General features: G+C 49.4%; 3 protein-coding genes across 5 annotated transcripts in view; 2 read left to right on the top strand and 1 right to left on the bottom strand.

Moving 5' to 3' along the window:
• bag5 (BCL2 associated athanogene 5) overlaps nucleotides 1-3,307 on the top strand; it is a 21,514-nt gene extending 18,207 nt beyond the window's left edge. For both annotated transcript variants that reach the window (XM_072457082.1, XM_072457081.1), the window contains exon 7: nucleotides 160-3,307. In XM_072457082.1, the coding sequence (XP_072313183.1) occupies nucleotides 160-444 (285 nt within the window). In that variant the 3' untranslated portion in view covers nucleotides 445-3,307. The remainder of the gene's footprint in view (nucleotides 1-159) is intronic.
• A 30,882-nt stretch (nucleotides 3,308-34,189) lies between these two features.
• On the bottom strand, nucleotides 34,190-58,105 carry trmt61a (tRNA methyltransferase 61A). The gene is made up of 4 exons (XM_072457093.1): nucleotides 57,920-58,105; nucleotides 57,549-57,705; nucleotides 45,314-45,580; nucleotides 34,190-34,987 (listed from the first exon to the last, which is right to left on the bottom strand). The coding sequence occupies exons 1-4, from the start codon at nucleotides 58,088-58,090 to the stop codon at nucleotides 34,629-34,631; spliced, it is 954 nt and encodes a 317-aa protein (XP_072313194.1). The 5' UTR covers nucleotides 58,091-58,105; the 3' UTR covers nucleotides 34,190-34,628.
• A 3,837-nt stretch (nucleotides 58,106-61,942) lies between these two features.
• LOC140370111 (creatine kinase B-type) overlaps nucleotides 61,943-70,642 on the top strand; it is a 9,619-nt gene continuing 919 nt past the window's right edge. Inside the window, exons 1-6 of one of the 2 annotated variants that reach the window (XM_072457083.1) lie at nucleotides 61,943-62,164; nucleotides 62,518-62,719; nucleotides 69,429-69,583; nucleotides 69,979-70,111; nucleotides 70,193-70,364; nucleotides 70,477-70,600. In XM_072457083.1, the coding sequence (XP_072313184.1) occupies nucleotides 61,973-62,164; nucleotides 62,518-62,719; nucleotides 69,429-69,583; nucleotides 69,979-70,111; nucleotides 70,193-70,364; nucleotides 70,477-70,600 (978 nt within the window). In that variant the 5' untranslated portion in view covers nucleotides 61,943-61,972. Of the gene's footprint in view, nucleotides 62,169-62,517; nucleotides 62,720-69,428; nucleotides 69,584-69,978; nucleotides 70,112-70,192; nucleotides 70,365-70,476; nucleotides 70,601-70,642 lie in introns of both variants that reach the window. The other variant, XM_072457084.1, reaches the window with a different exon arrangement.

Raw genomic sequence — 70,642 nt, 5'->3', positions numbered from 1 at the left:
GCAGTAACGAGGCAGTAACGAGGCAGTAACGGGGCAGTAACGGGGCAGTAACGGAGCAGTAACGAGGCAGTAACGAGGCAGTAACGAGGCAGTAACGAGGCAGTAACGGGGCAGTAACGGAGCAGTAACCCGAGTAATCCACATTTGTTGTCGTTGCAGACGTACCGACAGCCGTGCCCCGCCGAGCACCCGGCTTACCGCGCCGTCTGGACCGTCCTGGGGAACCTGTCCGAGCTCCAGGCGCAGGTCCTGAGCTTCGACGGCAGGCGCGCCGACAAGAGCTACCTGGTGCTGGAGGAGCTGCTGACCAAGCAGCTGCTGGCCCTGGACGCTGTGGACCCCCAGGGGCACGAGCCCACCAAGGTGTCCCGCAAGCAGGCCGTGAAGTTCGCCCAGAACATCCTCAGCTACCTGGACATGAAGACGGACGAGTGGGAGTACTGAGGGGGGGGGAGGAGGAGAACCTGAGAGACCATGTGTGAGGAGAACCTGAGAAACCATGTGTGAGGAGAACCTGTGTGAGGAGAACCTGAGAGACCATGTGTGAGGAGAACCTGAGAAACCATGTGTGAGGAGAACCTGTGTGAGGAGAACCTGAGAAACCATGTGTGAGGAGAACCTGTGTGAGGAGAACCTATGTGAGAAGAACCTGAGAGACCATGTGTGAGGAGAACCTGAGAACCTGTGTGAGGAGAACCTGAGAGACCATGTGTGAGGAGAACCTGAGAACCTGTGTGAGGAGAACCTGAGAGACCATGTGTGAGGAGAACCTGTGTGAGGAGAACCTGAGAGACCATGTGTGAGGAGAACCTATGTGAGAAGAACCTGAGAGACCATGTGTGAGGAGAACCTGAGAACCTGTGTGAGGAGAACCTGAGAGACCATGTGTGAGGAGAACCTGTGTGAGGAGAACCTGAGAGACCATGTGTGAGGAGAACCTATGTGAGAAGAACCTGAGAGACCGTGTGTGAGGAGAACCTGAGAGACCATGTGTGAGGAGAACCTGAGAGGCCATGTGTGAGGAGAACCTGAGAGACCATGTGTGAGGAGAACCTGAGAGGCCATGTGTGAGGAGAACCTGTGTGAGGAGAACCTGAGAGACCATGTGTGAGGAGAACCTGAGAGACCATGTGTGAGGAGAACCTGTGTGAGGAGAACCTGAGAGACCATGTGTGAGGAGAACCTGTGAGAAGAACCTGAGAGACCATGTGTGAGGAGAACCTGTGAGATAACGTGTGAGGAGAAGCTGAGCGAGAACCTGTGAGGAGAACCTGGAAGAGCACTTGTGAGGAGAACCTGAGCATGAGGAGAACCTGAGAGATGAATCCAGATATCACAAAAGGAGTATTCAATAAGTCGAGCTTAATAAACCAGACGGGCACCAAGATCATTTTTGATTTACAATCGTCTCTGTTCCTGTTGCTTCTTCTGTTTCTTCTTCTGTTGCTTCTTCTGTTTCTTCTTCTGTTGCTTATTCTGTTTCTTCTTCTGTTGCTTATTCTGTTTCGGTTTTTACAAAGTTTAAAGTCACAGAATCCTGACCGTTCGAAGGTTATGAATGTAACTACGGTTCTATGAATCCCAGATGTGCCTCTAGTGGTCAGTGCGGGTGAAGCGGATCGGGCGGTTACATTTTACGCTTTAATGGAAAAGTAGCATCGGCTTTGAGACACGGACTGGACCGGAACCTGGTCAGTACTGATTCCCCCGGACAAGATTCACACACATGTTGTTGTTGTTGTTGTTGTTGTTGTTGTTGTTGTGTCCGGTCTGAGCTTGTGCTGTTGAATACTCCTTCTGTGTCCGGCGTCCGTCATGGTCCAGAAAGACTCCTGTGGATTTAACTTCTCCCAAAACACTCACCGTCTCAAACGCTGGTTCATTCCACAGCCTGTAAATAGACTCCAACTCCCAGAATGCACTGCAGCAACCCGTTTCCTCATCCACTTTGGTTTTCCCGGAGGATTTTCTCCGTCGTCTCCGTCGTCTCCGTGTCCTGCTGCCAAAGCCTTTTCTCTCTCCGCACGATTTCAAGAAAAGCGAGAACACTTTGACCACGCCCCCAACTTCGCTTGGACTGAACCTGACGCCAGAATCCGGTCTTTTCTGAACCAGTTTCCGTGGTACAAACCCAGTGACGGTTGGTTTCAAAACTGGTCGTCATAGTTACAGAGCAGTTCAAACGAAGCACAATCTCCTCCACTAACACATGTGGGTCATTTATGTATTTAAAGTTTTGGGGTCTTATTTCGCCAAACGACGAGTAAATGAGTATTAGTGGAGGACAGTGTGATTAACTTCTGTCTGTGCAAATTTCAATTCAATCTCTGCATTTTTCTTTCCCCAAAATCGTATTTATAACGAGATAAGATCCATTTTGAAGCGTTTAAGTGATTAAATTTAACTCATGGATAAATGTGTCCACGATCTTTGCACGAACAGACGTTTGGAAACCTTTTTTTTCCCCTTTTCATCACGAGTTTGTGTCTCGTTCTCGTCTCGCGATCTCCACCAGCAACAGTTTGATTCAAAAAGCGTGGATTCAACTCAAAACCTCTTCAAACGCTCGTGTTTTGTGTCCGAAACGGCGACTTTTCCGCGATGGAAACGGCAAAGGTTTTGGTGAATTTCTGCTGCTACTTCACGTCTTTGTTTTCGCTCCCTCCGGAGGAAAAGTGTGTGAACTGCGCACGCGGATGGACTGGTTACGTTTTCGTGTTCAGTGTTCACCCGCTGCCCGCGACCCAGAGGTGTTTGTGCCTTTTTACTTTTGCCATGTTCGGCGCTCAAACCGTCCGTCGAGGCCGCGGCGTGAAGCGACGTCTGCGGAGCTCAAATGTGAAACACGCCTGGAAACGACATTTCATTTGGCTCGAAGCTAAAGTTGTAACATCAAACCTTTTGATTTACTCGTGTTTGTTCATTTCGAGTGTAAAACGGAGGTAAAAAGACGCCGGCAGTTCCACGTTTAGACCTGGAAACATGTGAAATGTACAAACGTAAGTGAGACGATATGTCAGATGTTATGACTGGTTTAGACCTGGTTTAGACCTGGTTTAGACCTGGTTTAGACCTGGTTTAGTCCTGGTTTAACTCTGGTTTAGTCCTGGTTTAGTCCTGGTTTAACCCTGGTTTAGTCCTGGTTTAGGCCTGGTTTAGACTTGGTTTAGCTCTGGTTTAGACCTGGTTTAGCTCTGGTTTAGACCTGGTTTAGCTCTGGTTTAGACCTAGTTTAGACCTGGTTTAGACCTGGTTTAGACCTGGTTTAGCTCTGGTTTAGACCTGGTTTAGCTCTGGTTTAGGCCTGGTTTAGACCTGGTTTAGACCTGGTTTAGCTCTGGTTTAGACCTGGTTTAGGCCTGGTTTAGTCCTGGTTTAGATCTGGTTTAGACCTGGTTTAGACCTGGTTTAGACCTGGTTTAGCTCTGGTTTAGCTCTGGTTTAGACCTGGTTTAGCTCTGGTTTAGACCTGGTTTAGCTCTGGTTTAGACCTGGTTTAGACCTGGTTTAGCTCTGGTTTAGACCTGGTTTAGCTCTGGTTTAGACCTGGTTTAGCTCTGGTTTAGACCTGGTTTAGGCCTGGTTTAGTCCTGGTTTAGACCTGGTTTAGCTCTGGTTTAGCTCTGGTTTAGACCTGGTTTAGCTCTGGTTTAGACCTGGTTTAGCTCTGGTTTAGGCCTGGTTTAGATCTGGTTTAGACCTGGTTTAGCTCTGGTTTAGACCTGGTTTAGACCTGGTTTAGCTCTGGTTTAGACCTGGTTTAGCTCTGGTTTAGACCTGGTTTAGACCTGGTTTAGCTCTGGTTTAGACCTGGTTTAGACCTGGTTTAGCTCTGGTTTAGACCTGGTTTAGCTCTGGTTTAGACCTGGTTTAGCTCTGGTTTAGACCTGGTTTAGACCTGGTTTAGCTCTGGTTTAGACCTGGTTTAGCTCTGGTTTAGGCCTGGTTTAGACCTGGTTTAGCTCTGGTTTAGGCCTGGTTTAGGCCTGGTTTAGACTTGGTTTAGACCTGGTTTAGCTCTGGTTTAGACCTAGTTTAGACCTGGTTTAGACCTGGTTTAGACCTGGTTTAGTCCTGGTTTAACTCTGGTTTAGTCCTGGTTTAACCCTGGTTTAGTCCTGGTTTAGGCCTGGTTTAGACTTGGTTTAGCTCTGGTTTAGACCTGGTTTAGCTCTGGTTTAGACCTGGTTTAGCTCTGGTTTAGACCTGGTTTAGCTCTGGTTTAGACCTGGTTTAGCTCTGGTTTAGACCTGGTTTAGCTCCGGTTTAGTCTGTCTGAACACGGCGCTGGGAAAAGATTTGGTTGAATTGTTTTGTCGCATGTTGAAAATCCGTTTTCGCTCTCGTCTTTAACTCTTTTTTTCGCTCGTCAAACGCTGCGTTCACAAGTTTATTAATGCACTAAATGTCACAAATGAAGCGTTTTTTGATCCAGTATCGAACATTCGGACGATAACGAAACATTCCCACGACCGCCGCGGTCACAATTAACATGACATTTTTGAATCCGCTGTGTAATATAGAGACTTTTAATATGTCGGTGTAATCCCTCAGACTTTTAATACACAAACTGAAGTGTGTTTGTGAAAATGACTTGGACGAATGTGAAGAATTCAAATGGAATCGTGTCTCAAATTGTGTATTTTTCCTGCTTAAATGCAAAAAAGGAGCAAAAATTGGATTGAGCAGAAGTTTAGCTTAGTTCACTGTGCAAAGTGGAGAAAATGAAGTTAAAATTGACATTTCAAAACAGAATAGTGGCGTGATCATATTTGTCTGATAATATTTTCTTCAATCTCTTCAGAAATGTGATCAAATGTTCCCGTAACGTCTTTCGGGTTCAAGAATTGCACAAAAAATGGCAAATTAACTGTAAAATGAACCATAAAATGGCAAAAATATCACAACGATTACAATCCAATCAACAGTTTCAGAATTTTTGCTGCGTCGGAAATGACTGAATGTGGCCAAAGAAACGTAAATGTCAAGATAAATATAGTTAAATTTTGCAACAACAAAAATGGTAAAAAAAATAAATAAATACTGCCGCTTTAAACAACAGAATATCGTTTGATTCCTAAACGATATTCGAAAAGACAACGTTTTTGTCTCTCGGGTCGAGCAGAAATCCACTTAAATGAACATCTGCACCAGGACGTCCTCAGATGTGTGAAGTTCAGCTTTTTCCGGGTAAAAACGAACAAAAATGTCATATTCACAGCCGATAACCGATTAATCGAAGAAAGAATAATCGGCGGACGAATCGAGTGCCAACAGTAACCGCTCGTTTTCGCTCCGACGCGGCTCCGAAATGAATCCACTGATGTGATCAGCTGAAGTTATGTGAAATATAATCTTCTAACGTCATAAAATCGAAACTAATCAAAAAAAAAAATCGGTCCGCAGATCTGCGGTTAAAGTGCGCGGTTTGAGACACGACTCAGAACCCACAAGTGCGTTTGGAAACAGAATAAATGAACGACTTTTGTGATTTAAAAAAAACGAGATTTCAACAGTGTTTCCGAACTCGCGGTTATCGATCCCAAAACGCCCGCGATTATCGATCCCGAAACGCCCACGATTATCAATCCCAAAACGCTCGCGATCATCGAAACGCTTGTGATCATCGATCCCGAAACGCTCGCGATTACGAAACGCTCTCGATCATCGATCCCGAAACGCTCTCGATCATCGATCCCGAAACGCTCTCGATCATCGATCCCGAAACGCTCTCGATCATCGATCCCTCCCGAAACGCTCTCGATCATCGATCCCGAAACGCTCTCGATCATCGATCCCGAAACGCTCTCGATCATCGATCCCGAAACGCTCTCGATCATCGATCCCGAAATGCTCGCGATCGGCGCCGTTTTTCGCCCTTCGCTTCCTCCTCGTCGCTGAATGTATTCCAAACGTTCCGCCGCTTTTTGTTCTCGCACCAAAGTTTGTTTCCTGTTTATTTCAAAGTAAAGTTTGTAGAAAAGAGGATGGAGTAAAGACTGGATCGTGTTGTGGTTTTGTACGGAAGCTGCGGAGGGTCAAACCGTGATATTTATTATAGATGATGCACAACTGCTAAAGTATTTATGAATTACCCGTGTTTTATTTGCAAATATATTTAACGCTAAAATATGGAGCCAAACGCCGACCGTGATCTTTGAAAGTGAAAAACAAAACTGGAAAAGTGAGATTTAATATTGAAATGTGGAGGAAAATTCAGTGAAATTTCAAAATATGTTTTTTATTCAAGTTTCAGAATGTTTTTAATTCATTTTTGTTTTTTAATTTCACATTTTCAACAAAAAAATATGACTTAAATCTCAAAAATCGGAAGGTGGGAAAAAAAATGGAACTTGGGACAAATTTTTTTTATAAATTTGAAACTTGAAATTGAAATGTTCCACATTTCAACATTAAAACTTGTTTCACTTTCACAGATTACGGCACATTTACATTTGTTTTGTTTTTGCTCATCACGTATACAAAAGACCCTGAAAATGGTGGAAACTGATTAGAATGAAATAATGTGTTTTTTACTGTATATTTCACATTTTCAACTGATGCACTTTTGTTTTCCAATTATTAGATTTTTTTTTTGCTGCTGACGAAATCCCCCAACGTTGTCGCGACTTTTCCTTTTCCCGATCGTGTCTTCGCTCGCGCCGCCTTTAAGCGTCGTCGTGGTGGTGGGCGATGTCGTGGTGGTGGGCGATGTCGTCGTGGTGGGCGATGTCGTGGTGGGAGATGTCGGACGGTGTGTGTGTGTTTTTGGGCTTCTCGGTGTCCTGGGGTCAAAGGTCGACGCTTGTACAGAACGCGCACAGTGACGTGACGTGTCGTGTGAATGAACAAACCCGGACGAATAAACTCTTTCAGCAGAAAACAACGTGTCGCGTTTGGTTTGTTCTAAACGTGGAGAATGGGTCTGATGAGGCTGTTGTAAACCGAGGGGTGATTCTTTTGTTTTGGTTTTGGGGAAAAACTCGACTCGTTCGTCTTGTTCTGGTGCGTTTGATTGAAGTTAAGATGACCAGAACCGACTGTCGGTCGAGTCGGGTTTCTTTTGGTTTAGTTCTGGTTTAGTCCTTGTTTAGTCCTTGTTTAGTCCTGGTTTAGACCTAGTTTAGTCCTGGTTTAGACCTTGTTTAGTCCTGGTTAAGACCCGGTTTAGTCCTTGTTTAGTCCTGGTTTAGACCTGGTTTAGACCTTGTTTAGTCCTGGTTTAGACCTTGTTTAGTCCTGCTTTAGACCTTGTTTAGTCCTGGTTTAGACCTTGTTTAGTCCTGGTTTAGACCTTGTTTAGTCCTGCTTTAGACCTTGTTTAGTCCTGGTTCAGACCTGGTTTAGTCCTGGTTCAGATCATATATAATCCTTGGTGTGAAAGATTTGAGAACCACTGACCAAAGACACTGTTTGGCTTTCCAAGTACAACCAGGACTAAACCAGGACTAAACCAGGACTAAACCAGGTCTAAACCAGGACTAGACCAGGACTAAACCAGGTCTGAACCAGGACTAAACCAGGTCTGAACCAGGACTAGACCAGGACTAAACCAGGTCTGAACCAGGACTAAACCAGGTCTGAACCAGGACTAGACCAGGACTAAACCAGGTCTGAACCAGGACTAAACTTACACAAAACCATTAATAGCTTGTTCTAAATATTGTTAACATCTAGTGAAACATCTGGATTCATCTCTAAATAAATAGTCAAACTGCAGAGGTGCATGTACCACAGTTTGAGAAACACTGTGACTGTGATCTGGGCCAACAAAGACTGGCTGGTCCAGTTCTAGTCCTGGTCCAGTTCTAGTCCTGGTCCAGTCCTGGTCCAGGTCCAGTTCCAGTTCCAGTCCAGTTCGAGTCCTGGCTCAGGCGCTGGACCCTCGTGTCCAGCAGAGGGCGCCACAGTCCCGGTCCTTCCCGTTTCTCCCGGAGCTTGTCTTTGATCCCGCACGTCTCCGCGGCGCGCGCGTGTTTCTGTGCAGACTCGTTACGTAACCGTGAAGCAACACCCGCGTGAATCACCGGAATCCGCCAATCGCATTCCTCCAATCACCGCGAGCCAATGGGAAGCAGCCAATCACAGAGCAGGGTTCACAGGGCATCAGCTGTGCACGAGAGGCAGCAGCAGGACGGCATCACTTAGTCCTGCTTTAGACCTGCTTTAGACCTGGTTTAGTCCTGCTTTAGACCTGGTTTAGTCCAGCTTTAGACCTGGTTTAGTCCTGCTTTAGACCTGCTTTAGACCTGGTTTAGTTCTGGTTTAGTCCACATTAAGACCTGGTTTAGTCCTGGTTTAGACCACATTTGGACCTATTTTACACCTGGTTTTGATCTGGTTTAGACCTATATTTAGACCTTGTTTAGTCTTGGTTTAGACCTGGTTCAGACCTGATTTAGTCCTGGTTTAGTCCTCGTTCAGACTCTTTGCTCAGAGGGGGCGGAGTCTCAGCAGCTCTAAATGACTGTGATTGATCCTGACATTAAAGTCCTCGAGGCGACAATTACGTGAAAACAATCCACTTGAGACGAGGAGACGAGGAGGAGGAGGCGAGAAGGAGGCGAGAAGGGCCCTTAACTCTGAAACAGGAAGGACTCGATCCTGCAGTAGTAAAATATTAATATTATAAAATCTGGAATGGAGCAAAAGTGAAGCGTTCTTATGAGCGCTTCGACTGCACATTTCAATAAAACAATTATATTTAAGGTTTTACTAAAAAAAAAAAAAGCACATTTTCCCCCATTTTAACCATTTAGGCGACGTTTGTGATGCTGCTTCCTGGTTCGGATGCAAGCAGCAGCCGTTACCTAGCAACCAGACGACGTAAGCGACAACAATGATGTGACGCGCGACCACACCCGGCGACGCCTTTGTTTTGTCCAACGATCGTTTCAAAAAGGAAAAGTGCGTCCGGAGCGTCGCTCGCTGATGACATCACGGGGAGCGTCGCTCGCTGATGACATCACGGGGAGCGTCGCTCGTTGATGACATCACGGGGAGCGTCGCTCGCTGATGACATCACAGTTGGATTCCGTCAGCGCCGCTTTTCCTGCCATTTTCATCTTTCGTCCAGGCGAGTTTTCACGACAAACCGCGACTGGACTGACGTAAAAGTGCGATGCTCCTTCGCCGCAGAGACGGTCGCACCGAACGGAGTCACAATGGGAAAAACGGGCGTGGCCACTTTAATTCCAGACATTTGCACGTTCTGATGACATCGTGTTTCAAACTGGGGTCCTGTGTTCTTACTGAGCGCTTAATACATTCATTTTCACACAAATCCTTGTCTCGGGGTCTTTTGTGCCTCTCGCTCTCGGTGTCTCTGCGGCGAGGGTCGTTTCAAAGGCGCTCAGCAGGTTTTCTGCTGAGTCACTTCAGCTGCAGCAGACGAAGCGTTCGCCTGAGCAGAACTGAGCAAGGAAACTGAGCGCTGCAAAACGCCCGCGTGTCCTCTAGCTTCACATCCAAGTGCCTGTACCAACTGAAGCACGGAGGATACTTTTACTTTTTGCGTGTCAGAGGCATGTTAGGGGCGTGTCAGAGGCATGTCAGAGGCATGTTAGGGGCGTGTCAGAGGCATGTTAGAGCCATGTTAAGGGCGTGTCAGAGGCATGTTAGAGCCATGTTAAGGGCGTGTCAGAGGCGTGTCAGGCATGTTAAGGGCGTGTCAGAGGCATGTTAAGGGCGTGTCAGAGGCATGTTAAGGGCGTGTCAGGGGCGTGTCAGAGGCATGTTAAGGGCGTGTCAGAGGCATGTTAAGGGCGTGTCAGAGGCATGTTAAGGGCGTGTCAGGGGCGTGTTAGAGCCGTGTCAGAGGCGTGTTAGAGGCGCGTTAAGGGCGTGTCAGAGGCATGTTGGAGGCATGTTAAAGGTGTGTCAGAGGCATGTTAAGGGCGTGTCAGAGGCATGTTAAGGGCGTGTCAGAGGCATGTTAAGGGCGTGTCAGGGGCGTGTTAGAGCCGTGTCAGAGGCGTGTTAGAGGCGCGTTAAGGGCGTGTCAGAGGCATGTTGGAGGCATGTTAAAGGTGTGTCAGAGGCGTGTTAAGGGCGTGTCAGAGGTGTGTCAGAGGCGTGTGAGGGGTGTGTCAGAGGCGTGTCAGGGGCGTGTCAGGGGCGTGTCAGAGGCGTGTCAGGGGCGTGTCAGGGGCGTGTCAGAGGCGTGTCAGAGGCGTGTCAGAGGCGTGTCAGAGGCGCTGCAGTAGAACAGCTTGTCCTCTCTGTGGCTCCTGGTTTATTCAGAGCTGGAGCTTCGCAGCTGCAGAAGTTTTTTATATGTTACCGTGGAAACGTATATATATATATATATATATATATATATATATATATAATATATATATATATATATTTAATATATATTATTATATAATAATATATATTATATATAAGAGCAAATACTTTTATCACACTAAAGTCTGGAACAATATATAATATTGTCACAATAAGCTGCAGCTTTCAGTTATTGTGAGAGAGAACAAGCAAATACATCTGAAAACACAATGTGGTGACATGAACGTGCGTGTATATATATATGTATATATACATATAATATATATGTGTATGTATACAATGTATATATATATATATATATATATGTGTATGTATAATATATATGTATGTATATATGTATATATGTGAGAGAGAGAGAGAGAAAGAGAGAGAGAGAGAGACAAAATCCGAAGAATCCTGCCTAAAAGCTCCATAAAAAGCTTTCAACTGGTTCAAAATGCAGCAGCAAGATTACTAACAGGAACAAAAAGAAGAGAACACATTACGCCGGTGCTGAAGTCTCTTCACTGGCTCCCCGTCGAGTCCAGAATCAAATTCAAAATTCTACTCTTGACCTACAAAGCCATAAATGACATGGCCCCATCCTACCTCAAAGATGCTATAGAACCATATCATCCAAACAGAGCTCTTCGCTCTCAGAATGCTGGCCTTCTGGTGGTGCCAAGAGTCTCTAAAAGCACAGTAGGAGGTAGAGCGTTTAGCTCCCAAGCTCCTGTGTTATGGAATCAGCTCCCGACCCATGTTAAATATGCTGACACAGTCTCTTCATTTAAGTCCAGGCTTAAAACGTTCCTCTTCAAAATCGCTTATGGTCAGACTAGTTAGGAACAGAAAGATAAACCCACAGCTTCAGCTACGCTGCCCTAGGAGTAACTGTGCTGGGGGAAGTATGACAGCTTGAGCACTATCCTCTTCTTCTGACTACTTATGCTATCAAACAATATTTATTTTTTGATTCCACTTGCAAATTGTTCACCGCCTTCTTTTCTTTCTCTCACTCCTGAGGACCTGTGGACCCAGATGTCCCTCTCCTGGTGAAGTGGTCCCTGCCCTGTGTGGACGGTCCCTCATCTGCCTGAAGAGTGGGTCCAGTTCGCCTCAGTCGGTCCCTCATCTGCTTGAAGAGTGGGTCCAGTTCGCCTCAGTCGGTCCCTCATCTGCCTGAAGAGTGGGTCCAGCTCCAGTCTCCCTCGTGTCCGTCTGTCCGTCTGTGAGAGTCGGATCTCTCCTTCACTGGAACTCCTCCAGGTTTCTACGCTTTTTTGCCAAAGAGGTTTTTTTTGTAGTTTTTCCTGGCCGAGAAGGAGAGTCTAAGGACAGAGGACCCTGGGACATCGTCCCTCGCCACCACAGACATTGTTGATTCATTTCTCCCTGTGGCCCTCAGAGGCAACTGTTGTTGTGATTTTGGGCCTTACAAAAATAAATTGATTTGATTATAGTGAAGAGGCGGGGCTTATTATAGTGAAGAGGCGGGGCTTATCACTGTAAAGAGGTGGGGCTTATCACTGTGAAGAGGTGGGGCTTATCACTGTGAAGAGGCGGGGCTTATCACTGAAGAGGCGGGCTTATCATAGTGTAGAGGCGGGGCTTATCACTTTGAAGAGGCGGGGCTTATCACTGTGAAGAGGCCGGGCTTATCACTGTGAAGAGGCGGGCTTATCATAGTGTAGAGGCGGGGCTTATCATAGTGAAGAGGCGGGGCTTATCACTTTGAAGAGGCGGGGCTTATCACTGTGAAGAGGCGGGGCTTATCACTTTGAAGAGGCGGGGCTTATCACTTTGAAGAGGCGGGGCTTATCATAGTGTAGAGGCGGGGCTTATCACTGTGAAGAAGCGGGGCTTATCACAGTGTAGAGGCGGGGCTTATCATAGTGTAGAGGCGGGGCTTATCACTGTGAAGAGGCGGGGCTTATCACTTTGAAGAGGCGGGGCTTATCATAGTGTAGAGGCGGGGCTTATCACTGTGAAGAAGCGGGGCTTATCACAGTGTAGAGGCGGGGCTTATCACAGTGTAGAGGCGGGGCTTATCACAGTGAAGAGGCGGGGCTTATCACAGTGTAGAGGCGGGGCTTATCACTGTGAAGAGGCGGGGCTTATCACAGTGTAGAGGCGGGGCTTATCATAGTGTAGAGGCGGGGCTTATCACTGTGAAGAGGCGGGGCTTATCATAGTGTAGAGGCGGGGCTTATCACTGTGAAGAGGCGGGGCTTATCATAGTGTAGAGGCGGGGCTTATCACTGTGAAGAGGCGGGGCTTATCACAGTGTAGAGGCGGGGCTTATCATAGTGTAGAGGCGGGGCTTATCACTGTGAAGAGGCGGGGCTTATCACAGTGTAGAGGCGGGGCTTATCACTGTGAAGAGGCGGGGCTTATCACAGTGTAGAGGCGGGGCTTATCATAGTGTAGAGGCGGGGCTTATCACTGTGAAGAGGCGGGGCTTATCATAGTGTAGAGGCGGGGCTTATCACTGTGAAGAGGCGGGGCTTATCATAGTGTAGAGGCGGGGCTTATCACAATTAATCTTAAAAAGCACATCGTCTTTAAATTAATTTGATTGGCCGAGAGGCTGCGATTGGCCGAGAGGCTGCGATTGGCCGAGAGGCTGCGATTGGCCGAGAGGCTGCGATTGGCCGAGAGGCTGCGATTGGCCGAGAGGCTGCGATTGGCCGAGAGGCTGCGATTGGCCGAGAGGCTTCCTCCTCTCTGTTTCAAACTGGGTGCAGCTGTATTTACTGAACCTTTATTCCAGTCCTGAAGCTGTGATCTGTGTGGGGCGCCGATGACATCATCAAAGAGGGACGGCGGCGGCCAAAGGTCAAAGGTCGCCTCAGGGCGGGTCACTGTAAACGTTTGAGGTTGTTACGTAAAACCCCGACCCACCGCTCGACACATGTAGTAGTAGTAGTAGTGGTGGTGGTGGTGGTGGTGGTAGTAGTAGTAGTAGTAATAGTAGATAGGTAGTAATAATTAAATAAAAAAAAGAGAGTAAAAAGTACTTAAGTTTGAGGAACTGGACGTAAAGTGCATTTAAAGGGACAGTACGTAACTTTGTGGAGGTGGAAAGTCGGCTGCATCATTCATTTTTATATATATTAAGTAAATAGAGTAAATGTATCAGAGTATTTCCCTAACTGCAGTATTAGACTTGGTAGTAACAGTAATAGTACACGATGGCCTAATACTCAGACGTGTACTGCACATTCCTGAGAGAGTCCGGAACAGGAATAATCCACATTCCACAAAGTCCTGGATTTATGAGAAACACAATTAAGACTCAAACTCTTTCAACTCAAACCAAGAACCGTCGTCACGGTAACAGACAGATCAGGACTGTGGTCGTCACGGTAACAGACAGTTCAGGACTGTGGTCGTCACGGTAACAGACAGTTCAGGACTGTGGTCGTCACGGTAACAGACAGTTCAGGACTGTGGTTGTCACGATAACAGACAGTTCAGGACTGTGGTCGTCACGGTAACAGACAGATCAGGACTGTGGTCGTCACGGTAACAGACAGTTCAGGACTGTGCATACATCACCCCCCCGCCTACATCACCCCGCCTCTATACATATATATATATATATATATATATATATATATATATATATATATATATATATATATATATATACACACACACATTATCTTAACAACAACAACGACCATTTATTTCTGGGTAATCGGATTACCGGTTTGTCTCGGTTTGTCCCACTCAAACACACTTTTGTCTTTTGTCCCATTTTTGGGCCATCGTGGTCTAAACAATGCACAACCAATTGCATCATGGGTAATCCTCTCTTCTCTCTCCTTCGCTTTTGCAGCTCCACCTGAATCTGAAGGACACACGACCATATTTGGACCGTTTCCACAGCGACGGCAGCCATTACTCACAGCCCCCCTTTTCTCTTTCTATCCTTCCTTTTCCCTCCTCTCTTTCTCCTCTTTCTCTCTCCCTCAGTCCTTGTCCCTGTTCTTCATTTTCACCTCTCTTCCTCCTCGCTCTTCCCTCCTCTTTTCTACTTTATAATTCTCTCTCTCTCTCTCTCTCTCTCTCGTGTAAACAAAAACAGACTTTCTCTCATCCTCCCTTTTTCCCCAAGTGAAATATTGGTTTGGACCTGGTTTAGACCTGGTTTAGACCTTGTTTAGTCCTGGTTTAGTCCTGGTTTAGACCTGGTTTAGACCTAGTTTAGTCCTGGTTTAGACCTAGTTTAGTCCTGGTTTAGACCTGGTTTAGTCCTGGTTTAGACCTGGTTTAGACCTGGTTTAGACCTGGTTTAGACCTAGTTTAGTCCTGGTTTAGACCTAGTTTAGACCTAGTTTAGTCCTGGTTTAGTCCTGGTTTAGACCTGGTTTAGACCTAGTTTAGTCCTGGTTTAGACCTGGTTTAGACCTGGTTTAGGCCTGGTTTAGACCTAGTTTAGACCTGGTTTAGTCCTGGTTTAGTCCTGGTTTAGTCCTGGTTTAGACCTGGTTTAGACCTAGTTTAGTCCTGGTTTAGTCCTGGTTTAGTCCTGGTTTAGACCTGGTTTAGACCTAGTTTAGTCCTGGTTTAGACCTGGTTTAGGCCTGGTTTAGACCTGGTTTAGACCTGGTTTAGTCCTGGTTTAGTCCTGGTTTAGTCCTGGTTTAGTCCTGGTTTAGTCCTGGTTTAGACCTAGTTTAGTCCTGGTTTAGTCCTGGTTTAGTCCTGGTTTAGACCTGGTTTAGACCTAGTTTAGTCCTGGTTTAGACCTGGTTTAGTCCTGGTTTAGACCTGGTTTAGGCCTGGTTTAGACCTGGTTTAGACCTGGTTTAGTCCTGGTTTAGTCCTGGTTTAGACCTGGTTTAGACCTGGTTTAGTCCTGGTTTAGTCCTGGTTTAGTCCTGGTTTAGTCCTGGTTTAGTCCTGGTCTTAAATATGTCATGTCTTTGGCTCTTGAGGTTTTCACAAATCGTCGAGGCAGAAACATGGCGAGAGGATAAAGTCTAAAAATAGATTCATGTGTGTGTGTGTGTGTGTGTGTGTTCAGTGTGTGTGTGTGAGTGTGTGTTCAGTGTGTGTGTGTGTGTGTGTTCAGTGTGTGTGTGTGTGTGTGTTCAGTGTGTGTGTGTGAGTGAGTGTGTGTATGTTCAGTGTGTGTATGTGTGTGTGTGTGTGTGTGTGTGTGTGTTCAGTGTGTGTGTGTGAGTGAGTGTGTGTATGTTCAGTGTGTGTATGTGTGTGTGTGTGTGTGTGTGTGTGTGTGTGTATGTTCAGTGTGTGTATGTGTGTGTGTGTGTGTGTGTGTGTGTGTGTGTGAGTGTGTGTGTTCAGTGTGTGTGTGTGTGTGTGTGTTCAGTGTGTGTGTGTGAGTGTTCAGTGTGTGTGTGTGTGTGTGTGTGTGTGTGTGAGTGTGTGTGTTCAGTGTGTGTGTGTGTGTGAGTGTTCAGTGTGTGTGTGTGTGTGTGTGTGTGTGTGTGAGTGTGTGTGTTCAGTGTGTGAGTGTGTGTGTTCAGTGTGTGTTCAGTGTGAGTATGTGTGTGTGTGTGTGTGTGTTCAGTGTGAGTGTGTGTGTTTGTGTTCAGTGTGTGTGTGTGAGTGTGTGTGTTCAGTGTGTGTGTGTGTGTGAGTGTGTGTGTTCAGTGTGTGTGTGTGTTCAGTGTGTGTGTGTGTTCAGTGTGTGTGTGTTCAGTGTGTGTTCAGTGTGTGTGTGTGTTCAATGTGTGTTCAGTGTGTGTGTGTGAGTGTTCAGTGTTTGTGTGTGTTCAGTGTGTGTGTGTGTTCAGTGTGTGTGTGTTCAGTGTGTGTGTGTGTTCAGTGTGTGTGTGTGTGTTCAGTGTGTGTGTGTGTGTTCAATGTGTGTGTGTGTGTGTTCAGTGTGTGTGTGTTCAGTGTGTGTGTTCAGTGTGTGTGTGTGTGTGTGTGTGTGTTCAGTGTGTGTGTGTGTGTTCAGTGTGTGTGTGTTCAGTGTGTGTGTGTGTGTGTGTGTTCAGTGTGTGTGTGTGTGTGTGTTCAGTGTGTGTGTTTGTGTGTGTTCCGTGTGTGTGTGTGTGTGTGTGTGTGTGTGTTCAGTGTGTGTGTGTGTGTGTGTTCAGTGTGTGTGTGTGTGTGTGTGTGTGTGTTCAGTGTGTGTGTGTGTGTGTGTTCAGTGTGTGTGTGTGTTCAGTGTGTGTGTGTGTGTGTGTGTTCAGTGTGTGTGTGTGTGTGTGTGTGTGTGTGTGTGTGTTCAGTGTGTGTGTGTGTGTGTGTGTGTGTGTGTGTGTGTGTTCAGTGTGTGTGTGTGTGTGAACAGGGGGCGGGGCTGGTCAATGGAGATGGATGAGTAGGACGTCTCTTCTTCTCCTTTTCCATTTCCCTGAGCTATTTTCACACATTCTCTTCGTCCTTCTCTCTCTCCTTCCTCTTCTGTCCTCTCCTCGTTTATCCTCCTCTCGTCTCCTTCTCTCGTCCCCTTTTCCCTCCCTCCGGATTCTTGCTACACCCTCCATCCATCTCCCTTCCTCCCTTTGTACCGCTCTCTCTCCGTCCTCTTCCTCGTCTCCTCAATCCTCCCCTTTTCCTCTCTCTTCTCTCCCTCTCTTCACATCCTCCTCTCTTTGTCCTCCCTCTTTCTTTCCCTCCTCTCTCCATTTTCCCATCCTCCTCTCATTCCTGCACATCTTTCTCCCTCTCTCCCCTTCTTCTCTCCCTCTTCACCCTCCTCTCGTTACATCATCGTACACCTGCTATGTCGTCGTTAGCTCACCGCCGTTAGCTCGTAGCCGTTAGCTCGTAGCCGTTAGCTCTGGAGGATGACTGAGCTGAATCTGAAGTACAGCGTGTTCCATCAGACGAGCAGCGGCACAAGCGGGACATTCGGCATTTACTCGACGATTAAAGGAGACGCTCTGACCACATTTGCTCTTATTATTAATAAGTTTGAAACACGTTTAGTTGAAGTTAAATTCGCTGCAGGTGAAAATAAAGATATCAATGTGAAACTTCTGATGTCGTTCACTCGCACCAATGTAAGACGATCCAACGTGCTTCACAACAGCTGAGGGAGGGGCCACTCTGCTGTGGGAGGGGCCTCTGCTGTGGGTGGGGCCTCTCTGCTGTGGGAGGGGCCTCTGCTGTGGGTGGGGCCTCTCTGCTGTGGGTGGGGCCACTCTGCTGTGGGTGCTGTGGGTGGGGCCTCTCTGCTGTGGGTGGGGCCTCTCTGCTGTGGGTGGGGCCTCTCTGCTGTGGGAGGGGCCTCTCTGCTGTGGGTGGGGCCTCTCTGCTGTGGGTGGGGCCACTCTGCTGTGGGTGGGGCCTCTCTGCTGTGGGAGGGGCCTCTCTGCTGTGGGTGGGGCCTCTCTGCTGTGGGTGGGGCCTCTCTGCTGTGGGAGGGGCCTCTCTGCTGTGGGAGGGGCCTCTCTGCTGTGGGTGGGGCCTCTCTGCTGTGGGTGGGGCCTCTCTGCTGTGGGTGGGGCCACTCTGCTGTGGGTGGGGCCTCTCTGCTGTGGGTGGGGCCTCTCTGCTGTGGGTGGGGCCTCTCTGCTGTGGGTGGGGCCACTCTGCTGTGGGTGGGGCCTCTCTGCTGTGGGAGGGGCCTCTCTGCTGTGGGTGGGGCCTCTCTGCTGTGGGTGGGGCCTCTCTGCTGTGGGTGGGGCCACTCTGCTGTGGGTGGGGCCTCTCTGCTGTGGGTGGGGCCTCTCTGCTGTGGGTGGGGCCACTCTGCTGTGGGTGGGGCCTCTCTGCTGTGGGAGGGGCCTCTCTGCTGTGGGTGGGGCCTCTCTGCTGTGGGTGGGGCCACTCTGCTGTGGGTGGGGCCTCTCTGCTGTGGGAGGGGCCTCTCTGCTGTGGGAGGGGCCTCTCTGCTGTGGGTGGGGCCTCTCTGCTGTGGGTGGGGCCTCTCTGCTGTGGGAGGGGCCTCTCTGCTGTGGGAGGGGCCTCTCTGCTGTGGGTGGGGCCTCTCTGCTGTGGGTGGGGCCTCTCTGCTGTGGGTGGGGCCACTCTGCTGTGGGAGGGGCCTCTCTGCTGTGGGTGGGGCCTCTCTGCTGTGGGTGGGGCCTCTCTGCTGTGGGTGGGGCCACTCTGCTGTGGGTGGGGCCTCTCTGCTGTGGGTGGGGCCTCTCTGCTGTGGGTGGGGCCACTCTGCTGTGGGTGGGGCCTCTCTGCTGTGGGTGGGGCCACTCTGCTGTGGGTGGGGCCTCTCTGCTGTGGGTGGGGCCTCTCTGCTGTGGGTGGGGCCTCTCTGCTGTGGGTGGGGCCACTCTGCTGTGGGTGGGGCCTCTCTGCTGTGGGAGGGGCCTCTCTGCTGTGGGTGGGGCCTCTCTGCTGTGGGTGGGGCCTCTCTGCTGTGGGAGGGGCCTCTCTGCTGTGGGAGGGGCCTCTCTGCTGTGGGTGGGGCCTCTCTGCTGTGGGTGGGGCCTCTCTGCTGTGGGTGGGGCCTCTCTGCTGTGGGTGGGGCCTCTCTGCTGTGGGTGGGGCCTCTCTGCTGTGGGTGGGGCCTCTCTGCTGTGGGTGGGGCCTCTCTGCTGTGGGTGGGGCCTCTCTGCTGTGGGTGGGGCCTCTCTGCTGTGGGTGGGGCCTCTCACATGCTGAGTAAGACTGAAGGTTTCAACAGCATCAAGCTCTTTAGCGTTTCTGTCACAAATATGATCCACGTGAACATTAAAATCACCTGTAATGACCAAAGCATCAGAGTCTGTGCGACTGAAACGTCTCAGTCAAATCATCACTAAAACGTTGTCAGTGCTGGAGAGGTTTGTGTAAAACAATGAAGAGAACGAGACTGTTTTAGCTTCATTTTAAAGGAGACAAACTCACATGATGAAAAGACCCCAAAAGAACAACCTGCGGGTCATTATTTCATCTCTAAAGACAGCACAGACTCCGCCCCCTTTCTTGTTTCAAACCTGAAGTTGGAGCCGATTCTGTCAAAACGACATTTCCTGAAGATTAGAAGAAGAAATGATTCATAAAGAGTGATTTGTGACATTTAGAACATGACGTCTCAGAGTCGTTTCAAATCAAATCAATTTATTTTTGTAAGGCCCAAAACCACAACAACAGTGGCCTCTGAGGGCCACACGGAGAAATAATCAACAATGTCTGTGGTGACGTTTCAGTGGGACTGAGTCTTCTCTTCACAGAGAACACGAAGCACATTTCTCGCCTTGTGTTTCCCCATCCGTGTGTGTGACACAGAAATAACTCTAGAGGAGGTTTTTAGACACAAATGTAAAAACAAAATGTATCACAAGTTTTCATGTGGAAATGTCAATCATCTTTGTTCAGTTTTGACTGTGGCAATAAGAGTTATTAAGATTATAAGAGTTATTTTAGACGGATCTGTTTTTATCATTATACTTCTGTCTCTGTCTCTGATCTGTCTCTGTCTCTGATCTGTCTCTGATGTGTCTCTGTCTCTGATCTGTCTCTGATCTGTCTCTGATCTGTCTCTGTCTCTGATGTGTCTCTGTCTCTGATCTGTCTCTGATCTGTCTCTGATGTGTCTCTGTCTCTGATCTGTCTCTGATCTGTCTCTGATCTGTCTCTGTCTCTGATGTGTCTCTGTCTCTGATCTGTCTCTGTCTCTGATGTGTCTCTGTCTCTGATCTGTCTCTGATCTGTCTCTGATGTGTCTCTGTCTCTGATCTGTCTCTGTCTCTGATGTGTCTCTGTCTCTGATCTGTCTCTGTCTCTGATCTGTCTCTGATGTGTCTCTGTCTCTGATCTGTCTCTGTCTCTGATCTGTCTCTGATGTGTCTCTGTCTCTGATCTGTCTCTGATGTGTCTCTGTCTCTGATCTGTCTCTGTCTCTGATCTGTCTCTGATGTGTCTCTGTCTTTGATCTGTCTCTGATCTGTCTCTGTCTCTGATGTGTCTCTGTCTCTGATCTGTCTCTGTCTCTGATCTGTCTCTGTCTCTGATCTGTCTCTGTCTCTGATCTGTCTCTGTCTCTGATCTGTCTCTGTCTCTAACCCTGTGTAACTCTGGGATTTCCCCGTCGTGAGACAAATAAAGCTTCTTTTCTCTTGAAACTAAGAAAATGCATCAAACGACCGGAAAAGCTGTTTGTCCTGTGACTGTGAGGGCCCGGGGACAACGCTGTGAACACGCTAAGAACATGCTATGAACATGCTGTTAAAACGCTTAGAACATGCTGTAAACACGCTAAGAACACGCTGTGAACACGCTATGAACATGCTGTGAATACGCTAAGAACATGCTGTAAACACGCTAAGAACACGATGTGAACACGCTGTAAACACACTAAGAACATGCTGTAAACACGCTAAGAACACGCTGTAAACACACTAAGAACATGCTGTAAACACGCTAAGAACACGATGTGAACACGCTGTAAACACACTAAGAACATGCTGTAAACACGCTAAGAACACACTGTGAACATGCTAAGAACATGCTGTAAACACGCTAAGAACACGATGTGAACACGCTGTAAACACACTAAGAACATGCTGTAAACACGCTAAGAACACGCTGTAAACACACTAAGAACATGCTGTAAACACGCTAAGAACATGCTGTGAACACGCTGTAAACACACTAAGAACATGCTGTGAACACGCTAAGAACACACTGTGAACACGCTAAGAACATGCTGTGAACATGCTAAGAACACGCTGTGAACACGCTAAGAACACACTGTGAATACGCTAAGAACATGCTGTGAACACGCTAAGAACATGCTGTGAACACGCTAAGAACATGCTGTGAACACGCTAAGAACACGCTGTGAACACGCTAAGAACACACTGTGAACATGCTAAGAACATGCTGTGAACACGCTAAGAACATGATGTGAACACGCTGTAAACACACTAAGAACATGCTGTAAACACGCTAAGAACACGCTGTAAACACACTAAGAACATGCTGTAAACACGCTAAGAACATGCTGTGAACACGCTGTAAACACACTAAGAACATGCTGTGAACATGCTAAGAACACGCTGTGAACACGCTAAGAACACACTGTGAATACGCTAAGAACATGCTGTGAACACGCTAAGAACATGCTGTGAACACGCTAAGAACATGCTGTGAACACGCTAAGAACACGCTGTGAACACGCTAAGAACACACTGTGAACATGCTAAGAACATGCTGTGAACACGCTAAGAACATGCTGTGAACACGCTAAGAACACACTGTGAACACGCTAAGAACACGCTGTTCTTCTTCTTCTTCTTCAGACGCAGGAAATGAAAGCGCTGCAGATATTAAAGTGGTTTATTGTCGCTGCGCCCGGCGTCTGTGAAACTGCAGACTGTGACAGAGGCACAAAGACACGCTAAGAACATGCTATGAACATGCTGTGAACACGCTGTAAACACGCTAAGAACATGCTGTGAACAAGCTAAGAACATGCTGTAAACACACTAAGAACATGCTGTGAACACGCTAAGAACACACTGTGAACACGCTGTGAACACGCTAAGAACATGCTGTGAACACGCTGTAAACACACTAAGAACATGCTGTGAACATGCTAAGAACACGCTGTGAACATGCTAAGAACACACTGTGAATACGCTAAGAACATGCTGTGAACACGCTAAGAACATGCTGTGAACACGCTAAGAACATGCTGTGAACACGCTAAGAACACGCTGTGAACACGCTAAGAACACACTGTGAACATGCTAAGAACATGCTGTGAACACGCTAAGAACATGCTGTGAACACGCTAAGAACACACTGTGAACACGCTAAGAACACACTGTGAACACGCTAAGAACACGCTGTTCTTCTTCTTCTTCTTCTTCAGACGCAGGAAATGAAAGCGCTGCAGATATTAAAGTGGTTTATTGTCGCTGCGCCCGGCGTCTGTGAAACTGCAGACTGTGACAGAGGCACAAAGACACGCTAAGAACATGCTATGAACATGCTGTGAACACGCTGTAAACACGCTAAGAACATGCTGTGAACAAGCTAAGAACATGCTGTAAACACGCTAAGAACATGCTGTGAACAAGCTAAGAACACGCTATGAACATGCTGTGAACACGCTGTAAACACGCTAAGAACATGCTGTGAACTCGCTAAGAACACGCTGTGAACACGCTAAGAACACGCTATGAACATGCTGTTAAAACGCTTAGAACATGCTGTAAACACGCTAAGAACACGCTGTGAACACGCTATGAACATGCTGTGAATACGCTAAGAACATGCTGTAAACACGCTAAGAACACGATGTGAACACGCTGTAAACACACTAAGAACATGCTGTAAACACGCTAAGAACACGCTGTGAACACGCTATGAACATGCTGTGAATACGCTAAGAACATGCTGTAAACACGCTAAGAACACGATGTGAACACGCTGTAAACACACTAAGAACATGCTGTAAACACGCTAAGAACACGCTGTAAACACACTAAGAACATGCTGTAAACACGCTAAGAACATGCTGTGAACACGCTGTAAACACACTAAGAACATGCTGTGAACACGCTGTAAACACACTAAGAACATGCTGTGAACATGCTAAGAACACGCTGTGAACACGCTAAGAACACACTGTGAATACGCTAAGAACATGCTGTGAACACGCTAAGAACATGCTGTGAACACGCTAAGAACATGCTGTGAACACGCTAAGAACACGCTGTGAACACGCTAAGAACACACTGTGAACATGCTAAGAACATGCTGTGAACACGCTAAGAACATGCTGTGAACACGCTAAGAACCCACTGTGAACACGCTAAGAACACGCTGTGAACACACTAAGAACACGCTGTGAACCCGCTAAGAACATGCTGTGAACACGCTAAGAACACACTGTGAACACACTAAGAACACGCTGTGAACCCGCTAAGAACATGCTGTGAACACGCTAAGAACACACTGTGAACACACTAAGAACACACTAAGAACACGCTGTGAACCCGCTAAGAACACGCTGTGAACCCGCTAAGAACACGCTGTGAACACACTAAGAACACGCTGTGAACATGCTGTGAACACGCTAAGAACACGCTGTGAACATGCTGTGAACACGCTGTAAACACACTAAGAACACGCTAATAACACATTAAGAACATGCTGTAAACACACTAAGAACACGCTAAGAACACATTAAGAACACGCTTACATTATGAGTCCTAAGTTTGTACTAAATTCATGGAAATGTGACGGACTCGGACCTGGACCTGAACCTGGGCTCAGACCTGGACTCAGACCTGGACCTGGACTCAGACCTGGACTTGGACCTGGACCTGGACCTGGACTCAGACCTGGACCTAGACCTGGACCTGGACCTGGACTCAGACCTGGACCTGGACTCAGACCTGGACCTGGACTCAGACCTGGACTTGGACCTGGACCTGGACCTGGACCTGGACTCAGACCTGGACCTAGACCTGGACCTGGACCTGGACTCAGACCTGGACCTGGACTCAGACCTGGACCTAGACCTGGACTCAGACCTGGACCTGGACTCAGACCTGGACCTGGACTCAGACCTGGACTCAGACCTGGACTCAGACCTAGACCTGGACCTAGACCTGGACCAGGACCTGGACCTGGACCTGGACCTGGACCTGGACCTGGACTCAGACCTGGACCTGGACCTGGACCTGGACCTAGACCTGGACTTGGACCTGGACCTGGACTCAGACCTGGACTTGGACCTGGACCTGGACCTGGGCTCAGACCTGGACTCAGACCTAGACCTGGACCTGGACCTGGACCTGGACCTGGACCTGGACCTGGACCTGGACCTGGACCTGGACCTGGACCTGGACTCAGAATCAGAATCATGTCCATTGTACAAACTGGAACTTGCTTTGGCGTAAAGGTGCAACATACAACAAGGTGCAGCTACAACACGGGTTCTGTTACAGTTAAAGTACACGGTTAAAGTACACGGTTAAAGTACACGGTTAAAGTACACGGTTAAAGTACAGGGTTAAAGTACACGGTTAAAGTACAGGGTTAAAGTACAGGGTTAAAGTACAGGGTTAAAGTACAGGGTTAAAGTACAGGGTTAAAGTACAGGGTTAAAGTACAGGGTTAAAGTACAGGGTTAAAGTACACGGTTAAAGTACAGGGTTAAAGTACATGGTGCATTGTCCCTGATAAATGAAGTTAAAGTGTGATAATCACAGAACGAGGAGTAAACGTGCTCCAGACTTTAACATCAGATGCAGAGATAATGCTCCAAAAGATTCAATATTTCTATAAAGTTACAAATGTTTTTTTATCAGAAACTTCATAAAGCCAATGTTTTTATGACAAATGAACAAATATTGAGTTTTATAGATTTATATCTCACAGATTCTCATTGTGTCTAAGGTTTTATAACGTCACTTTGGCCTTTTCACAAGAACAAAAGACAAATTCAATCACAAAATGCAGCGTTGGAGCTTTAATAAATGATAAGTGTGTAAATAAAGGAAATACACAGATGTTTACTCATATTTATTCAAATTAGCATCAGAATCTGCACGTCGTCTCAGCTCAGGAGTCTGAACCCACAACCTGCTCGCTGAGGGGCAGCACGAGCGACGCCCCCTCCTGACCTGGTCGGGCGCCTCAGCCTCATTAAAAATGGAGTGACCCACTTTCTCTGGGCCCCGAGGCACAAAGGGCCTTTCTGTTCTGATCTGAGTCCAGTTTCACATCAAATATTCAGGCTTCTGATCCAGACACAATCCAATCTGTTTAATACCAGCGGGCGGGACAGGGCGGGGCAGGCGGGGCAGGGCGGGTCAGGGCGGGTGGGCGGGGCCGGCGGTCGAGTGGTCAAGCGGGCGGCGGTTTGGGTCAGCCGTTGTGGCCGTTTCCCTGTGGTCAGAAGTGTGTTCCAGACGTATCCATCCTCTGTGTCCACGGCAGCAGTGTCGAGGGCCAGTTACATTCTCAGTGGTCAAACCTGCTCTGGTCAGTTCTCAGAAGCAGGACAGGGCCACACGGGGGCGCTAGAGGAAATGATGTCGTGTCCTTAGGCAAGACACTTCACCCATAGTGAAGTCTAGTGAAGAACTTTGAGCGGCTTAAAGGTGGAAAAGCACAATATAAATATATTGAAATAAATATATAATAATGATAATGATAATTATAAAGATAATAGTAATAATAATAATAATGATGATGATGATGATGATAATAATAATAGTAATGATAATAATAATGATGATAATAATAATAATAATAATAGTAATGATAATAATAATAATAATAATAATGTTAATAAGAATAATGATAATCCATCCATCCATTTTCTACCGCTTGTTCCCTTTTGGGGTCGCGGGTGACTGGAGCCTATCCCAGTGACTTCGGGCCTTAGGCGGGGTACATCCTGGACAGTGGCCAACTTGTCGCAGGGCCAACACAGAGACATAGACATTACAGACAGTTCACTCTCACATTCATTCACTAGGGCCAATTTAGAGTCACCAATTGTACCTGACACGTGCATGTGATTGGACGGTGGGAGGAGCCAGAGAACCTGGAGAGAACCCACGGTAACACGGGGAGAACATGCAGACTCCACCCAGAGAGATCATGTGATGTTGGTCTGGTCCAGGAATTGAACCCATGATCTCCTTCTTGGGAGGCAAGAGCGCTAACCGCCTTTGCCACCGTGCAAAGGCAATTATTAATAATAATAATAATAATAGTAATGATGATAATAATAATGATAATAATAATGATAATAATAATAAAGATAATAATAGTGATGATAATAATAATAATAGTAATGATAATAATAATGTTAATAATAATAGTAATGATGATAATAATAATGACAGTAATGCTAATAATAATGATAATAATAATAATAATAGTAATGATAGTAATAATAATAATAACAGTAATGATGATAATAATAATGATAGTAATGATAATAATAATGATAATAATGATAATAATAGTAATGATAATAATGATAGTAATGATAATAATAATAATAATGATAATAATAATAATGATAATAATAATGATAATAATGATCATAATAATGATAGTAATGATAATAATAATGATAATAATGATAATAATAATGATAATGATAATAATAGTAATGATAATAATGATAGTAATGATAATAATAATGATAGTAATGATAATAATAATGATAATATAATGATAATAATAATAATGATAATAATAATAATGATAATAATGATAGTAATGATGATAATAATGATAATAATAATAGTAATGATAATAATAATGATAATAATGATAATAATAATAATAGTAATGATAATAATGATAGTGCTCCATTGTCTCTCATGTATATTTCTGAGCAGCAGGACAGACTCATACACTTGGTAACCATGGAAACCACACTTTCTCCAGCGATCACAGTTTTTCCCTGTGAATAATAAGCTCTGACATGAGATGATGAAAAAACCTGATCCATGTTTCCAACAGAAGACTCTAAACGTGCTCATACATCTGTCACGTCAAGTCTTCTTTGACTTTAACGCTGATGATCGACATTCAGCGGCGATTAGCGCGCTAATGCTAACGTCAACGCCTCAAACACAACGTACATCTGTGAATTATACAAGGGTTTTCTCTCTGTCGCCTCATTACGATGACCAACTGTCCATGTCAGGCTCTTCTAGACTATTCCAAACATAAACGCGACAAACGCGAGCGACAAACTCGAGCTGAACTGAACATTTTCATATAAAAGGATCAGCCGGTGATTTGAATAATAAATGAGTTTGTCCCGTGGCCTCGCTCTGAACACTGGCCCTTTTGTCCGTGTGGGAACGTGCTTCATTAAAACGTCGCGCGGCCCCTGCGTTTGGCCCCGATTCAGCGTGTCTCAAACTGAGGGTCGCGGCCGACACGAGGGGACGAGGAAGCACCAGCTTCACCATGTGAAACACGCCCGGAGACGCCGTGTGGTCGCTCTGAGCGGCTTTGGGTCGTCGTCAGGTCGTCCAGAAGCGCTCCTCTGTGTTTTTAAAGCTCCCCGAGGTCAAAGTGGTGCAACATGTGGTTTTATGGAAACATTTTAAGTCTCAAACCGTTTGAACTTTCAGCACAACTTCATTACTGAACATGTCCTCAGTAAGTAGCTCAGCATGATGTCATTCTCGTTATAATCGAGCCAAATTTATACATCCAAATATAAATTCATCGACAGAAAACCTTTATTTTCCAACAATATAAACAATGCAAGCAACAAAAAACTAAGAGCTGATTAATTTACTGACTGTAAACTGAATCTTACTTATTTCCTTATCGCACTCTCGTTAAAATGACATTAAATTTAAAAAAAACTTTGATGCCCTTAACATTTAATGCAAAACAAAACAGGTGATTTTATTATTATTATATTTATTTTATCTGTATTTTATTTATTTTCATTTTATTACTATTTTATTATTTTTATTTTATTTTATTCTATTTTTAGTTTATATTTTACTTTTATAATTGAATACTGAAAACAATGACATAAATAGTAGAAAAAGCTTCAGTTGTTTCATCTGGACTCAGTTAGAAAAAGTAGACGTTTCGACTCTCATCCAAGAGTCATTGTAAATAACAGAATTTAGGTCGAGAACTCCGATATTAATACTGTTCTGTGGTAAGACCCGCCCATTGGGAGGAGCCTTCCTGAAGTAGAAAGAGTTGTTTGTTTCAACAGAAACTTCCCCCTTGTATCTACCGAGCTAGCCTATTCAGGATCTTAATGGGCTATTAGAATCCTCTTTGTCTTTGTGAGACCCTGGCTCAACCACCCTGAGTACCTGATTAGCATCTGAATGTCCTTTACCTTTCCAGGGGTTCAGTAACCCATTATAAATAACAGGAAGATTAAACCTTAGCCCTCCATTTCTGTTTAAAGAAGGTCTTTCTTTTTTAACAAAAATAGCTTCCTTGACTCCTCTTTCAAACCATCTTTTCTCCTGCTTAAAACCTTCACCTCACCGTCTTCAAACGAGTGATTAGAGGCTTCAAGATGGAGGTGCACGGCGCTCTGAGGTCCTGAACTAGTATTTCTTCTGTGCTGATAAAGCCTCTTGTGTAGAGGCTGTTTCGTCTCACCTATGTAACGTTCTTTACAGCTTTCTTCACTGCATTGGATCGAATAAACTACATTGCTCTGTTTTTGAGTCGGCAACTTGTCCTTAGGGTGAACCAGTTTTTGTCTTAAAGTGTTTCCTGGTTTAAAATAAACAGGGACTTCGTGTTGTCTAAAAATTCTCTGCAGTTTTTCCGACAGGCCAGAGAATTTTTAGACAGGCCAGAGAATTTTTAGACAACACAAAGTCCCTGTTTATTTTAAACCAGGAAACACTTTAAGACAAAAACTGGTTCATCCTAAGGACAAGTTGCCGACTCAAAAACAGAGCAATGTAGTTTATTCGATCCAATGCAGTGAAGAAAGCTGTAAAGAACGTTACATAGGTGAGACGAAACAGCCTCTACACAAGAGGCTTTATCAGCACAGAAGAAATACAAGTTCAGGACCTCAGAGCGCCGTGCATCTCCATCTTGAAGCCTCTAATCACTCGTTTGAAGACGGTGAGGTGAAGGTTTTAAGCAGGAGAAAAGATGGTTTGAAAGAGGAGTCAAGGAAGCTATTTTTGTTAAAAAAGAAAGACCTTCTTTAAACAGAAATGGAGGGCTAAGATTCAATCTTCCTGTTATTTATAATGGGTTACTGAACCCCTGGAAAGGTAGAGGACCAGGACAAGGACATTTAGATGCTAATCAGGTACTCAGGGTGGTTGAGCCAGGGTCTCACAAAGACAAAGAGGATTCTAATAGCCCATTAAGATTCTGAATAGGCTAGCTCGGTAGATACAAGGGGGAAGTTTCTGTTGAAACAACAACTTTTTCTACTTCAGGAAGGCTCCTCCCAATGGGCGGGTCTTACCACAGAACAGTATTAATATCGGAGTTCTCGACCTAAATTCTGTTATTGACAATGACTCTTGGATGAGAGTCGAAACGTCTACTTTTTCAAACTGAGTCCAGATGACTACAACTGAAGCTTTTTCTACTATGGAACACGCCTGGACCAATGAGGGATTACACCAACAATGACATAAATAGGACAAAACTTGACTCTTTCTGAACCAAAAATATCACAAGGAAACATAAAAGAAACCAGAGTCATCAGCGTTGCATTGAGTGTTGCCATGACAACACCACATTCCCTCTCGATCTCATCCATTGTCAGTGAAGATCACGTTCTGAAATCATCCAGAAGCGTCCGGTCAGTGAGTCCACTTCACATGTGTGGGTGTCGTTTGTGGTCGCCGCGGCAACGGGAAACACCGATTTACAAAGACTGAATGAAGTCTGGAGCGACGGGAGCCCAGACAAAGAGCGGGCGGTGTGAACGAGGCACGTCTGTGGAGGGCTCCATTGATAAAACGTCCTCAGAGCGACCGGCGCGTTACATAAGGCTCCGCCCCCTCGTGAGGCGTCGCTCGCACCGTCCAGAACGTCTGCTTCAAACCACATTTTACGGGACATTCGTTTAAAAATGTGCTCGTTTCTGCTGAAAGTTTTTGCTGTACATTAAAAAAAAAAACATTTAAATAAAGACTAAAGAGCCACTGCACCAGAGGCTTTGTCAGCACGTCAGACACTGGAGTTCAGGACCACAGGGGGCAGTGCAGCTTCATCTTAAAGACACAAAGCACTGGATCAAAGACAGAGAGGACAAGATTCTGAGCAGGACAAAAGATGAAGAGAAAGAGTTAAAGAGACAAACTGTGTTCAACAAGAAACATCATTAAATAGAAACTGTTTAAGATTCAACCTTCCTGTTGTTTATAGTGGAATTTTGAATACAAACCTGCTCGAATGACGTAAAACTATCATTTATATGTACGACAGGTACAAACACTCAACATTAGACACTCGTATAAACCGCTCATGGGACTTTAAAGCCTCGGTCGTGTTCTTTGTGTGTGAAGAGTTCCTGCTTTAGAGGGACTCATTTTTAGACCTCAGCACCACTTCCTGTTTTTGTCAACTTCTCCTTTTTGACTTGTCTGCTAAACCGTCACTGACTGATCGCATCACCCCTTTTCCCCCGTAAGTATTTGACCAGCTAACAAGTATTTTAGTAGATGTCTAGTCAAGCAATCATTTTGGACCGTGATTCTTTCGCTGGGAATGTGTTTATTTTTATATTTTTTAATGTTGTTTTGGCCAGGGTTTATTTTTTATTTATTTTTTCAGATACTTTTATTGTTTGTATTTTTTCCAGATACTTTTATGTTTTTTTTTTTTTTTCCAGATACTTTTATTTATTTTTTTGTATTTTTTGCAGATACTTTTATTTTTGTATTTTTTACCCATTTGACCTCCTTTGGATTTGTACAAACAAACAAACAAACAAACAAACAGCTCTTGTACATGACACGTGGGATGGATGCTGATTGGCTGTCATCTGGTGCCCCGCCCCTCTTCACTTCTGTCTGAAGAAGCTGTTCTGAGCTGTGAGTGACAGAGTGTGTTCCCGAGGGTTTGTGAGGCCTAACACACGCCACGCCCACCTTTAGGGGGCGGGGCGGTTAAACCCCTCTGTTCTCAGGCCGGCTCTGATTGGTCGGTTCCTGATCCTCTCACCTGCGCCGCTGCTGTTTTTAGCCCAGATTAAAAGGTTAAACTCGCACCAAAAACTCCTCCACGAGAGTCAGTTTACTGTGGTCAAGGTTTATCCAGAGAGTTTACTGTGGTCAAGGTTTATCCAGAGAGTTTACTGTGGTCAAGGTTTATCCAGAGAGTTTACTGTGGTCAAGGTTTGTCCAGAGAGTTTACTGTGGTCAAGGTTTATCCAGAGAGTTTACTGTGGTCAAGGTTTATCCAGAGAGTTTACTGTGGTCAAGGTTTATCCAGAGAGTTTACTGTGGTCAAGGTTTATCCAGAGAGTTTACTGTGGTCAAGGTTTATCCAGAGAGTTTACTGTGGTCAAGGTTTATCCAGAGAGTTTACTGTGGTCAAGGTTTGTCCAGAGAGTTTACTGTGGTCAAGGTTTGTCCAGAGAGTTTACTGTGGTCAAGGTTTGACCAGAGAGTTTACTGTGGTCAAGGTTTATCCAGAGAGTTTACTGTGGTCAAGGTTTGTCCAGAGAGTTTACTGTGGTCAAGGTTTGACCAGAGAGTTTACTGTGGTCAAGGTTTATCCAGAGAGTTTACTGTGGTCAAGGTTTGACCAGAGAGTTTACTGTGGTCAAGGTTTATCCAGAGAGTTTACTGTGGTCAAGGTTTGACCAGAGAGTTTACTGTGGTCAAGGTTTATCCAGAGAGTTTACTGTGGTCAAGGTTTATCCAGAGAGTTTACTGTGGTCAAGGTTTGACCAGAGAGTTTATTGTGGTCAAGGTTTGTCCAGAGTTTACTGTGGTCAAGGTTTATCCAGAGAGTTTACTGTGGTCAAGGTTTGTCCAGAGAGTTTATTGTGGTCAAGGTTTGTCCAGAGTTTACTGTGGTCAAGGTTTATCCAGAGAGTTTACTGTGGTCAAAGTTTGACCAGAGAGTTTATTGTGGTCAAGCTTTGACCAGAGAGTTTACTGTGGTCAAGGTTTGACCAGAGAGTTTATTGTGGTCAAGCTTTGACCAGAGAGTTTACTGTGGTCAAGGTTTCTCCAGAGTTTACTGTGGTCAAGGTTTGTCCAGAGTTTACTGTGGTCAAGGTTTGACCAGAGAGTTTACTGTGGTCAAGGTTTATCCAGAGTTTACTGTGGTCAAGGTTTGTCCAGAGAGTTTATTGTGGTCAAGGTTTATCCAGAGAGTTTACTGTGGTCAAGGTTTGTCCAGAGAGTTTACTGTGGTCAAGGTTTATCCAGAGAGTTTACTGTGGTCAAGGTTTGTCCAGAGAGTTTATTGTGGTCAAGCTTTGACCAGAGAGTTTACTGTGGTCAAGGTTTGACCAGAGAGTTTACTGTGGTCAAGGTTTATCCAGAGAGTTTACTGTGGTCAAGGTTTGTCCAGAGAGTTTACTGTGGTCAAGGTTTGTCCAGAGAGTTTATTGTGGTCAAGGTTTGTCCAGAGAGTTTACTGTGGTCAAGGTTTGTCCAGAGAGTTTATTGTGGTCAAGGTTTGTCCAGAGAGTTTACTGTGGTCAAGGTTTGACCAGAGTTTACTGTGGTCAAGGTTTATCCAGAGAGTTTACTGTGGTCAAGGTTTGACCAGAGAGTTTACTGTGGTCAAGGTTTATCCAGAGAGTTTACTGTGGTCTTTAGTCCGGTCTCTGGTCAGATTAAGGCTCAGAGTTCTATTCCAGGTTTCACAGATTAAACGTTCTGTTCTCTCAAACCTGCAGCACTTTCACTGCTGGACTCTCCACACATTTAATTCATTTAGATATATAATATATACATGTATATCATATATATATATTTATATATAATATATATAAATATAATATATATATATAAATGTATAATATATATAATATATATAATATATATATGTATAATATATAAATATATAATATATATCATATATATATATAATATATGTCATATATTTATATACATTAACTGGACTAAGAGCACAGACTCCTCCCCCTTTGGCTGCTCTACACTTGGATTACGGGCGTTCCGGTGTGTTGGACTTCACGTCGTCACTCGGACACAGGAGCCATTTTTATCCCCGCGCAGCGTTAAGCACGGGATTAGAAAGTAAAAATACTCTTAAGGGATTAAACGGCGCTAAACGCAGCCGGGTTTGAACGACACGCTGCAGATGCTCACAGCAGCAAGATAACTAACAGGAACTAAAAGAAGAGAGCACATTACGCCGGTGCTGGAGTCTCTTCACCGGCTCCTGTCCAGTTTAGAATCACATTTAAACTCCTCCTCCTGATTTACAAAGCCATAAATGACACGCCCCCATCCAACCTCAAAGATGCTATAGAACTGGTGGTCCCAAGAGTCTCTAAAAGCACAGTAGGAGGTAGAGCTCCTGTCCATGTTAAAGTGGCGACACAGTCTCTTCATTTAAGACCAGGATTAAAACGTTCCTTTTTGAAATGACTTATGGTCAGACCAGTTAGGAACAGAAATATAAAGCTACAGTTTCAGCTCCGCTGCCCTAGGAGTAACTCTGGGGGAAGTGTGGCAGCTTGAGCTCTGTCCTCTGATAAACACTACTTATCGGTTCTCTTCCTGAAGAACCCATTCTCCTCCTGAAGAACCGGTTCTCTTCCTGAAGAACCCGTTCTCCTCCTGAAGAACCGGTTCTCCCCCCGAAGAGCCGGTTCTCCCCCCGAAGAGCCGGTTCTCTTCCTGAAGAACCCGTTCTCCTCCTGAAGAACCGGTTCTCCTTCTGAAGAACTGGTTCTACAACAGGGTCTAAGGACAGAGGGAGGGTCTAAGGACAGAAGGAGGGTCTAAGGACAGAGGGAGGGTCTAAGGACAGAGGGAGGAGCTAAGGACAGAAGGAGGGTCTAAGGACAGAGGGAGGAGCTAAGGACAGAGGGAGGAGCTAAGGACAGAAGGAGGGTCTAAGGACAGAGGGAGGGTCTAAGGACAGAGGACTCTGAGACATTGTCAATCGTCTCCACGGACATTGTTTAATCTGTTTTTCATGGTCGTCCTGAGGCACCTGTTGTTGTGATTTGGGCGTTGGCGCTGCAGGAAAACACTTTCCCTTCGTTAGTTAATTGATGATCGCGATGAGCGGAAATCAAGTGGTTCAGTTCAATCTTTCCCCCAAAGAAAGTAAAACAAGTGCTTTTGTTTGTGTCACCAGGACTTTACTTTCACAGCAGAAATGTCGTCTATTTTTCCGTTTCCAAGTCAACAATCATGCAAAATGTCAAATCTGGCACTGGCCTAAGACTTAAGATAATTACTCACTTTAAATATTTGCAGAATCAAAACACAAACGCACTTTTTAGGAAATAAAATGCTCCAGAATTGCTTTAATGTTCTAAATAAAACCATCAAACAAACAAATATCTCAAAAAACGGGTGATATTTTTACAGAAAATAACGTTGATAAATGATCAGACGTATCAAATTGGCTCGTTCACGTATGTAATTAAGTACAAATTAGGTTTAAAAGCGCAAAACCAGAGTTTTATCGTCTTAAACCTGTAAAACAGAAGCAGCTCCAGTTTAGACAGTTTCTTAGTTTGCTAAAATTTCAAATGATACAAATTAAGTTCTTTCTTATTCTGGATCTAGTTTCGATTCTAGTTTTAGTCTTCATTAGCATTAGCATTAGCATTAGCGTTAGCATTAGCATCTTCAACACTTTGTCGACTCTAATCTGACCTGGGCGAATCTTTTGATACTTTATTACACGAACAAATCAGGTTCAGCGCCTTTAAAGAATAGATTTAACATAATTATAGAACATATTCTTGATCAGAGTTTGTCTTTATTCAAGTAAAAAGAAACTAAAAAAACTAAACTCTTCCCATCGGCCTCTCAAGTCCTTGGTTTAGTAGCGAAAGTGAGAAACCCGGTGTGTCCCGGGATCTCTCTGGGCGTCGTGGTCGTTTTAATGGTCACTGCGGCCGGACTGGACCGGTTCTGGGCCTGGTTCTGGGCCTGGTTCTGGGCCTGGTTCTGGGCCTGGTTCTGGGCCTGGTTCTGGGCCTGGTTCTGGGCCTGGTTCTGGGCCGAGTCGGGTCCAAAGTCGGGCAGGGGCAGCGAGACGGTCCGGACGTCGTGGACCTGCAGAAGGATCTCTAAAGTGCAGAGCTCAGAGAAGCCCTGATCTGTGAAGGCGGCGCACGTCTTCTGAACCTGCTCGATACAAGGAGAGAAGGAGCAGACACGCCCACCTGGAGGGGGGGAGGGGGGAGGGGAGGGGATGGTTAAATTATGTCAAATAATAAGGAATTTAGGTGAACATTTGGCGGTCGACGTGGCAAAAATCAGAGATTCCACATTTCATTTTCCAGAAGAAAAAAATATATTAAATGATCTTTCACTGAAATATCATTCCAGTCCACCAGGTGGCGTCCACCCGGGGCGTGTATGGATTGTGCTCTACAAATAAAGTCGCCTTGCGTTAGATTTTATGACGCAGCGTTTGCACAACCTGAAGCAGAATGCATTTCTGTCTCCCACGCGGCTCCTCCCACGCGGCTCCTCCCACGCGGCTCCTCCCACGCGGCTCCGCCCTCTTTACGGCCTGTGGACACTTCAGGTGCAGTTGAACCTTTAGTCAACACTCTCAATCACATGCTTTTCTTTCCCACATGAGCCGGCGAGACGTGTCCCAATGTGGGTTTTACTGCTGATTAATGACTGGACTTCCTGAGCAAGTGAGGGGAGACGTGGCGGGGGAGGGGAGACGTGGAGGGGGAGGGGAGACGTGGCGGTGGAGGGGAGACGTGGCGGGGGAGGGGAGACGTGGCGGTAGAGGGGAGACGTGGCGGGGGAGGGGAGACGTGGCGGTGGAGGGGAGACGTGGCGGTGGAGGGGAGACGTGGCGGTGGAGGGGAGACGTGGCGGGGGAGGGGAGACGTGGCGGGGGAGGGGAGACGTGGCGGTGGAGGGGAGACGTGGCGGGGAGACGTGGCGGTGGAGGGGAGACGTGGCGGTGGAGGGGAGACGTGGCGGTGGAGGGGAGACGTGGCGGGGGAGGGGAGACGTGGCGGTGGAGGGGAGACGTGGCGGTGGAGGGGAGACGTGGCGGGGAGACGTGGCGGTGGAGGGGAGACGTGGCGGTGGAGGGGAGACGTGGCGGTGGAGGGGAGACGTGGCGGGGGAGGGGAGACGTGGCGGGGGAGGGGAGACGTGGCGGTGGAGGGGAGACGTGGCGGGGGAGGGGAGACGTGGCGGTAGAGGGGAGACGTGGCGGGGGAGGGGAGACGTGGCGGGGGAGGGGAGACGTGGCGGGGGAGGGGAGACGTGGCGGTGGAGGGGAGACGTGGAGGGGGAGGGGAGACGTGGCGGTGGAGGGGAGACGTGGCGGGGGAGGGGAGACGTGGCGGTAGAGGGGAGACGTGGCGGGGGAGGGGAGACGTGGCGGGGGAGGGGAGACGTGGCGGTGGAGGGGAGACGTGGCGGGGGAGGGGAGACGTGGCGGGGGAGGGGAGACGTGGCGGGGGAGGGGAGACGTGGCGGTGGAGGGGAGACGTGGAGGGGAGACGTGGCGGTGGAGGGGAGACGTGGCGGTGGAGGGGAGACGTGGCGGTGGAGGGGAGACGTGGCGGTGGAGGGGAGACGTGGCGGGGGAGGGGAGACGTGGCGGGGGAGGGGAGACGTGGCGGTGGAGGGGAGACGTGGCGGGGAGACGTGGCGGTGGCGGGGAGACGTGGCGGTGGAGGGGAGACGTGGCGGTGGAGGGGAGACGTGGCGGGGGAGGGGAGACGTGGCGGTGGAGGGGAGACGTGGCGGTGGAGGGGAGACGTGGCGGTGGAGGGGAGACGTGGCGGTGGAGGGGAGACGTGGCGGGGGAGGGGAGACGTGGCGGGGGAGGGGAGACGTGGCGGTGGAGGGGAGACGTGGCGGGGGAGGGGAGACGTGGCGGTGGAGGGGAGACGTGGCGGGGGAGGGGAGACGTGGCGGTGGAGGGGAGACGTGGCGGTGGAGGGGAGACGTGGCGGGGGAGGGGAGACGTGGCGGGGAGACGTGGCGGTGGAGGGGAGACGTGGAGGGGAGACGTGGCGGTGGAGGGGAGACGTGGCGGGGGAGGGGAGACGTGGCGGTGGAGGGGAGACGTGGCGACTTTATCGTCCTACATTAAACCTGCAACAATTGTTTTAGCAGTCGACGGGTCAAGATTATATTTCTAATGTGCATTAAGATTTGTCAAATGCATTTTCAAACAAATCAAAGGTAAAAAGGCGATGACTTAAGACTTCTAGATACACAATATTTACGAATAAAGTGTATTATTGATGAAAATCTGAAATTGTTTGCTTTTTGGACGCGGTCTTTGATATAAAATAACTTTTTTATAAATGTTCAAATCTTTAAAGTCCAGATGGCTCTAATATCAAGCCCTTTTAGAGCGATATTGCAGTTTATGATGAAAAATCTGTTTAAAAAAAGAAAAAGCTGAAAGAAAAGTCCAGAAAGTAAAACGTGTCAAACCTGAACCTGTTAAATATGTCCATGTTCAAGTCTTACGTTTTAACATCTCTTAAACGTCCAAAGTTAACACTAGGTCGTCCAGCTTTGTGTTCTTTCATTTCATCCGTTTGTTTCCTGCTCCGTGCACGTCCTCCTCTCAGAGTAAATAACTCATATCTTTATGATCAGATGAACCTTGAGTGAGTCTTTCTAGAACCAGGCGCTCCACGGCTCGTCTCGTGTTTGTGTCTCAAATGGCAATGATTCAAAGTCTCTCGCGTTCACGTCCTTGAACCGCACATTGAAGCTCTTTAAGAATCGTACTCGTTACTTGAGCGTTTCTGCCCTTTGTGCTCTGCGTTTAATCTGGGCCGGTCCACAGAAACACACTGGTCAGATAAACAGAGAGCGGCGAATGCCCATATGAGGTCAAACACGAGCGGCTCCCGGGAGACGGCTCAAGTACACACTGATACCACGGCAATGAGAGCGCCTGATTGGACGACATCTGCACGACTAGTTTAGGATGAAAAGTAGTGGTAGTTATATTTTCTTGAATGATTGTAGTTGTTCTCTGGACTTTAAAACACGTGAAAAGTGTGTTTTATAACAAAGCCAGCGTGTTTATTAAAGGGGCCGTGTGTAATGTGCTCCTAGTGGTGTAACGAGGAACTACACTCACTGCACTCGCCGGCGTCCAGAGCCTCGACCGGCAGGAGAGACGAAGCGTTTCACAGAACAAACTCCCCCGGATGAGAGACTGGCAACTGGCAACACTGATGAGAGACCGGTAACCCAGATGAGAGACCGGTAACTCAGATGAGAGACCGGTAACCCAGATGAGAGACCGGTAACTCAGATGAGAGACCGGTAACCCAGATGAGAGACCGGTAACTCAGATGAGAGACCGGCAACCCAGACGAGAGACCGGTAACTCAGATGAGAGACCGGCAACCCAGATGAGAGACCGGTAACTCAGATGAGAGACCGGTAACTCAGATGAGAAACCGGTAACTCAGATGAGAGACCGGTAACCCAGATGAGAGACCGGTATCCCAGATGAGAGACCGGTAACCCAGATGAGAGACCGGTAACCCAGATGAGAGACCGGTAACTCAGATGAGAGACCGGTAACCCAGATGAGAGACCGGTAACCCAGATGAGAGACCGGTAACTCAGATGAGAGACCGGCAACCCAGATGAGAGACCGGCAACCCAGATGAGAGACCGGTAACCCAGATGAGAGACTGGTAACTCAGATGAGACCGGTAACTGGTAACTCAGATGAGACCGGTAACTGGTAACCCAGATGAGAGACTGGTAACCCAGATGAGAGACTGGTAACCCAGATGAAAGACTGGCAACCTTGATGAGAGACTGGCAACCCTGATGAGAGACTGGCAACCCTGATGAGAGACTGGCAACCCTGATGAGAGATTGGCAACTGGCAACCCTGATGAGAGACTGGCAATCCTGATGAGACACTGGCAACCCTGATGAGAGACTGGCAACTGGCAACCCTGATGAGAGACTGGCAACCCTGATGAGAGACTGGCAACTGGCAACCCTGATGAGACTGGCAACTGGCAACCCTGATGAGAGACTGGCAACTGGCAACCCTGATGAGAGACTGGCGCGGGCTTATCTCGTATTCGTTTATGAAAGTTTAAATCAACATCTTGCCCAGGCCCAACACCGCTTCCACCGCAAATACTTCTTTTACTAATGCAACGATTACCACGGCGACTGTGCGGCTGACCAGAGCCAGTCACCACGGCGACTGTGCGGCTGACCAGAGCCAGTCACCACGGCGACTGTGCGGCTGACCAGAGCCCCTCGGCCACGGCGACTGTGCGGCTGACCAGAGCCAGTCACCACGGCGACTGTGCGGCTGACCAGAGCCAGTCACCACCAGAGCCAGTCACCACGGCGACTGTGCGGCTGACCAGAGCCAGTCACCACGGCGACTGTGCGGCTGACCAGAGCCCCTCGGCCACGGCGACTGTGCGGCTGACCAGAGCCAGTCACCACGGCGACTGTGCGGCTGACCAGAGCCAGTCACCACCAGAGCCAGTCACCACGGCGACTGTGCGGCTGACCAGAGCCAGTCACCACGGCGACTGTGCGGCTGACCAGAGCCAGTCACCACGGCGACTGTGCGGCTGACCAGAGCCCCTCGGCCACGGCGACTGTGCGGCTGACCAGAGCCAGTCACCACGGCGACTGTGCGGCTGACCAGAGCCAGTCACCACCAGAGCCAGTCACCACGGCGACTGTGCGGCTGACCAGAGCCAGTCACCACGGCGACTGTGCGGCTGACCAGAGCCAGTCACCACGGCGACTGTGCGGCTGACCAGAGCCAGTCACCACGGCGACTGTGCGGCTGACCAGAGCCCCTCGGCCACGGCCCAGGATCTAATGCCACCCAAGTCTGGACTGAAGTAACTCCTCCTCCTCCTCCTCCTCCATGGAGTTGACACTTTGAGTTCTAGAACGTTCCTGAGCTTTATCTCGTTTAACATATTTAAATTACAATCTACAGTGTGAAATGGAGGTCATCATCAAGGTCGTGCACCGAGAGGAGCAGAGAGAGGAGCAGAGAGAGGAGCAGAGAGAGAGGAGCAGAGAGAGAGGAGCAGAGAGAGAGGAGCAGAGAGAGGAGCAGAGAGAGAGGAGCAGAGAGAGAAGCAGAGAGAGAGGAGCAGAGAGAGAGGAGCAGAGAGAGAGGAGCAGAGAGAGAGGAGCAGAGAGAGGAGCAGAGAGAGAAGCAGAGAGAGGAGCAGAGAGAGGAGCAGAGAGAGGAGCAGAGAGAGAGGAGCAGAGAGAGAGGAGCAGAGAGAGAGGAGCAGAGAGAGAGGAGCAGAGAGAGAGGAGCAGAGAGGAGCAGAGAGAGAGGAGCAGAGAGAGGAGCAGAGAGAGAAGCAGAGAGAGGAGCAGAGAGAGAGGAGCAGAGAGAGAGGAGCAGAGAGAGAGGAGCAGAGAGAGGAGCAGAGAGAGAGGAGCAGAGAGAGAGGAGCAGAGAGAGAGGAGCAGAGAGAGAGGAGCAGAGAGAGAGGAGCAGAGAGAGAGGAGCAGAGAGAGAGGAGCAGAGAGAGAGGAGCAGAGAGAGAGGAGCAGAGAGAGGAGCAGAGAGAGGAGCAGAGAGAGAAGCAGAGAGAGAGGAGCAGAGAGAGAGGAGCAGAGAGAGAGGAGCAGAGAGAGAGGAGCAGAGAGAGAGGAGCAGAGAGAGAGGAGCAGAGAGAGAGGAGCAGAGAGAGAGGAGCAGAGAGAGAGGAGCAGAGAGAGGAGCAGAGAGAGAGGAGCAGAGAGAGAGGAGCAGAGAGAGAAGCAGAGAGAGAAGCAGAGAGAGAAGCAGAGAGAGAGGAGCAGAGAGAGAGGAGCAGAGAGAGAGGAGCAGAGAGAGAGGAGCAGAGAGAGAGGAGCAGAGAGAGAGGAGCAGAGAGAGAGGAGCAGAGAGAGAGGAGCAGAGAGAGAGGAGCAGAGAGAGGAGCAGAGAGAGGAGCAGAGAGAGAGGAGCAGAGAGAGAGGAGCAGAGAGAGAGGAGCAGAGAGAGGAGCAGAGAGAGAGGAGCAGAGAGAGGAGCAGAGAGAGAAGCAGAGAGGAGCAGAGAGAGAAGCAGAGAGGAGCAGAGAGAGAGGAGCAGAGAGAGAGGAGCAGAGAGAGGAGCAGAGAGAGGAGCAGAGAGAGGAGCAGAGAGAGAGGAGCAGAGAGAGAGGAGCAGAGAGAGAGGAGCAGAGAGAGAGGAGCAGAGAGAGGAGCAGAGAGAGGAGCAGAGAGAGGAGCAGAGAGAGAGGAGCAGAGAGAGAGGAGCAGAGAGAGGAGCAGAGAGAGGAGCAGAGAGAGGAGCAGAGAGAGGAGCAGAGAGAGAGGAGCAGAGTACAGTGGACCATAAAAGGAGCTCAGTGTCAGAGGCTTCAGCTGATCCACGGTCTGAGCCTGTAGGGGGCGTGTTCTAGAATGTTCTGTGAAGCTCAGGGCGGAGACTCTGGTCAGACATTAAACACTCACTTTATTTCAGGCTTGAAATGAGAGTTAAACTGTCCAGAGTCCAGTGTCCAGAGTCCAGTGTCCAGAGTCCAGAGTCCAGTGTCCAGAGTCCAGTGTCCAGAGTCCAGTGTCCAGAGTCCAGAGTCCAGTGTCCAGAGTCCAGAGTCCAGTGTCCAGTGTCCAGAGTCCAGAGTCCAGTGTCCAGTGTCCAGAGTCCAGAGTCCAGTGTCCAGAGTCCAGTGTCCAGTGTCCAGAGTCCAGTGTCCAGTGTCCAGAGTCCAGTGTTCAGAGTCCAGAGTCCAGTGTCCAGTGTCCAGAGTCCAGTGTCCAGTGTCCAGAGTCCAGTGTCCAGAGTCCAGTGTCCAGAGTCCAGTGTCCAGAGTCCAGAGTCCAGTGTCCAGAGTCCAGTGTCCAGAGTCCAGAGTCCAGTGTCCAGAGTCCAGTGTCCAGAGTCCAGTGTCCAGAGTCCAGTGTCCAGTGTCCAGTGTTGAGCTGCTCTGGGCGTTAGCTGCTAATGCTAATTATCACAGATTAGATTAATTTTGTGAAGAAAAGGCAGATTACAAAAGAGCCACGTCCTGAAACCTCTAACATGTAAACAAAGCATAGTTTCAGATGAAACTCCTCCCTGAGGGCGGGGCTTAGTAACCTCAGTGCAGTCAACTCAGACAGGCACTTTAGATTGAAAACGACTTTCAGATGGACTGTTGACACATTTTCTACAGTAATTATTCCACTGATGATGGAGGTAAAATGCAGCTCTAGATAAACTATCTTTGGATAAAGATACGATGAGTTTTGTGTTTTATAATTCCACGTTTTATACTTTTGTTTGAGAATCGAGGTTTACCCCCAGGTTACGGGCTGTTACAGGCTGTGCTGTTACAGGCTGTGCTGTTACAGGCTGTGCTGTTACAGGCTGTGCTGTTACAGGCTGTGCTGTTACAGGCTGTGCTGTTACAGGCTGTGCTGTTACGGGCTGTTACGGGCTGTTACAGGCTGTGCTGTTACGGGCTGTTACGGGCTGTTACAGGCTGTGCTGTTACGGGCTGTTACGGGCTGTTACAGGCTGTGCTGTTACGGGCTGTTACGGGCTGTTACAGGCTGTGCTGTTACGGGCTGTTAAAGGCTGTGCTGTTACGGGCTGTGCTGTTACGGGCTGTGCTGTTACGGGCTGTGCTGTTACGGGCTGTGCTGTTACGGGCTGTGCTGTTACGGGCTGTGCTGTTACGGGCTGTGCTGTTACGGGCTGTGCTGTTACGGGCTGTGCTGTTACGGGCTGTGCTGTTACGGGCTGTTACAGGCTGTGCTGTTACAGGCTGTTACAGGCTGTGTTGTTACGGGCTGTGCTGTTACGGGCTGTGCTGTTACGGGCTGTGCTGTTACGGGCTGTGCTGTTACGGGCTGTGCTGTTACGGGCTGTGCTGTTACAGGCTGTTACAGGCTGTGCTGTTACGGGCTGTTACAGGCTGTGCTGTTACGGGCTGTTACAGGCTGTGCTGTTACGGGCTGTTACAGGCTGTGCTGTTACGGGCTGTTACAGGCTGTGCTGTTACGGGCTGTTACAGGCTGTGCTGTTACGGGCTGTGCTGTTACGGGCTGTGCTGTTACGGGCTGTGCTGTTACGGGCTGTGCTGTTACGGGCTGTGCTGTTACGGGCTGTGCTGTTACGGGCTGTTACAGGCTGTGCTGTTACGGGCTGTTACAGGCTGTGCTGTTACAGGCTGTTACAGGCTGTGTTGTTACGGGCTGTGCTGTTACGGGCTGTGCTGTTACGGGCTGTGCTGTTACGGGCTGTTACAGGCTGTTACGGGCTGTGCTGTTACGGGCTGTTACAGGCTGTGCTGTTACGGGCTGTTACAGGCTGTGCTGTTACGGGCTGTTACAGGCTGTGCTGTTACGGGCTGTTACAGGCTGTGCTGTTATGGGCTGTTACAGGCTGTGCTGTTACAGACTGTTACAGGCTGTGCTGTTACAGACTGTTAGATTGGACTGTTACAGACTGTTACAGATTGGACTGTTACAGGCTGTTACAGATTGGACTGTTACAGACTGTTACAGATTGGACTGTTACAGACTGTTACAGATTGGACTGTTACAGGCTGTTACAGGCTGTGTTGTTACAGATTGTGCTGTTACAGACTGTTACAGATTGGACTGTTACAGGCTGTTACAGGCTGTGTTGTTACAGATTGTGCTGTTACAGACTGTTACAGGCTGTGCTGTTACAGATTGTGCTGTTACAGACTGTTACAGGCTGTGCTGTTACAGATTGTGCTGTTACAGACTGTATTGTTACAGAATGTTACAGGCTGTGTTGTTACAGAATGTTACAGGCTGTGCTGTTACAGGCTGTGCTGTTACAGACTGTTACAGGCTGTGTTGTTACAGACTGTTACAGGCTGTTACAGGCTGTGTTGTTACAGACTGTTACAGGCTGTGTTGTTACAGACTGTTACAGGCTGTGCTGTTACAGACTGTTACAGACTGTTACAGGCTGTGCTGTTACAGGCTGTGCTGTTACAGACTGTTACAGGCTGTGTTGTTACAGACTGTTACAGGCTGTTACAGGCTGTGTTGTTACAGACTGTTACAGGCTGTGTTGTTACAGACTGTTACAGGCTGTGTTGTTACAGACTGTTACAGGCTGTGCTGTTACAGACTGTTACAGGCTGTTACAGGCTGTTACAGGCTGTGCTGTTACAGACTGTTACAGACTGTTACAGGCTGTGCTGTTACAGACTGTTACAGGCTGTGTTGTTACAGACTGTTACAGGCTGTGCTGTTACAGACTGTTACAGGCTGTGCTGTTACAGACTGTTACAGGCTGTGTTGTTACAGACTGTTACAGGCTGTGCTGTTACAGACTGTTACAGGCTGTGCTGTTACAGACTGTTACAGGCTGTGTTGTTACAGACTGTTACAGGCTGTGCTGTTACAGACTGTTACAGACTGTTACAGGCTGTGCTGTTACAGACTGTTACAGGCTGTGTTGTTACAGACTGTTACAGGCTGTGTTGTTACAGACTGTTACAGGCTGTTACAGACTGTTACAGACGCAGCAGGAGGTCGTGGATGTTTAAGCGGTGTAAACTGGGGCGTGTTCAGACTTGTGGTTGTCGGGGGAAACCAGCGAGATGCTTTCTGAACTCATGAACTTCAACTGAGGCGTAACACAAAGGAGGAAGTTAATCAGTGTTAGAATTATAATGCAAGAGCAGAGGTCATGTGATCAGAGCGTCCATCAAACCATGAGAGAAACACAGCCCAGATCAGCAAAAAAGAAAAGAGAAATTAGGATTATTACGGGAAGATGAACTCATGTACAGTAAAATCTGACTTTCCTCAAGTGGTTGACTCGTGAGGAAAGCCCCGTTCACGACAGACTTGATTTAACCAGGTTCTAACAATGTCCCTCGTCATAAACACCGCTGGAGTCGTGTTTATCTTCAGTCACGTGTTTCATGAATCCTGTTTACGAGGTTGTCTTTTCTGAGCCGCACAAAAACACCCTTTCAATTTTCCACCATTCGTGACGTCAACGTTTTTACAGCAGAACAAGGTCACTTTGGCGATAGAGCACCCCCTGTAGCTCCCTTGTGATAACACATGGCATCATAATAAGTCAGTACAATCACATATTAATCATTTCACATTTCACTAAACACGAATAACGAGCCAGGGTTTCTCAGGAGAGTCGATGTCGGCAAATGTGGCAAGGCTGGTATCCCGTCCAGAGACAGCAGGGGGCGATGACGGACACTTGAAACGTCCCGAAGATATATATTAAACCATCTCTGGAACTTATAAAGATGTTCAAAAGGGTGAAAATGTTACATAGTTCTGCTTTATGTCTGTCCATAAATCCTCTCTAGACTCGTTCTGAGCATTTCTGACTCGGATCACGTTCATTACAGCTGTGTCCTTACATTAGCACATCGGGGCAAGCTAGCGTTTCTTTATTTCCCTGTGGTAATTCCCTCTGCAGCCAATAGATGGACCGCTAACACAAATACTGACGAAGGAACGCCTATTTTACATCAGAAAATCCCTGAATCAGCAGAAATATCTCCCACATTTGCATTGGCGTCTTGTACCTCGCCTCTTGAGGGCGCTGTGGGCGTGTCCCGCCGCGTCCCACGGCGACGGTATGTCCAGGAACACGGCGTCCGCCACTCCGCTCACCCCGAAGCCGTCCTTGCACACGTCCTGGTTCCTCACGGTGACCATATGACCCACGCGGTGCTCGGCAAACTCCTCCTCCACCTTCAGCGCCCTCTGCTGGTGGAACTCCACCGTGTGGAGGTGACCCGTCGGGGCGATGGTCCGGATGATGGCGTGGGACAGGGAGCCGCTGCCCGTGCCTGCCAGAGCGGGGCACCAAACACATCAGGGCCGGGAATATGATCCGACATGATACACGAGGCTAACGCTAATTACAGGCTAATTATATCATGAGCTAGTGATAATCAATATATATAAACATGATATTCTGCAATATAAACCAAGCAATACCACTACCCGCTCAAACTTCAGATGACATTTGTTTATATGAAAAGTGTTTTTGTCAAATATACTAAAAATATTCAATATATTGATCCAGCAGCGCAAACGCAGTATAAATGCATCCACCACGTGCAGTATAAATACATCCACCACGTGCAGTATAAATACATCCACCACGTGCAGTATAAATGCATCCACCACGTGCAGAATAAATACATCCACCACGTGCAGTATAAATACATCCACCACGTGCAGTATAAATACATCCACCACGTGCAGTATAAATACATCCACCACGTGCAGTATAAATGCATCCACCACGTGCAGAATAAATACATCCACCACGTGCAGAATAAATACATCCACCACGTGCAGTATAAATACATCCACCACGTGCAGAATAAATACATCCACCACGTGCAGTATAAATACATCCACCACGTGCAGTATAAATACATCCACCACGTGCAGTATAAATACATCCACCACGTGCAGTATAAATACATCCACCACGTGCAGAATAAATACATCCACCACGTGCAGTATAAATACATCCACCACGTGCCAGTATTTTAGCACAGCCTTAAAATACATTACATTATATTACATCACTCATATTACTGCGTGTGTATCTGGGACATACAAATCAATGGATACCTTTGGAAAGTACTAGTGATAACAGGCTAAACTGGGGCTAAACCAGGTCTAAACTTGGGCTAAACCAGGTCTAAACCAGGACTATTCTAGGGCTAAACCAGGACTATTCTGGGGCTAAACCAGGTCTAAACCAGGGCTAAACTGATGCTAAAACAGGTCTAAACCAGGACTATTCTAGGGCTAAACCAGGGCTAAACCAGGACTATTCTAGGGCTAAACCAGGGCTAAACTGGGGCTAAACCAGGTCTAAACCAGGACTATTCTAGGGCTAAACCAGGGCTAAACCAGGACTATTCTAGGGCTAAACCAGGGCTAAACTGGGGCTAAACCAGGTCTAAACCAGGACTATTTTAGGGCTAAAACAGGTCTAAAACAGGGCTAAACTGATGCTAAAACAGGTCTAAACAAGGGCTAAACCAGGTCTGAAACAGGACGATTTTAGGACTAAACGGGCTAAACCAGGTCTAAACCAGGGCTATTCAAGGACTAAACTCGGGCTAAACCAGGACTATTTGAGGACTAAATTTGGACTAAACCAGGGCTATTCAAGGACTAAACTCGGGCTAAACCAGGGCTATTCGAGGACTAAACTTGGGCTAAAACAGGTCTAAAATAGGACTATTCTGGGGCTAAACCAAGTCTAAAACATGGATTAAACTGACCTTAACCTGAGCTATAACTTAACTGCAGTGGAATCCGTCCTCTGCGTACCACCGGAGGCCCACGAGCCACAGTTTGAGAAACACCGCTCTAGATGACTGTCACACTTGTTTCGTCTTATAGTTTCCCCTCTGTGTCTTTTAATAAACACGCGCAGCTGATAAGACGCTGACGGCGAGTTAAGACAAAGAGAACATCCGGCGTGAGTCAAAACAGAAGCCAGCGCTGTTCCTCTTTCACCAGTCTCTTCTCTTTAGAGCCGCCTTCAGCTCGAGTGTGGCCCCTGAACAACGCGCTCACTGTACGCGCTCACTGTACGCGCTCACTGAAGGGACGACGTGGCTTTGACTGTACGGAAACTGTACGTGCAAAAACAAAACAGTATTTTTTCCGATGGCGAGGAAAAGGTTCGATACGACAACGATGAGAAAACAAACTCTTCTTCCAATAAAATGACTTTTCCCCAACACAAAGAAGAGTACTTTCTTTAATATTACCACGTGGTGTTATAATAGTTTGACTTTAGATCACGATCATTCCAAAACTATTCAGGAAAAAGTCAAATTTGAGCGATTTTCCCCCAGTTTTAAGACAGAAATTGACATAGACATATTAAAACCTTTGGTGTTTGGTCAAACTAAAGTGGGTGTGGGTTTGTAGATAGTGAGTGGCCTCCTCTGCCTCTCCTCCTCTGCTCCTCTCAATCCCTTTTCCTCCTCCTCCTCCTCCTCTGCTCCTCTCATCCTCTCCTCTGCTCCTCCTCCTCTCATCATCCTCTGCTCCTCCTCCTGTTCCTCTGCTCCTCTTCTCCTCCTCTGCACCTCCTCTCTGCTCCTCTCCTCCTCCTCTTCTCTCCTCGTCTCCTCTGCTCCTCTCCTCCTCCTCGTCTCCTCTGCTCCTCCTCTTCTCTCCTCGTCTCCTCCTCTCCTCCTCTTCTCTCCTCGTCTCCTCTGCTCCTCTCCTCCTCCTCTTCTCTCCTCCTCTCCTCCTCCTCCTCCTCTTCTCTCCTCGTCTCCTCCTCTTCTCTCCTCGTCTCCTCTGCTCCTCTCCTCCTCCTCGTCTCCTCCTCCTCCTCTTCTCTCCTCGTCTCCTCTGCTCTCTCCTCCTCCTCTTCTCTCGTCTCCTCCTCTCCTCCTCCTCTTCTCTCCTCGTCTCCTCTCCCTCTTCTCTCCTCGTCTCCTCCTCTCCTCCTCCTCTTCTCTCCTCGTCTCCTCTGCTCCTCCTCCTGTTCCTCTGCTCCTCTTCTCCTCCTCTGCACCTCCTCTCTGCTCCTCTCCTCCTCCTCTTCTCTCCTCGTCTCGTCTGCTCCTCTCCTCCTCGTCTCCTCTGCTCCTCCTCTTCTCTCCTCTGCTCCTCTCCTCCTCCTCTTCTCTCCTCGTCTCCTCCTCTCCTCCTCCTCCTCTTCTCTCCTCGTCTCCTCTGCTCCTCTCCTCCTCCTCTTCTCTCCTCGTCTCCTCCTCTCCTCCTCCTCTTCTCTCCTCGTCTCCTCCTCTCCTCCTCCTCCTCTTCTCTCCTCGTCTCCTCTGCTCCTCTCCTCCTCCTCTTCTCTCCTCGTCTCCTCTGCTCCTCTCCTCCTCCTCTTCTCTCCTCGTCTCCTCCTCTCCTCCTCCTCTTCTCTCCTCGTCTCCTCTGCTCCTCTCCTCCTCCTCTCCTCCTCCTCTTCTCTCCTCGTCTCCTCTGCTCCTCTCCTCCTCCTCTTCTCTCCTCGTCTCCTCCTCCTCCTCTTCTCTCCTCGTCTCCTCTGCTCCTCTCCTCCTCCTCTTCTCTCCTCGTCTCCTCCTCTCCTCCTCCTCTTCTCTCCTCGTCTCCTCTCCTCCTCCTCTTCTCTCCTCGTCTCCTCCTCCTCTTCTCTCCTCGTCTCCTCTGCTCCTCCTCCTGTTCCTCTGCTCCTCTTCTCCTCCTCTGCACCTCCTCTCTGCTCCTCTCCTCCTCCTCTTCTCTCCTCGTCTCCTCTGCTCCTCTCCTCCTCGTCTCCTCTGCTCCTCCTCTTCTCTCCTCTGCTCCTCTCCTCCTCCTCTTCTCTCCTCGTCTCCTCCTCTCCTCCTCCTCCTCTTCTCTCCTCGTCTCCTCTGCTCCTCTCCTCCTCCTCTTCTCTCCTCGTCTCCTCCTCTCCTCCTCCTCTTCTCTCCTCGTCTCCTCCTCTCCTCCTCCTCTTCTCTCCTCGTCTCCTCTGCTCCTCTCCTCCTCCTCTTCTCTCCTCGTCTCCTCCTCTCCTCCTCCTCTTCTCTCCTCGTCTCCTCTGCTCTCCTCCTCAGGCTGGGTTTACGTCATCTCTCCTTTGTCTGGACGTCCACAAAGAGTCCAATGTTCAGGCTCCAGAGAAGCTGCAGTGAATGACTGTGAGTCCTGGGACGCCACTTATGAAGATGTTTGGACAATATTGTGACAAAGCAGCGGGAACGATATACAAATGTGACTTTAAATAGATTTAAGGACTAGACCTGCTTTAGTCCCTAGTCCTGCTTTAGACCCGCTTTAGACCTGCTTTAGACCCGCTTTAGACCCGCTTTAGACCCGCTTTAGACCCGCTTTAGACCCGCTTTAGACCCGCTTTAGACCCGCTTTAGACCCGCTTTAGACCCGCTTTAGACCCGCTTTAGACCCGCTTTAGACCCGCTTTAGACCCGCTTTAGTCCTGCTTTAGACCCGCTTTAGTCCCGCTTTAGACCCGCTTTAGACCTGCTTTAGTCCTGCTTTAGACCTGCTTTAGACCCGCTTTAGACCCGCTTTAGTCCCGCTTTAGACCCGCTTTAGTCCCGCTTTAGTCCTGCTTTAGACCCGCTTTAGACCCGCTTTAGACCCTCTTTAGACCCGCTTTAGTCCCTCTTTAGTCCCGCTTTAGTCCCTCTTTAGTCCCGCTTTAGTCCCTCTTTAGACCCGCTTTAGACCCGCTTTAGTCCCGCTTTAGACCCGCTTTAGACCCGCTTTAGTCCCGCTTTAGTCCCGCTTTAGTCCCTCTTTAGACCCGCTTTAGACCCGCTTTAGTCCCGCTTTAGTCCCGCTTTAGTCCCTCTTTAGTCCCGCTTTAGTCCCTCTTTAGTCCCGCTTTAGTCCCTCTTTAGTCCCGCTTTAGTCCCTCTTTAGACCCGCTTTAGTCCCTCTTTAGACCCGCTTTAGTCCCTCTTTAGACCCGCTTTAGTCCACTTGCTGGCTTCAGGCTCTAACCGCACACAAATTAGTCCAATTAGCAAATCAATTAAGTCAATACAGTTTAACAACGGGCAACCAGATGATTGACAGGTGCAGTCGAACCTGCGAAAAAGACCACTGACCACGACAAAGACCACGACAAAGACCACTGACCACGACAAAGACCACGACAAAGACCACTGACCACGACAAAGACCACTGTCTGTGCATCATGTAGCTGAAGGTGTTAGCGTTAGCATACGTCATGTAGCTGAAGGTGTTAGCGTTAGCATACGTCATGTAGCTGAAGGTGTTAGCGTTAGCATACGTCATGTAGCTGAAGGTGTTAGCGTTAGCATACGTCATGTAGCTGAAGGTATTAGCGTTAGCATACGTCATGTAGCTGAAGGTGTTAGCGTTAGCATACGTCATGTAGCTGAAGGTATTAGCGTTAGCATACGTCATGTAGCTGAAGGTGTTAGCGTTAGCATACGTAGACCTATTCACCGTGTCAGGCTGAAAAATAGATTTTTAAAGTTAGGGGCCCCCAAGCAATTTCAGGGGCCCACAAGCGTGCGGCATCATAAGAACAAGATAAATGTGTTGTTTTAAACCTGGTTATTATCATGTATAACAATTTAAAGTACTTTTATCTGTTATTTGATATGAAGAGCACAAATACTGCATCATATAAACCAGAGATCATGATCTTTAAAACTGTTTAATTCAATATAATCATGTTTCTTATAAAATAAATACTGTTTACAGCATTTGACAAAAGGAGATCTTGTGGAATATATGAAATCACGTCCTACAAAATAAACTACTAACATATATACATTGTACCTGTAAATAAGAGTGTTCTATTTTGTTTTTATTCGGTTTACTTACCTGCTAATAGTGTTACCTAGTCTTGTGCTAGCTATTTTTACTTTATTTTTATTTCATTCTATTATCATTATATTATCTTATTTTTATCTTTCTATTTTTATTTATCTATTTTATTTCCCCCCCTCAATTCCCTATTAAGATAGGGGAGGAGTTTTTGTTAAGAGTTTTTTGTTTTTGTTCATAAGAGTTCTATTAACTATAATCTGTCCTTTCCTCCTGTTTCTACTGCAGTGCAACAACATCACAGAGACCGCTCGGCCAATGAGAAGCGTGTCTGTCAAAACGAAACTTAAGCAATGAAAATGCCTTGAATATGGCCAAATTACTAGTTAAATCTTGATTTTTTTCGAGGAGGGGCACGGCGGGCCCCCTCCTATTTCAAACCGCCGGCCCGCCGGAGATTCAATTGCTTGCGGGCCCCGGGCCCCCGTCTATTTCGCAGCCTGCATGTTCTCTCATCTGTTATTATTTTAAACTGCATTTACAGATGAAATGTCTGTTCTTGGTCCTGGATTTCATCACATAAGACTTATACTCCAGTGCGACTAATGTATGTTTTTTTTCTTCTCTATTATGCATTTTTTGGGCTGATGCGCCTTTTACTTCAGAAAATACGGTACATTTCAATAATAAAGGTTTCCTCGAACGATAACGTCGGCACTAGAACTGTAGCTCGCGTGGCCGTCGCGCTAGCCGTGGATTAGCCTGGTTTCTGTGGCGGGCTGGTCACCGGGGGTCACCTTGGGCATGTCCCTCCCCCTTCCCCCTCCCCCCTTACGTACAGAACAGCTTTTTAGTCTGGTGCATCACAATGTCAAAGTGTTTACTCTGCAAATGTGTAACTCAAGGACAATGGGAGCGTACGGCCTCCACCATCTGCACTTTGTTTAAATGCAATATTCTTTTACATCTTTTACATACATATTATTTTAAATACATATTATTTCACATCGGGGACAGTTCCTCTCAAATATATACTCTCTTTACTTTCATTAAAGAGGTTTGAGCAGATTTGTATATATTTCTGACTCAGTTTAATGGTGTAGAACCTGTGGTAAATATTTATTATAGTTAAACTTCTGTTAAGTTGCAATTCGTGGCAAAAAAATCTGAGTTTAAAAGTGACAGGAAGTCAAGATGACAAGATGTCATCAGTGTGCGACACAGAGACAGTTTAAACCATGGTTGGACTAATTAAAGGTGTTTTATGGTCTTATTGTGTGTCAGGTCAGAACTGTTGAGTCATTTATGTGGAGTGTGGCTCTTGTTTACAGTCTGGTTGCTATGGTAACAGCTGTGGAACCACCTCTACCTGTGTCCAACCAGGAAGTGCAACTATAAACTTTACACAAACGGGCAAAATGTTGAGTCAGATTGACCCGTGACACAGACTATGAGATAAAAACCGTATCAGCTTCGGCAAATATAAGTTTCCAGCCACAGCAACAAGACAAATAGAAATTAAGTGAATGAAGTGTACTTTAACCTTTATTTTACAGTATACAAGGACACAGTATACGCACATGTACTTAGAACTCGGTAGCCTCAGTTTATATCTCGTGTTTAATGTTTAACCTAATCGCTCGCCGTCGCCACATTTAGCTCCAGATCTGACTCGTGTCTGCGACTTCCGCTTTTCTCTGAAGCAGACGTGTGATTGTAGAAGAGGACGAGTCTCCTCCCCACACGAGTTCCCTCCCCCACAGCCTCATCCTCTTATGGAGAGACAACACTGAGAGGCTAATGCTAACGCATCAACACTGCACTGTACAGAGAGGCTAATGCTACAACACTGCACTGTACAGAGAGGCTAATGCTACACCACTGCACTGTACAGAGAGGCTAATGCTACAACACGGCACTGTACAGAGAGGCTAATGCTACACCACTGCACTGACTGTACAGAGAGGCTAATGCTACAACACTGCACTGTACAGAGAGGCTAATGCTACACCACTGCACTGTACAGAGGCTAATGCTACAACACTGCACTGTACAGAGAGGCTAATGCTACAACACGGCACTGTACAGAGAGGCTAATGCTACACCACTGCACTGTACAGAGAGGCTAATGCTACAACACGGCACTGTACAGAGAGGCTAATGCTACAACACGGCACTGTACAGAGGCTAATGCTACAACACTGCACTGTACAGAGAGGCTAATGCTACAACACTGCTCTGTACTGAGAGGCTAATGCTACAACACTGCACTGTACAGAGAGGCTAATGCTACACCACTGCACTGTACAGAGGCTAATGCTACAACACTGCTCTGTACTGAGAGGCTAATGCTACAACACGGCACTGTACAGAGAGGCTAATGCTACACCACTGCACTGTACAGAGAGGCTAATGCTACAACACGGCACTGTACAGAGAGGCTAATGCTACAACACTGCACTGTACAGAGAGGCTAATGCTACAACACTGCTCTGTACTGAGAGGCTAATGCTACAACACTGCACTGTACAGAGAGGCTAATGCTACAACACTGCACTGTACAGAGAGGCTAATGCTACAACACTGCTCTGTACTGAGAGGCTAATGCTACAACACTGCACTGTAGAGGGAGGCTAATGCTAACGCTTCAACCCTGCACTGCACAGGGAGGCTAATTCTAATGCTAACACTACGACAGGTAAAATCATCAATCTGAGACCAGTAGGAGAATCCTCTGAACAATCTGACCATTTAAGAGATGTTATATCTGATTAAATACATTTGAAATACAGATTGTTCACTGCATTTGCAGATGAAATGCATCATGTTTTGTTCAATTGTTGCAGAACAATTTCTTTGGTAGAAACTTGTTACGGCTGTGTCAACATTGCACTGATTGTTGCAGCTCTTCTCCTCCTGCGCCTCCTCTGCAGCTCTTCCTCCCCTCCTCCTCTCCAGCAGAGTCCATTTTCCTCATGTCAGTAAAGATTGTATTTCCAGTGAATAATGCATCAAACATGATCCAAAGCCAAAACATTTCAGACGCAGAAGCTTTAGCTACGTCTCACTTTCCCACAGACGCTAAAGCAGGACTTAGACCAGGACTTAGACCAGGACTTAGACCAGGACTTAGACCAGGACTTAGACCAGGACTTAGACCAGGACTTAGACCAGGACTTAGACCAGGACTTAGACCAGGACTTAGACCAGGACTTAGACCAGGACTTAGACCAGGACTTAGACCAGGACTTAGACCAGGACTTAGACCAGGACTTAGACCAGGACTTAGACCAGGACTTAGACCAGGACTTAGACCAGGACTTAGACCAGGACTTAGACCAGGACTTAGACCAGGACTTAGACCAGGACTTAGACCAGGACTTAGACCAGGACTTAGACCAGGACTTAGACCAGGACTTAGACCAGGACTTAGACCAGGACTTAGACCAGGACTTAGACCAGGACTTAGACCAGGACTTAGACCAGGACTTAGACCAGGACTTAGACCAGGACTTAGACCAGGACTTAGACCAGGACTTAGACCAGGACTTAGACCAGGACTTAGACCAGGACTTAGACCAGGACTTAGACCAGGACTTAGACCAGGACTTAGACCAGGACTTAGACCAGGACTTAGACCAGGACTTAGACCAGGACTTAGACCAGGACTTAGACCAGGACTAAAGCAGGTCCAAACCAGGAGTAAAGCAGGTCTAAAGCAGGACTAAACCAGGACTAAAACAGGAGTAAAGCAGGTCCAAACCAGGACTAAAGCAGGAGTAAAGCAGGTCCAAACCAGGACTAAAGCAGGACTAAAGCAGGTCCAAACCAGGACTAAAGCAGGACTAAAGCAGGTCCAAACCAGGACTAAAGCAGGACTAAAGCAGGTCTAAACCAGGACTTAAACCAGGACTTAAACCAGGACTTAAGCAGGACTAAAGCAGGACTAAAGCAGGTCCAAACCAGGACTAAAGCAGGACTAAAGCAGGTCTAAAGCAGGTCTAAACCAGGACTTAAACCAGGACTTAAACCAGGACTTAAACCAGGACTTAAACCAGGACTTAAACCAGGACTTAAACCAGGACTTAAACCAGGACTTAAACCAGGACTTAAACCAGGACTTAAACCAGGACTTAAACCAGGACTTAAACCAGGACTAAAGCAGGACTAAAGCAGGTCCAAACCAGGACTAAAGCAGGTCCAAACCAGGACTAAAGCAGGAGTAAAGCAGGTCTAAAGCAGGTCTAAAGCAGGACTAAACCAGGACTAAAACAGGAGTAAAGCAGGTCTAAAGCAGGACTGAAGCAGGACCAGGACCACTGCAGCATGTGAATGTCCCCCCGCTCTGGCTCAGATGCCTGGGCGAGGACACAGGTCTCCCCGGGGACGCTGACACAGAACATGAATTATTCAAGGCACTACTTAGAACTTCAGGCCCTTCAAAAAGCACTGTTCTTTTACATTACATAAGTTAAAATCATACAAACGAGTTTGTATGATTTTAACTTATGTAAGGTAAGAGCGGTTATGTTTGAACCGTTTAGCTGAGACATGGTATTGTAATGAACTAATATTTGAATAAAGCATCAGAAATGTGCCTGTTTGAGGTCCAAATATCTCACAAAACATGAGCCGACCATCAAACTCACCACAAATATGCAGAAGTATCACATTTTTATCCTCGTTTGGGAGATTACACTGATTTTGCCTTTTGGAGGTGATTTTCCGGCGTTTTCACTGTAATCGACGCCCTCCTTGAGCACATTTTGCATTCCGGAGTACTAAATAGCGCAGTGGAAAACACAAACATTGCGGAATCCAACTGCTGGACCGCTCCAAACATTTGGAGTATTGCTCTGGGATGAAGTCGGGGAGTTTCCTGGTGAGTCACGGAGGCCGCAAAGAGAATGTAATGTCATTTTGTTGAGTGGTTTTGGAATGTGGCCAAGAAATGCAGCAGAGAATCAACTAAACTGGAACATTTTCTGCTTAAAATAGTCTTAAAAAAGGAACAATATTAGCTGCCATTTGTGGAGAGTGTAATGGTAAATACAGTTTAAACGCTTGGCCGGGACGGACCATTTAAACCTGTGCAAAAAGTGACCAGAAGTGGGAGCTTTATTTATGTTTGAACCTTTATTTAACCAGGTCCAAACCACTGTGTCCAAACTGTAACTCCAGGTCTATGAATCTTAGAGTCTTTTTAAGGGTCACATGGGCCAAAGTGGGAAACGGGCAGAGACACAATTTCCGTAGGATTCTCGGGTTATTAGTCACAGACTGGACAGTTCCGAGCTGTGGGAGGAGCATCGACTGTTGTTTTGGAGATTTGCAGAATCAGAATCTACAACATATTGTGACGTCTACAATAAATGACCTGAAAAGGGTCGATAGTTGAAAAAGACATAAGTTCTGGACTTGTGGTCCTTCTCTACAGCAGCGAGTCGCCCCGGACAAGCCCTCTGCACCCGGACACGCCCTCTGCACCCGGACACGCCCTCTGCACTCGGACACGCCCTCTGCACCCGGACACGCTCTTTGCTCCGGACACGCCCCCGGACACGGCCTCTGCACCCGGACACGCCCTCTGCTCCGGACACGCCCCCAGACACGGCCTCTGCACCCGGACACGCCCCCGGACACGGCCTCTGCTCCGGACACGCCCTCTGCCCCAGACACGCCCTCTGCCCCAGACATGCCCTCTGCCTCAGACACGCCCTCTGCCTCAGACACGCCCTCTGCCTCAGACACGCCCTCTGCCTCAGACACGCCCTCTGCCTCAGACACGCCCTCTGCCTCAGACACGCCCTCTGCCTCAGACACACCCCCAAAGCTTTCAAGAACACTGACTTTGTGTCTGATCCTAAAATATATCACCTGGACAGTTGGAAATGAGGCTCCTTCAAACTGTCTGCAGTGGGCTAACATTTATTAGCATAGCCACTAGCGTTAGCATTAGCTGCAAATTAGCATTAGCTGCTAAACACCCGAAACAGCTCAGTCTCAGTCTGGAGTGACCTCTGTAAGTCCACTGGCCCCTCCTACCTCAGACAAACAGGGTCTTTGTGGGCGTGACAGAAGAGAAACAGCCCAGAGAGAACATGCAGCTTTTGACCTGCAGGTGGCAGTAGTAACCAGTGTGTGACGTCACTTCAGCCTCATGAATAACCAATATTTTGCCTTTACTCTGATACTGTATGTAACTGTATTGTTTATGATATAACCCTGCATCCTCCCAGTGCGGTGCTGCATCCTCCCAGTGCGGTGCTGCATCCTCCCAGTGCGGTGCTGCATCCTCCCAGTGCGGTGCTGCATCCTCCCAGTGCGGTGCTGCATCCTCCCAGTGCGGTGCTGCATCCTCCCAGTGCGGTGCTGCATCCTCCCAGTGCGGTGCTGCATCCTCCCAGTGCGGTGCTGCATCCTCCCAGTGCGGTGCTGCATCCTCCCAGTGCGGTGCTGCATCCTCCCAGTGCGGTGCTGCATCCTCCCAGTGCCTCCCAGTGCGGTGCTGCATCCTCCCAGTGCGGCGTCGCGTGGCGTTCTTACCTGACTCGCAGACGACGGCGCCGGGCTTGAGGTCCAGCATCATGGTGATCATGGAGATGTCGGTGGTGTAGAGGATCTGAGTCCGATGAGGCAGAGACACCGTCCAGAGCTCCGGGGTCGGGTGAAGCACGTGCACCCAGCCCTTACTGCAGCTCACCTAAGCAAAGGGTCATCGAGGTCATCACCAAGACGACGGTCACCAACACGTGATGTGTTTATTTAGAATGAGACTATGACCGCAAACCCTGATTTGTAGTTTTAACTGGACTAATACTCGTTAAACTCCGGTAACACTCCCCGGTTACACTCCAGTTACACTCCAGTTACACTCCAGTTACACTCCAGTTACACTCCAGTTACACTCCAGTTACCTTGGAGCCGTACTTGTGTCCGATGAGGTCCTGCGAGTGCCGAATGACCCCGTACCTCGTCTGGGTCTGGGCTCCTTTCTGGACCTTCACTGGCATCATGGAGTCGTGGCTCAGGTAAACGATCGCCACGTCGCCCTCGGCAACGCACTCCGAGTACTCGGCGAAGCTCATGCCGCCTGCTGCGCTCTGGAAGGACACACAGACGGCCCGGTCTAAAAAGCCAATTCCTTCTTGAACGAGAGTTGCGCCAAATTCAAGACCACCACGTCACTCGTTACAGGTTTATTCACATTCACCTGCAGAAGTGGGCTGCGGACGACATGTTAGCATTAGCTTAGCGACAAAAGCACTTTTAAAAACACAGAGGTCTCCACGTGACTGGGATTATCCATCGTGTTCGTTAACCATTGATTAATTTTAACGAGACTCGGCTAATTCCCAATAAGTATGAACGAAGCAGGAAGTGGAGCGCCATATTTTTAAGGAAACCGGAAGTAGCCGCTCGGTTTCGCGTTATTATACTTTTTCACCACACAAAGGGTTAATAACCATTTTGAAAAGTAAATATAATAACAATTCTCGTTGAGTTTAAATCACCATTACGTTCGGTTGCCATAGCGACACGACATTTATCACCAACGTTTGGATAATTCCAACGATTTAGACGACTTTATTACTTTTTTATACAGGTTTTTACACAACAAATATGAGTGACAAAGTGGACAACATGAAAGTAAGATAAGATAATCCTTTATTGTCCCACATGGGGAAATTCCATTGATGCAACGCAGACTAGAATCATAATTTTAACTATTTTATACATGTTTTGTAGTTTAATTCGGTGATGTTAGCGGACACTTCAAAGGTTTTGTACAGTTTTCTTAACTTAATTTACACTCTGAGTCAAAGCAAGAGTAAAAACTGAATTCGTTTGAGAATTGTAATATATTTAATGCTTCTTTAAGGGCTTTAAAATGTGTTTTAGTCTCAAATATCGAGTCTAATTTGACAGCAAATCAATTCAGCTAAACAAGAAACGCATTTTTATTCTTATTTTAATGTAAAAACGTGCATTTGTTTCAACACTTTATTCAAATTGTGCCGTTGAGCTCCTGGTTTAACTGGTGAATTTTAAAAAATGCATCAACATTTCAACACTTTCTTCTGTTTCACGCGCGTTTAAGGCAAATATTTTGAGATTTAACAGCAGTAAAATAGTTAAAACATAAAACAACACGAGCACAAACGCCTGAACGTGTGAAATGTGACGTTTTAAAGCGTTAAAAAGCTAAAATACAAACAAACCCGTGGGTAAGATGCAGAACACTGACGCTAGCGGCGGCCGCGTGCGTCATGCGTAAAAGCCGCGCGCCACTCACGTGTCCTCACGTGTCCTCACGTGTTCACGCTCCAGAAGAGGCCGATAAACGTGAACTTTAAACACGTTACGCTTCTGTAAAAGTGATGAATGTTTGAGAGAAATATCCCCGACATCCACGCGCCTTCAACCCGCACATGTGGTTTTGTTTTGGGCGGAAGTGCTTCTTCTTCTTCCGGTAAACAATCACACTCAGAGCGCATTACCGCCACCTTCAGGTCACGCGCGCACACGTCCCGGTCCGGTGCCGGTTTCCTCTCATAAACGCGGCCTCTTCCGCCGCGGACAAGTTCTGTACAAGTGAATATCGTACATTTGTGACCGGGAGAGCCACGCGCGTCTCCTCCACGGCGTGAGCGCGCGCGCGGGGGGCGGGGCTGGTGATGAGGAGGAGGACATGAGGAGGAGGAGGACGTGAGGAGGACGTGAGGAGGAGGAGGACGTGAGGAGGAGGACGTGAGGAGGAGGAGGACGTGAGGAGGACGTGAGGAGGAGGAGGACGTGAGGAGGAGGACGTGAGGAGGAGGAGGAGGACGTGAGGAGGAGGAGGACGTGAGGAGGAGGAGGAGGACGTGAGGAGGAGGACGTGAGGAGGAGGACGTGAGGAGGAGGAGGAGGACGTGAGGAGGACGTGAGGAGGAGGAGGACGTGAGGAGGAGGAGGACGTGAGGAGGACGTGAGGAGGAGGAGGACGTGAGGAGGAGGACGTGAGGAGGAGGAGGACGTGAGGAGGAGGATGTGAGGAGGAGGACGTGAGGAGGACGTGAGGAGGAGGACGTGAGGAGGACGTGAGGAGGAGGACGTGAGGAGGAGGAGGAGGACGTGAGGAGGAGGATGTGAGGAGGAGGACGTGAGGAGGACGTGAGGAGGAGGACGTGAGGAGGACGTGAGGAGGAGGACGTGAGGAGGAGGAGGAGGACGTGAGGAGGAGGATGTGAGGAGGAGGACGTGAGGAGGACGTGAGGAGGAGGACGTGAGGAGGACGTGAGGAGGAGGACGTGAGGAGGACGTGAGGAGGAGGACGTGAGGAGAGGTGACGGCGGACACTGATGGCACGCGAGCTGCTGCCACCGGGACCACTCACCCAAATGTCAAAGCCCCCCAACCGGGACACGGACCGGGAACACGCACGCGGCCAGCGCACGAGCCCCCCCCCCCCCTGCTCTGGCCTCGTGGCTGATTAATAATTCATAAGCAGCACATTAAATGACTCCCGCAGTGTGAGAGGGTGAGGGCGGGGGTGGAGGTGAGGGCGGGGGTGGAGGTGAGGGCGGGGGTGGAGGTGAGGGCGGGGGTGAGGGCGGGGGTGAGGGTGAGGGTGGAGGTGAGGGCGGAGGTGGAGGTGAGGGCGGGGGTGGAGGTGAGGGCGGGGGTGAGGGTGAGGGTGGAGGTGAGGGCGGAGGTGGAGGTGAGGGCGGGGGTGAGGGTGAGGGTGGAGGTGAGGGTGGGGGTGGAGGTGAGGGCGGGGGTGAGTGCGGGGGTGGAGGTGAGGGCGGGGGTGAGGGTGAGGGTGGAGGTGAGGGTGGAGGTGAGGGCGGAGGTGGAGGTGAGGGCGGGGGTGAGTGCGGGGGTGGAGGTGAGGGCGGGGGTGAGGGTGAGGGTGGAGGTGGAGGTGAGGGCGGGGGTGAGGGCGGGGGTGAGGGTGAGGGTGGAGGTGAGGGCGGAGGTGGAGGTGAGGGCGGGGGTGGAGGTGAGGGCGGGGGTGAGGGTGAGGGTGGAGGTGAGGGCGGGGGTGAGTGCGGGGGTGGAGGTGAGGGCGGGGGTGAGGGTGAGGGTGGAGGTGAGGGTGGAGGTGAGGGTGGAGGTGAGGGTGGAGAGAGACGTCCCCAAACACAGATAAACTGCCCACGCTCCTGGTGTCGACACAAGAACATTGAACATTGTCTGAACATGATGACGTCACGAGGTCCAGTTCATCTTCTCTGACCATGAGACAGAGCAGCCTGCTCCTCCTGCTCCTCCTGCTCCTCCTGCTCCTCCTGCTCCTGACCTCCTGCTCCTGACCTCCTGCTCCTGACCTCCTGCTCCTCCTGCTCCTGACCTCCTGCTCCTGACCTCCTGCTCCTGACCTCCTGCTCCTCCTGCTCCTGACCTCCTGCTCCTGACCTCCTGCTCCTGACCTCCTGCTCCTGACCTCCTGCTCCTCCTGCTCCTGACCTCCTGCTCCTCCTGCTCCTGACCTCCTGCTCCTGACCTCCTGCTCCTGACCTCCTGCTCCTCCTGCTCCTGACCTCCTGCTCCTGACCTCCTGCTCCTGACCTCCTGCTCCTCCTGCTCCTGACCTCCTGCTCCTGACCTCCTGCTCCTCCTGCTCCTGACCTCCTGCTCCTGACCTCCTGCTCCTGACCTCCTGCTCCTGACCTCCTGCTCCTCCTGCTCCTGACCTCCTGCTCCTCCTGCTCCTGACCTCCTGCTCCTGACCTCCTGCTCCTGACCTCCTGCTCCTCCTGCTCCTGACCTCCTGCTCCTGACCTCCTGCTCCTGACCTGCTACTCCTCCTGCTCCTCCTGACCTCCAGCTTCTCCTCCTCCTCCTGGACCTCCTCCTGACCTCCTGCTTTTCCTCCTCCTCCTCCTCCTCCTGCTCCTCCTCAGAAGTCTCCTCTCTGTTTTATCTGGAGTCATGATGGCGGCGCGCGCGCGGGGGCCACGCACCGCGGAGCGTGCGTCCGCTCAATGAACGTGTCGTGGGCCGCGGCCAATGGGCGGAGACACGCGGCTATAAAAGGCGCGCGCGGTGTCGGGGCTGACACCGCAGAGCCGCCGCTGAGAGGAGCACACGGGCCCCGAGCTCCTACACCGGACAAAATAGGGATCTTTGTCTCCACTTCGACCAGCACCAGTCACCTTCAGACCCGCACACAGCAGGTACGTGCGGGGCGGGCGGGCGCGCGGGGCTGCACGCGTTTATCCGGGAGTTTTAGAACGGGACCCAGCCTCAGACGGGCCCATTGTTCTCCTCCTGTCATTGTTAGAGTGGGGGGGGTCTGAGGGGGGTCTGAGGGGGGTCTGAGGGGGGTCTGCGGGAGATGCGCCGCACGTAAAGCTAGAGTAAATCTGCGCTCCATCTGCCGCGGGGCCGCGGGTGTGGCGGGGCTCTGGGGTCTGACCGTGTCTCTGACCGTGTCTCTGACCGTGTCTCTGACCGTGTCTCTGGCCGTGTCTCTGGCCGTGTCTCTGACCGTGTCTCTGGCCGTGTCTCTGGCCGTGTCTCTCCGCAGGGAGCAGCGATGCCTTTCGGGAACACGCACAACGAGTGGAAGCTGAAGTACTCCGCGGAGGACGAGTATCCGGACCTGAGCAAACACAACAACCACATGGCCAAAGTGCTCACAAAGGAAGTGTACGACCACCTGCGGGACAAGCAGACCCCCAGCGGCTTCACCCTGGATGACGTCATCCAGACCGGCGTGGACAACCCAGGTACGCACCGGGACGCACCGGGACGCACCGAGACGCAGCGGGACGCACCATCCCCGCAGCAGCGCCGCTAATGGCGCAGCGGCAGCGCGATGACCTTGTGAGGGATAAAGCGCCTCCAGCAGAGACGATGTGGAGCAGAAGCACTTAAGTCTAAAAGAGGCGCGTTATCAGGCGCGCGCGCGCGGCAAAGATTACGCGTTACATAAGATAATCCTCCACTTTAGAGTCAGCTCCAGAGGAAGTGCGCCTCTGATGCGCCTCTCTGCCGCATCATGTGCGCCTCTCTGCCGCATCATGTGCGCCTCTCTGCCGCATCATGTGCGCCTCTCTGCCGCATTCTGCCGCATCATGTGCGCCTCTCTGCCGCATCATGTGCGCCTCTCTGCCGCATCATGTGCGCCTCTCTGCCGCATCATGTGCGCCTCTCTGCCGCATTCTGCCGCATCATGTGCGCCTCTCTGCCGCATCATGTGCGCCTCTCTGCCGCCTCTCTGCCGCATTCTGCCGCACTCTTATCCGCACTGACTTCATTAGGCCTCGTTAGCAGCAGCTGTGATTCCTCTACAGAAGTGTCACGTGCAGGATCAGAGATAACGGACCCGCCTCCATCACCACAGATTGTACATTACATTATGACATTATTACATTATGACGTAATGACATTGTTACATTATGACGTAATATCATTAAAGCTCCTTCACATATTTCAGCTCCATAAACTCTTGATCCGGACTCAGTCTTTAATGCTCTAAACGCGTTTGTTCTGGCGCGCGGCTCGTGCGCGGCTCGTGCGCGGCTCGTGCGCGGCTCGTGCGCGGCTCGTGCGCGGCTCGTGCGCGACGTCCCGGAGCGTTAATCCCGGAGGCACAGATTGGCCTCTTTATGATCCACTAACGTGACGTGCTTTGCGTGAGAGCTGAACGTGCAGGTGGCGCCCTCTGGTGGTGAGACTAGAGCGGCTCTTCAGTGAGGGCCGCGTAGTCTGTGACCACCTGACGCGGGACAGGGGCCCACGCGGGACAGGGCCCACGCGGGACAGGGCCCACGCGGGATGTTGTGGTCCTGCAAAGCCTTTGAAAACTACGTCTACTTTAGACCTTCTCCTTTTCACCTGTGTCACATTATTTGATATAAAATGGTGATATTTACAAAGAAAAAAGGACTAATTTTCCTCTAAACTTTGCCCAGTCTCACTGGGGAAATGATGCTGTTTGTGTCCCAAAAAGGATAAATATTATAAATCCCACAGAATAGTCTTTATAATAAAGTGAATCACATTGTCCCACTTTGTCCCACATTGGTCCTCCTCATGGGCCATGTCTGGAATAAACATGAGTTTTATTATTCTCAAAGTCAAAGGAAAAAAGTGCTCGACCTGTGACAAGTTTGTGCTGAAGTCATTTAAATTCCACTAACAGTCCACGTGTCTGACCGTGTCCACGTGTCTGACCGTGTCCACGTGTCTGACCGTGTCCATGTCCACGTGTCTGACCGTGTCCATGTCCACGTGTCTGACCGTGTCCATGTCCACGTGTCTGACCGTGTCCACGTGTCTGACCGTGTCCATGTCCACGTGTCTGACCGTGTCCATGTCCACGTGTCTGACCGTGTCCACGTGTCTGACCGTGTCCACGTGTCTGACCGTGTCCATGTCCACGTGTCTGACCGTGTCCATGTCCACGTGTCTGACCGTGTCCATGTCCACGTGTCTGACCGTGTCCACGTGTCTGACCGTGTCCATGTCCACGTGTCTGACCATGTCCACGTGTCTGACCGTGTCTATGTCCATGTGTCTGACCGTGTCCACGTGTCTGACCATGTCCACGTGTCTGACCGTGTCTATGTCCACGTGTCTGACCATGTCCACGTGTCTGACCATGTCCACGTGTCTGACCATGTCCACGTGTCTGACCGTGTCCACGTGTCTGACCGTGTCCATGTCCACGTGTCTGACCGTGTCCACGTGTCTGACCGTGTCCATGTCCACGTGTCTGACCGTGTCCACGTGTCTGACCGTGTCCATGTCCACGTGTCTGACCGTGTCCATGTCCACGTGTCTGACCGTGTCCACGTGTTTGACCGTGTCCACGTGTCTGACCGTGTCCATGTCCCCGTGTCTATGTCCACGTGTCTGACCATGTCCACGTGTCTGACCGTGTCCATGTCCACGTGTCTGACCGTGTCCATGTCCACGTGTCTGACCGTGTCCATGTCCCCGTGTCTGACCGTGTCTATGTCCCCGTGTCTGACCGTGTCCATGTCCACGCGTCTGACCGTGTCCATGTCCCCGCGTCTGACCGTGTCCATGTCCCCGCGTCTGACCGTGTCCATGTCCCCGCGTCTGACCGTGTCCATGTCCACGCGTCTGACCGTGTCCATGTCCCTGTGTCTGACCGTGTCTATGTCCACGCGTCTGACCGTGTCCATGTCCCCGTGTCTGACCGTGTCCATGTCCCCGTGTCTGACCGTGTCCATGTCCCCGTGTCTGACCGTGTCCATGTCCCCGTGTCTGACCGTGTCCATGTGTCTGACCGTGTCCATGTCCACGTGTCTGACCGTGTCCATGTCCACGTGTCTGACCGTGTCCACGTGTCTGACCGTGTCCATGTCCACGTGTCTGACCATGTCCACGTGTCTGACCGTGTCTATGTCCATGTGTCTGACCGTGTCCACGTGTCTGACCATGTCCACGTGTCTGACCGTGTCTATGTCCACGTGTCTGACCATGTCCACGTGTCTGACCATGTCCACGTGTCTGACCGTGTCCACGTGTCTGACCGTGTCCATGTCCCCGTGTCTGACCGTGTCTATGTCCCCGTGTCTGACCGTGTCCATGTCCCCGCGTCTGACCGTGTCCATGTCCCCGCGTCTGACCGTGTCCATGTCCCCGCGTCTGACCGTGTCCATGTCCCCGCGTCTGACCGTGTCCATGTCCCCGCGTCTGACCGTGTCCATGTCCACGTGTCTGACCGTGTCCACGTGTCTGACCGTGTCCACGTGTCTGACCGTGTCCACGTGTCTGACCGTGTCCACGTGTCTGACCGTATCCATGTCCACGTGTCTGACCGTGTCCATGTCCACGTGTCTGACCGTGTCCATGTCCACGTGTCTGACCGTGTCTATGTCCCCGTGTCTGACCGTGTCTATGTCCCCGTGTCTGACCGTGTCCATGTCCACGCGTCTGACCGTGTCCATGTCCCCGTGTCTGACCGTGTCCATGTCCCCGTGTCTGACCGTGTCCATGTCCCCGTGTCTGGCCGTGTCCATGTCCCCGTGTCTGACCGTGTCCATGTCCACGTGTCTGACCGTGTCCATGTCCACGTGTCTGACCGTGTCCATGTCCCCGTGTCTGGCCGTGTCCATGTCCCCGTGTCTGACCGTGTCCATGTCCACGTGTCTGACCGTGTCCACGTGTCTGACCGTGTCCACGTGTCTGACCGTGTCCATGTCCCCGTGTCTGACCGTGTCCATGTCCACGTGTCTGACCATGTCCACGTGTCTGACCGTGTCCATGTCCACGTGTCTGACCATGTCCACGTGTCTGACCGTGTCCATGTCCCCGTGTCTGAGCGTGTCTATGTCCCCGTGTCTGACCGTGTCCATGTCCCCGTGTCTGACCGTGTCTATGTCCACGCGTCTGACCGTGTCCATGTCCCCGTGTCTGACCGTGTCCATGTCCCCGTGTCTGACCGTGTCCATGTCCACGTGTCTGACCGTGTCCATGTCCACGTGTCTGACCATGTCCACGTGTCTGACCGTGTCCACGTGTCTGACCATGTCCACGTGTCTGACCGTGTCCACGTGTCTGACCGTGTCCACGTGTCTGACCGTGTCCATGTCCACGTGTCTGACCGTGTCCATGTCCACGTGTCTGACCGTGTCTATGTCCCCGTGTCTGACCGTGTCTATGTCCCCGCGTCTGACCGTGTCCATGTCCACGCGTCTGACCGTGTCCATGTCCCCGCGTCTGACCGTGTCCATGTCCCCGTGTCTGACCGTGTCCATGTCCCCGTGTCTGGCCGTGTCCATGTCCCCGTGTCTGACCGTGTCCATGTCCACGTGTCTGACCGTGTCCATGTCCACGTGTCTGACCGTGTCCATGTCCCCGTGTCTGACCGTGTCCATGTCCACGTGTCTGACCGTGTCCACGTGTCTGACCGTGTCCACGTGTCTGACCGTGTCCATGTCCCCGTGTCTGACCGTGTCCATGTCCACGTGTCTGACCATGTCCACGTGTCTGACCGTGTCCATGTCCACGTGTCTGACCATGTCCACGTGTCTGACCGTGTCCATGTCCCCGTGTCTGACCGTGTCCATGTCCACGTGTCTGACCATGTCCACGTGTCTGACCGTGTCCACGTGTCTGACCATGTCCACGTGTCTGACCGTGTCCACGTGTCTGACCGTGTCCATGTCCACGTGTCTGACCGTGTCCATGTCCACGTGTCTGACCGTGTCTATGTCCCCGTGTCTGACCGTGTCTATGTCCCCGTGTCTGACCGTGTCCATGTCCACGCGTCTGACCGTGTCCATGTCCCCGTGTCTGACCGTGTCCATGTCCCCGTGTCTGACCGTGTCCATGTCCCCGTGTCTGGCCGTGTCCATGTCCCCGTGTCTGGCCGTGTCCATGTCCACGTGTCTGACCGTGTCCATGTCCACGTGTCTGACCGTGTCCATGTCCCCGTGTCTGGCCGTGTCCATGTCCCCGTGTCTGACCGTGTCCATGTCCACGTGTCTGACCGTGTCCACGTGTCTGACCGTGTCCACGTGTCTGACCGTGTCCATGTCCCCGTGTCTGACCGTGTCCATGTCCACGTGTCTGACCGTGTCCATGTCCACGTGTCTGACCGTGTGCAGGTCACCCCTTCATCATGGCCGTAGGCTGTGTGCGTGTGTCCGTGTTCATGTGTGCTTGTGTCCGTGTGCAGGTAACCCCTTCATCATGACCGTAGGCTGTGTGCGTGTGTCCGTGTTCATGTGTGCTTGTGTCCGTGTGCAGGTAACCCCTTCATCATGACCGTAGGCTGTGTGCGTGTGTCCATGTTCATGTGTGCTTGTGTCCGTGTGCAGGTCACCCCTTCATCATGACCTTAGGCTGTGTGTGCGTGTGTCCGTGTTCATGTGTGCTTGTGTCCGTGTGCAGGTCACCCCTTCATCATGGCCGTAGGCTGTGTGCGTGTGTCCGTGTTCATGTGTACTTGTGTCCGTGTGCAGGTCACCCCTTCATCATGGCCGTAGGCTGTGTGCGTATGTCCGTGTTCATGTGTGCTTGTGTCCGTGTGCAGGTCACCCCTTCATCATGACTGTGGGCTGTGTGCGTGTGTCCGTGTTCATGTGTGCTTGTGTCTGTGTGCAGGTCACCCCTTCATCATGGCCGTAGGCTGTGTGCGTATGTCCGTGTTCATGTGTGCTTGTGTCCGTGTGCAGGTCACCCCTTCATCATGACTGTGGGCTGTGTGCGTGTGTCCGTGTTCATGTGTGCTTGTGTCTGTGTGCAGGTCACCCCTTCATCATGACCGTAGGCTGTGTGCGTATGTCCGTGTTCATGTGTGCTTGTGTCCGTGTGCAGGTCACCCCTTCATCATGACTGTGGGCTGTGTGCGTGTGTCCGTGTTCATGTGTGCTTGTGTCTGTGTGCAGGTCACCCCTTCATCATGACCGTAGGCTGTGTGCGTGTGTCCGTGTTCATGTGTGCTTGTGTCCGTGTCCAGGTCACCCCTTCATCATGACCGTAGGCTGTGTGTGTGTGTGTCCGTGTTCATGTGTGCTTGTGTCCGTGTGCAGGTCACCCCTTCATCATGACCGTAGGCTGTGTGCGTGTGTCCGTGTTCATGTGTGCTTGTGTCCGTGTGCAGGTCACCCCTTCATCATGACCGTAGGCTGTGTGCGTGTGTCCGTGTTCATGTGTGCTTGTGTCCGTGTGCAGGTCACCCCTTCATCATGACCATAGGCTGTGTGCGTGTGTCCGTGTTCATGTGTGCTTGTGTCTGTGTGCAGGTCACCCCTTCATCATGACCGTAGGCTGTGTGCGTGTGTCCGTGTTCATGTGTGCTTGTGTCCGTGTGCAGGTCACCCCTTCATCATGACTGTGGGCTGTGTGTGCGTGTGTCCGTGTTCATGTGTGCTTGTGTCCGTGTGCAGGTCACCCCTTCATCATGACCGTAGGCTGTGTGCGTGTGTCCGTGTTCATGTGTGCTTGTGTCCGTGTGCAGGTCACCCCTTCATCATGACCGTAGGCTGTGTGTGTGTGTCCGTATTCATGTGTGCTTGTGTCCGTGTGCAGGTCACCCCTTCATCATGACCGTAGGCTGTGTGCGTGTGTCCGTGTTCATGTGTGCTTGTGTCCGTGTGCAGGTCACCCCTTCATCATGACCGTAGGCTGTGTGCGTGTGTCCGTGTTCATGTGTGCTTGTGTCTGTGTGCAGGTCACCCCTTCATCATGACCGTAGGCTGTGTGCGTATGTCCGTGTTCATGTGTGCTTGTGTCCGTGTGCAGGTCACCCCTTCATCATGACTGTGGGCTGTGTGCGTGTGTCCGTGTTCATGTGTGCTTGTGTCTGTGTGCAGGTCACCCCTTCATCATGACCGTAGGCTGTGTGCGTATGTCCGTGTTCATGTGTGCTTGTGTCCGTGTGCAGGTCACCCCTTCATCATGACTGTGGGCTGTGTGCGTGTGTCCGTGTTCATGTGTGCTTGTGTCTGTGTGCAGGTCACCCCTTCATCATGACCGTAGGCTGTGTGGCTGGAGACGAAGAGACCTACGAAGTGTTCAAGGAGCTTCTGGACCCAGTGATCGAGGAGCGTCACGGAGGATACAAACCCTCAGACACTCACAAGACCGACCTGAACCCGGACAACCTGAAGGTACCACACACACGCGGTACCACACACACGCGGTACCACACACACGCGGTACCACACACACGCGGTACCACGCGCTCTTCTTGACTCGTGACCTCTGAGCTTCATGAAGATCAGGATCTAAATCTTTGCAAAATTTTAAGTCAAAATGACAGAATATTGTTTTTATCGTTTGTCTTGGAGCATCAGCCGTAAACGCTGTCGTTCCGTTACCTGGCAACCAAACTGTAAACAAAGGACAAAACTGTCTAAATTATCAAATGCAATGAAATAGAATGATTGGGGGAAAGTGACAAACTCCGACTTGACCTTCGACCCGAGCACCGCACCTTGACCTTTCTGACCTTTAGCGCGTCTGTCTTGAGCCGAACCACAAACCCTCCCGTCTTGTGCCTCAGGGCGGAGACGACCTTGACCCCGCCTACGTCCTGAGCTCCCGAGTGCGAACGGGCCGCAGTGTGCGCGGGTTCACTCTGCCGCCGCACTGCAGCCGCGGGGAGCGCCGCGCCATCGAGGGCCTGTCCATCGAAGGTCAGTCCAGGAGCGCCCTCTGGTGGAACATCTCAGACATGCTCACATGTCGGTGGTTTTTGACGTATGTCTCGCCCGCAGCCCTGGACTCTTTGAGCGGCGACCTGAAGGGCAAATACTTTGCCCTGAAGAACATGACGGAGGACGAGCAGCAGCAGCTCATCGACGACCACTTCCTGTTCGACAAGCCCGTGTCTCCTCTGCTGCTGTCGTCCGGCATGGCCCGCGACTGGCCCGACGCCCGCGGCATCTGGTGAGCGCGGGGCCAGGGGGGGCGGGGCCAGGGGGGGCGGGGCAGCGTGGGAAACGTGGGAAACGTGGGATGCCGTGTGTGTGTTTTTACCGAGCGTGTGTTTTGTCCAAAGGCACAACGACAACAAGACGTTCCTGGTGTGGGTGAACGAGGAGGACCACCTGAGGGTCATCTCCATGCAGAAGGGCGGGAACATGAAGGAGGTGTTCAACCGCTTCTGCACCGGCCTCACCAAGGTCAGTGACGGGTTCTCTCGGGTGGGACGTCCCGCTCGAGCT

The sequence above is a fragment of the Eucyclogobius newberryi genome, unplaced genomic scaffold (assembly GCF_026437365.1).
Source record: "Eucyclogobius newberryi isolate DKJ021-1_F unplaced genomic scaffold, fEucNew1.0.hap1 SCAF_21, whole genome shotgun sequence".
In the NCBI taxonomy this organism is placed as follows: Eukaryota; Metazoa; Chordata; class Actinopteri; order Gobiiformes; family Gobiidae; genus Eucyclogobius; species Eucyclogobius newberryi.
This window is presented reverse-complemented; position numbering and strand designations above follow the sequence as displayed.

What these genes read in the sequence shown, in the direction of transcription:
- trmt61a (XM_072457093.1), bottom strand. Translation starts at nt 58,090, where the DNA reads ATGAGCTTCGCCGAGTACTCGGAGTGCGTTGCCGAGGGCGACGTGGCG. An exon ending in GACACAAGTACGGCTCCAAG is followed by an intron (nt 57,706 to 57,919) that starts GTAACTGGAGTG and finishes CCCTTTGCTTAG; the next exon opens with GTGAGCTGCAGTAAGGGCTG. An exon ending in CGCCGTCGTCTGCGAGTCAG is followed by an intron (nt 45,581 to 57,548) that starts GTAAGAACGCCA and finishes CCGCTCTGGCAG; the next exon opens with GCACGGGCAGCGGCTCCCTG.